General features: G+C 34.8%; 1 protein-coding gene across 1 annotated transcript; it reads left to right on the top strand.

The window, feature by feature from the left end:
• Window positions 1-19591: 19591 nt before the first annotated feature.
• Window positions 19592-63083, top strand: Neil3 (nei like DNA glycosylase 3). The gene is made up of 10 exons (XM_027927171.2): window positions 19592-19747; window positions 31495-31622; window positions 40337-40471; window positions 40753-40966; window positions 43216-43290; window positions 44991-45157; window positions 53194-53363; window positions 54821-55241; window positions 60943-61117; window positions 62551-63083. Exons 1-10 carry the CDS (start codon window positions 19592-19594, stop codon window positions 62731-62733), a joined length of 1824 nt encoding a protein of 607 aa, XP_027782972.2. The 3' UTR covers window positions 62734-63083.
• Window positions 63084-72089: the final 9006 nt, after the last annotated feature.

The following is a 72089-nucleotide window of genomic DNA, read 5'->3' as shown; positions in this document are numbered from 1 at the left end:
TAAAGTATGAAATATTCCTAGTAAAATCTTCTGAAAAAGAGTGTCTTGATAGGTCAGCTCTAACCACTTTTACAGATTTGACAGTAGCAGTTAAGAATAACTGAAGTCAGGAGATCTGGTTTGAATCTTAGTGTTATTGTTTATCAACTTTGTGACTTTGTAAAATATTCCTCAATCTGTCTGACTCCTTCTTTTTCTAATTGGAGTAATATTGTTTGTGTTGTTTGTGAGCATCAAATATGTTAATGCTTGCACTCATTCCTAGATTTAGTTAATATTTTTTGAGTCAAGTCCTAAACTAATTGCTGGGAACACAACAGGAAAAAGATGCCATAGTCTTGCCTTATGAAAGTAGAAATGTTTGAGAAACTATAAAGCAATCCACATATGCTGGCCACTATGGTAAGACTACATGTGTGTTTGAGATAAACAGAAAAGACCAATTCCATTTCAGACAATAAATAACAAAAAGGGTTATTCAACATTGAGTTAATTAAAAGAAAAATGCATATAGACATAAGCTTAAGAGGCTTTTTTAAAAAATATATGAGATTCACATATAAAGTAAAATTCTAGGTGATAGAGAAATTTACTTCATTCCACCTGCTAGACTTTGATCCATCCTTTTCAGTTTGGGTTGCTATCTGCTTCAGTGCAAAGACACAGTTAAGACAAAGGCCTTACTAGCAGTAAAATTTGGATAGGACTTCAAAAGCCTGATGCTGCAACTCCATCATGCATCAAATTAGATCGCTGATGAAGTATGCCAAAACATATTCAAGGAAACAGTATAGCAAAACTTAATTATATATCAAATATTTTTAAATTATTCAAAAAAGTAAAGGAACAGTTTATCTATTAAAGAAATGTGGAATTGAGATATTTTTAAGCCTTAATTTAAATCATCAATTACTTTTCAAAATCATAAACAATACAGATTGTTACATTTGGATTTATATATTTATATCAAACCCAGTATGAACACCTTATTTTTTGTCCTCTTTTGACTTAACAAATTTATTCACTAACATGATTTAAACGTGTTCCATATTCCTGTGTTGGAAATTTAATCCCTGAATTCATGTTAATATAATTTGGAGGTTGAACCTTTGGAAGGTGACTGAGTCATGGGAGGTCTGCCCTCTGAATGGATCCATCCGTCATAGGTTAATGTATTAATAGGTTATTATGGGAGCAGCTTTGATATACACGTGAGCTCTCTCTGTGGATGTCTTGCTCTGTTTCACCATAAGATGTCCTCTGCTATACTATGGTGTAGCAAGCAAACTTCTTCAAATGAAAATGTCAGGGCCATGCTCTCAGACTCCCCAGACTCCAGGATTGTGAACTATATAAGTCTCTATTCTTTATAATTCACCCCTTCTGTGACATTCAGTTATAGCAATAGAAAATAGACTAAGATACCCAGGATGGGCCCACAGGGGATTGACCCTAGGGCTTTATGCATGGTAAGCAAGTGCTCTATCACTCAGCCAGATCTCCAGCCCCTTTCTTCAAATTTTATTTTGAGACAGGGTCTCACCAAGCTGCGCAGGCTGGCCTTGACCTTGCAATCCTCCTGTTTCAGCCTTCCAAGTAGCTAGGATTACAGGCATGCTCCACCATGTCCAGCTAGTACTGCCTTCTTCTGTGCCCAAATTAGACTTGTATATCCTGATCCTTTTCTTTCCTATTATTAATATTACATGGGTAGGATGAAGTCTTAGGTTACCTTGTTCAGTATCTGCCATCTTTTTTAATGTATATTTTTAGATGTTGATGGGCTTCATTTTATTCATTTATTTATATGTGGTGCTGAGATAGAACCAAATGCCTCACACATGCTGGGCAAGTGCCTTAACACTGAGCCACAACCCCAGTCCCATCTGCTACATGTTTTATTGCTGATAATTATATTGATTTTCTTTCAAATTGAGAAAAAAAACTATATCATGATTCTGTGATTTTAAAATATGCAAACATGGACTAGGGGCATAGATCAATAGTAGAGTGTGAGCCTATCAAATTAGAGGCCCTGTGTTCAGTACCTACCACCATGATACACATAAACACAAATATGCAAAGAACTTGATGTTAATTCCCATGTATTTTTAAATAGCTATTGCTATTTGACTATTTCTTTATATTAAGTTTTGTTTTCCTTTTTGATGTAATCCTATTTTTCTTCATTTAATCTATTTGTTTCATAAGTACTTTTGGATGTGTTTTTTCTAGTTTTGGTCTCTATCAGATTACTTACATAACTGACCATTTTTTCTACTAACCATATAATCATAGGAAAGTACATGTGCCAAAATATTACATTACTAAATATTTTTTCTTGCCAAAGTCAATGCCTAAATGTCAAGACAGTATGAGGTTAATGAAAAAAGCTTTGAAAGCTTCAAACATGAGGTATATCTCATGTCACCAGGAGGGAAATGTGGATTAAAGGCCAGGGAGTGTGGGATAAGAAGCAGGAGAGATTAATGAAACATATTTGGGCTTTAGTTTTTAATATAAATACTTTCCATTACTGAGAACAGATAAAAGAGCAGTTCATTTACACTAAATTCTTTTTTAAAAAAAGAACACACACAAAAGGTATTCTAATTTCTTTTAGTTTTAACAAAGTTTAACATCATTATAGGTAAAATTACTAGAATAAAATTCATACATATGAAATAGAAGGCACAATTATGTTATATAGCTATTATATTCTGAAATGTTCAAGTTCTTAGTGAATCATTTAAGTGTGAACATCAAGGCTTAACAAGTATAGACATTGACAAAATAAGCATGCTATAAAAAAGCCATCTGCAATTGTAAAATACAGAGAGAAGACAGAGGACTCTAAAACATACTCAGAAAAAAAAGTGTGCATTTAGTAGTACTCAGAAATAATGCAAAAGAAAAATGAGGCTGATGTGAATGAGTGTGAAAATTATGAAAGCTTTTGGACAAAAGAAAGCAAGCATGTATCAAATACAACATCACACTAGAAATTGCTACCAGAACAGAGAGTTAAGAGCAAGGATAAACTATTCAAAAAAACTATTAATATGATGGAGGACTCATAAAGTAAGCAAGCTGAATAAAGATGTAAATATGTTCAGGGGAAATAAGCTATAGTGAACAAGAATATAATGTGATTTTAGTTCCACTATATTAAGAAAACACAGTACATTATATACTTTGAAGAAAATACATACCTTATTCCTGAATTCTGTTAGAGTTTTTAAGTACCTACATTTACCTTGTGAAAGCACCTATTCTCCTTGCTTAAAACCGCTGCTGTCAATAAAAGGTGTGTCTTTTTAGATTATGTTAAGCTTAACTGAGTTCACTAATGAGGGTTGAGTTTTGCAGCCTCATGGTGAAATATTACAACATTTATTCAAGGTAGGACACTGTAGTTGAAAGATAAGTTAGAACCTAGGTTCTTCGGGCTGATACATACTTGCTTTTGCTTTTTCCGCCAGATACTGTAGGATTTATTTTTACTCCACAATTTCATCACTGGGCTACATAATAAACAAAACAGCACTTAGTAGTATGTATGGTGAGTAAATATGTTAATGACAAAAAAAACTTAGCCCAAAAGTGGTAATATCACTTTTCATCAGTTTCCTTCAGGGACTGTTCACAGAAAAAAATAAATAAATAAAGCTCTAACTTTAGTTAGCTGGCAGCAATGGACAGTATTGCTTGCAATCAGAGATAAGCTCAGTGTGAACAAAAACTTGTAATGATTTGGAAGCAGAAATAGGACAGTAAACATTATGCAGAGTACAGCGCCATGCCCCCTGTGGCCACTCAAAAATATAATCCATGGTGATTATGACAATGATGAACAAGACCAGGGCCTGCAATCAGTGTCTAGAGCCATTAACAAAATGCCATGCACTTTGGAGGAGGGAGGCTGCTCGCCTTTGTGGCACTGACTGAGTAGTTTCCACACACTGGGTTACAGGGCAGTGATTTGAGAAGTGTAGGGCTTTGAGAAGACAGGAAATAGCCTGTTTTGTGACCCAGATAAAATGCTGACAGTCTGTCATGAAACCATTTTCAATTTCTGCTCTGAAATCTTATTTACATTTTTTTTCTTAAAGGTTCTGTCTTAGAGATACTAAATTCTCCTAGGAAAAATATTTTCTGCAATTTATTTGTATCAGAAAGCTTGAATGTAAAAACACAGAAGTTGTTTTATGTACATGAGATATGCCCAATACAGGTTCTATTTTCAAATAAGGTATTGACTAGAAGAAAGATGAGGCTGCTGCTATAACAAAATACTTCAGAAAGGATAATTTATAAACAACAGAAACTCATTGCACATAGCTCTGAAGGCTGAGTAGTCCAAGATTAAGATATCTATAGATTTGATGTCTGGTGAAGGCCTGTTCCTCATAGATGGTACTTTCTAACATCTTCACATAGCAGAAGAAACAAACAAACAATCTTGAGTGGGAATTAAGTTTCTACATTTGCAAATAAAATGTGGGATGTATACACAATGAAGTTTTATTCAACCATAAAGAAAACTGAAATTATGTCATTTGTAGGAAAATGGATGGAACCATTTTGTTAAACAAAATAAGCCAAACTCAGAAAGCCAAGGGTTGTATGTTTTCTCTCATTTGTGAAAGCTAGAGAGGAAAAAGGAAAAGAAAAGTGATGTGGGGGTTCAAAAAACTTAACATGAAGAAAACAAATAATCAATTAATGGGCAAATTAACTGAACAGGCACTTCACAGAAGAAGAAATACTATCAGTTAACAAATGTATGAAAAAAATTTTCAACATAATTTGGCAATTAGAGAAATGCAAATGAAAACTATAGTCCAAATGGCAATTATCAAAAATACAAGTAAATAAATCTTAGCAAGGATGTAAGGAATAAGGTACACTTATCCATTGCTGGTAGGACTGCAAATTGGTAAAACCACTTTTGAAATCAGTATGGAGATTCCTCAGAAAACTTGGAATGGAACCACCATTTTACCTAGCTATCCCACTCTTCAGCATATACCCAAAGGACTTAAAATCAGCATACTATAGTGACACAGCCACATCAATGTTTATAGCAGCTCAATTCATAATAGATAACCTATGGAAACAACCTAGGACCCTTTAACAGATAAATGGATAAAGAAAATGTAGTATAAATACATAATGAAACATTACTTACTGATAAAGAGGAATGAAATTATGGCATTTGCCAGTAAATGGATGGAATTAGAGACTATCATACTAAGTGAAATAAGCCAAAAAAACCAAAGGCTGATTGTTCTGATATGCAGATGCTAACACATAATAAGGAGGGGGGACAGAAATTACTTGAATTATAGAAAGGGGAATGAAAGGAAGAAAGTGCAAATGAGCATAGGAAAGATAATAGAATGAATCAGACATAACTTTGCTATGTTTATATATGAATACATGACCAGTGTAACTCCACATCATGTACAGCCACAAGAATGAGAAGTTATACTCTATCTATGTACACTATGTCAAAATACATTCTACTGTCATGTGCAACTAAAAAGAACAAATAAAAATGGTTTTAAAAATTAAAAAGAAGGGGGCGGGTCATTGTGAAAACCAAAGGGAGATCAGTAGAGGAAAGGAACCAAGGGATTGAGGTAGAAGGGTGGCAGGGGTGAGTCCTGGTAATGATATTGGTCAAATTACATTATTATATTGTATGCACTTTTGAATGTGTAACAACAAATCGTATCATTATGTACAACTATGAACCAAGTAAAAAATGTGGAAAGAAAGAAAGAAGTTTCTACATATGAATTTGGTGATGCCACAAATATTCAGACCCTAGCAACCACAAAGTCTACATACTGAGGAAGATAGAGAGGTAGAAGAAATTTGATTTCTTGATGACTTTCAACCACAGCAGCTCTGAACTACCTATGGACACAACACTCCATTCATGAGAAAAATTATCACTTTCTGTGTTTATGCCACTGTTTGCCAGATTTTCTATAGCTCAAAGACATGATGTTATGTACAATATATATTACTGGCAGAATGTGTATAAGTTTAAACTATAAGAGGCTTAGAAACCTGACAGGGATTGGTTAAGCTCTGAAGGGAGCTTTTATTTTGTCAAGAATCTGGTGAAAGGAGACTACCCAGAAAGAACAAGATAAAGAGAAATTTAAGGACCCCAGGAATCCACCCTTACTTATCCCAGAAGTAACTCTGGGTTCAAATTTTACCTAAAGGAGAGTGTTGCCTGCTCAGGCAGATTGCCTTGAAAATGCTGTCTCTTAAATAAATAAATCAATAAATAAAGTCTTCCTGGACCTCACTGGAGAAAAACATTTTGAAACACCAATTAGAAAAAGAAGAGGCTTTGCTTCAAGAACAAAGCAGAATATTAAGACTCAGATTGTCCCTGGAGTTGGGTGCTGAGACCCATGTGTGATTCAAGTCCTACTATGATTAAACGTATGTCAACCCTGCCATATATACTCATCTTGCCTTGACATTCCTCCTGGAAAAGTCTGCACTGATGATTTTCTCCACTAGCCTTGATCCTTGCCTATGTATCTCCTACTCAACCACTTAACCATTTAAACCTCGCTGTGCCTCTAAGGCTTCAAGCTCCCAATTAGGTAATCTTATCTTCTCTGCCTTTTCAGCTAAATGAGGAAAAAAAATACAGTACAGCCAAGGCAACACAATTGTCTTAGTAGATAAATATTAAAAAGGACAAATTAAGAGCTTTTGAAAAATTAGGTAGATATTCTGCTAACTGCATTAAATAATCACAAGGCTTAATGCTGATGATTCCAAAATAGTTTTTCCAGAATGTATTTCCTGACACAATTTTCAGTGATCAAAGAGAACTGGAAAACAGAGTTTCACGTTTCTCCTGTGGAGGTCCACAAAGAACAACAGCTTAGTAAGACCCATATTACTACACACAGAATAAATAAATCAATTTTATCTTTATTTAACTCAGTGTTTCCTAAAAATTTGTTTATTGTAGAATGCTATTTTCAAAGAGCAATAGTGAAACATGATTTGGGAAATGCTAACCTAAAGAATATGTTCAAATCTTTAGGCTAATTGAAGGGAGGGTATATCTTAATTGCAAGTGGGAGTCAAAATATCTTAACACCACAGTGTAATGCCAAACAATGCCTAGATTGGACTAAATAAATTCAAAGTTTATAATAAATATCCTGAACTAGACCAGAGATACGTGTTTTCCTTATACTTTAAAAACTTGAGGCTTAAAACAAAGTATTATTTGATGCCATTTAATTCTAATGAGTTAAATATCATTTTTATTGTCGGATTAAGAAAATTCAATGCTTTCAAATCTCCTTTTAAGAAGACTAGTAGCTTTGTGCTTATAGTGAATATTTCTCTGTAACCTGACATTATTCTAATAGCAAAAGTAGTTATAAAGAAAATATCAGCTTTTTCAGAAGGAAGCTATACAAAATCTGTCAAAAAAGTTACATTATTACCCTAGTAATATTTGTCAGTCTATACACATGTACACATATATTTATATACACATACTACATATATACATTTATGTGTACATATTTCTAGATATTTGCTAGACACTTGCATATGCATAAACACTTAGGTTTATTGATTTGTTTTCACTATCAAGAGATTATTTTTAAAATAAGAAAAGAACACTGTAAGATTAGCAATGCAAACATGAAACATTAAATAAAAACATCAGGAAGTTAGAGATCCATAGATAACATGTGAATCATAAAATAGAGGGTAACTGGGTTTTTTTAAGATCAAAAGCTTGCCAAAGAAACTCACTGTCTTTAATTTCATGCTCTTACATAGAATAATTTAAGGCTATATTTCTCAAACTTCTTTAGTTCATGGTAATAGACATTTAAAGTCATAGAGTTCTATGGGGCCTGAGAAATAACCTTTTCCAAACCCTCTGATTTCATGGATAATGAACTAGAGACTCCAAAATACAGGTGACTTATCCTGTGCTGAGATCAATAACTGACTAGAATCAAAACCATTTTTTCATATTTCTCAGTCAGGGCTCTTGGTTACCATACAGACACAAATCAGTGGATTTTCCAGGCTCAGAATCCCTCTCCTGTAATGTGGTTCATTGCATGTGTTGGCACCCACATGGGCCCTTTGGGTCACCCCTATAGGATTTGAGATGGAGGGGAATAAAACATGTTGATTATCTTGTTGCTTGCTACCTATAAGTAATAAAATCCTTTATCTGTGATCCAGGAGTCTCAAGACTTCTGCCAGACTTTATGAAACAGTACAGGCTAGTATATTAGATTGTAAGTAGGGTAAATCAAATCCTAGGTTTGACATACAAGGCCTCATAGAAAAAGCTGGAAATTATTTCCTCTTCCATTTTATGTTAAATATTTGTAAGAGTTACACTGTTTCTTTCTTAAATATTTGGGTCTGGGGCTTGGGCTCACCAGTAATGCACTTGCCTGGCATGTGTGAGGCACTGGGTTCTATTCTCAGTATCACATATAAATAAATAAAGGTCTATCAGCAACTAAAAAATATTTTTAAAAAATGTTTAAACATTTGACAGAATTTACCACTAACGACATTTGAGACTCAAGTTCTTTTTGTGGAACAATTATGGTGATAAATACAACTTAGTTATTATGGGGTTATTCAGATTTTCTGTTTTGGTAACTTGTGTTTTTTAAAGAACTTTAATACCCACATTATTGAAAAAAGATCCTCATTTACTCCTGAAAGTAACGTTTTTATATTTTTAAACTATTTTGTCCTTGTCGATACAGCTATAATTTTATCAATTTTATTAATGTTTTTCAGAGAATCAGCTGTTCCCTTTGTTAATTTTTCCATTGTTTGTTTTATATTTCTTCTTTTACACTCTTAATCTTTATTTTTTTCCTTTTGTATATGAGTTTATATGTTTGCTTCTTTCTACCTTCTGCAGGTAAAATGGTAGATAATCTTAAGTCTTTTTTCTTTTCTAATTTTAGAATCATTCTTTGAGTACTGCATTAGCAACATGGGTTGTGTTTTCATTATAATTTTACTCAAATTAAGTCTGCTTTCTCTGTGATTTTTTTTATTCATTTGATATTTAGAAGGGAGTTCTGAAATTTCCAATGTTTGGGATTTTCTAAGTAAGTTAGTAATTTCTAATTTATTTCTGTATTACCAGTTAACACTTGTTAACATCCAGTCTTTTAAATTTATTGAACATTTCCCAACATATAGTTTATCTTGGAAATGAATCATATGCACTTGATTAAAGGTGTTAAAATCTCCATTGGATTTGTCTATTTCTTTTTCATTTCTTCTACCACTTTTTACTTTGGTATTTGGGGTATCAACATATCATATCCATTAGGCTTCCTAGCCTTTCTGCATGTAATAATTAGATTTTCATTATTGTTCTGGAGCACTTCAGAGAAAGCATCTCTTCAGCAACAAGCTCTCAGGATGTCATTATTCCTTGATATCATCAAATCTGTGCACTAAAGCTATTTTGCACAAAATCTAATTCTAACCAAGCAAAACATGGATAAGAAGGTATGAATTATGAAACTAAAAACAATTAATATGTTACAGGTGCCTGCCAAAATTCATAATGGATACTGGATAATATATTGAAGTAATAGTGGTGGAGTATGTTGTCCCTATTTAATATCCATTCTCATTGTATTTTTATTTTATTTTTAATGGCAATACAACCAAAACCAACACAAAACCCAACACATATTTCTCAGGTTGTACTACAGCAAAGGTTACCCATATGCCATGGTTTGGGTAATGAAATTAGCTGAAATTTGTTAGGAACTCCTATATAATCTTGCCTTCCTGACACAGGCAATAGCCTACCTCATATCATCCTTTATTCCTCCTGTGTGAAACAGAGAAAAGAGGCTAGTGTTAGGTAGAGGATTCTATCCTATAACCATGAAGAAAACTCTAGGATTAAAGAGTAAAAGACAAATTATATTCAGGATGTTTTTGTTCTTTTTTTTTTTTTTTTTTTTGGTACTAAGATATGAACTCAGGGACATTCAACCACTGAGCCACATCCCAACCCTATTTTGTATTTTATTTAGAGACAGGGTCTCACTGAGTTGCTTAGCACCTCACTAAATTGCTGAGGCTGGCTTTGAACTCGCAATCCTCCTGCCTCAGAGACTCCCAAACTTCTGGGATTATGTTCAGGATGTTGATACCATGAAGCCACTACACCAACCTTGACTACCCATGTCCCAACTTAATATATGAGAAAATGGATTTAACAGTTACTAATAGGGCATTATGTAAAAATGTGGATGTGTAACCGATGTGATTCTGCAATCTGTATTTGGGGTAAAATTGGGAGTTCATAACCAACTTGAATCTAATGTATGAAATATGATATGTCAAGAGCTTTATAATGTTTTTAAGAACCAATAAAAAAAAATTTTTAAAAAAGAAAGCCTTAAGAGCAACATAAAGAAAAAAAAATTTTTTTTTAAAGACACCATCGTCATTTTTTACAATATATTAAGTTGAACATAACCCCTAGTCCTAAAAGTCAGGAAATTCATAAGTCTCTGAGAAACTAGATTCAATCTTCTGCCCAAGAGTTACCATTTCACCCTTCTACAAGAGTTTCCATAAAGAATAAACTTTAAAAGTTTCTGTGTTATCATGCAAAGAACTCAGTGTGGAACTTTCCCCCATTATGCACTATTTTGGTAATCAGGAATGCTCCCAAGTAGTGGTTTTCTCTCTTTGAAATATCACTACTTTTTCTAAAATGAAACATTAAGTCCAGGCTTTATTGAGGGAGATTGTTGACTGCCCTTCTGTAAAACAATTCAACTTCCTACAGAGTTTGAAAGACATTACCAAGGTGAAATTTGTACAAAATTATTTTCATATCTGAAATCTCTGTAAATGTGTTTCTGTAAATGCCTTGGCCTTTTCTGAGTTGATGTTATGCTTAACCCTTCTCTTAGAGGGAGTTTCGAATTCCCAATGTGCAGTGCTAATCCCTTTCACATCAGCACTCAACCTCAGAAGCAAGTTCTAACATGCGTGTGCTGAGGAATTAATCAAAACCATTTATAATCAAGCTGTCACATAAATGTCTACTAACACAAACTTCCACATCAAAGATAGACAGTAATTCCAGCCGGCATTTAGGATATGCCTCAGGATGCCCTATTTGAGAGTTAATACATGAATAGGATGAAGTATTTCTCCGCTTTGCTAATCTAAATTAGAATATTTTGCAAAGGTAAGTGCTTATCCCTTAAGGACTCCAAAGCATGTGTGTACCTATAGGTAGGCACGCAAACACATACACGCTACCATTTTCAATTGCTTCACAAATGAAATCAGTGGAACAGAAAAAACCCAGGTGTTAAGATTTAGCAAATAGGCAAAAAAGTCCAGAATTTTGAAATACTACAAAAGTTTGAGTCTGATAAACTTGTCAAGCACCAGAGATTAATAATGGAAAATAAAACTTATTGTGGTTTAATCACTAGTTCAAATTAGGCCCAAGCTAATCATAATTAGATAAGAAATTCCAAGGAATCCTTGTTGAGGTTTAGCAAATGAACCCTGAACCCTTTCTGCATAGGATCAGAAATTTCAAAATATTGTTCTTCTTTTTTGGAATAACTGCCAAGACATCTATAAATTACATATGACTGAGTTTTTCTGCTGACTTTGGTCACTGATTAAAATTGTATGCTCAAAGTTTAAACAAGGAGTGATCTTTTCTTTGGCTGCTGAAACTGACCCTTCTATTAGGAATATAAATCCATTTTACTATATTCTAACAACTACATTCTCATTAAGACAACACAATAAATTTGACCTGATTGCCACCTTTTAAGATTTCTACTTGTGCTATTACATAGGTAGAGATGGATACACATATAGCTGACAAGTTATCTCCCAGGTATAGAAATGTGATTGAGAAGGAAACAAGCTCACTACATTTATATCTGACCTCTAGTTAATGATATAACCTGCTTCTATATGGTCTGTCAAGCTCAGGATGGAGTATTTTTGCTTAAACTTTTCACATCCCTTTGATCACTTCATGCTAGGAAGGTCCATCTGTTGCTGTCATTTCACAGCTATCAATTTCAGTGCTACCTTGCCTCAAATAATACCTCAGTACAATCAAGCTGAACTTAGAATGTCCACAGAGTTGATAATGTGGCATAATGATATGATTCAAGAATTTCTGGTTTAAAAACCCCAGGCCCATTCCTAGACACAAGACCTTTTCTGCATGTTTTCTTCTTTGTAGTATCCAGAAGGAATTAACTTAGTTTCTATCCCTCCTGCTCTCTATCACCTCCTACTGTGTCCCTTGCTTCCACTTCTGCAAATGCATTGCTGTCTCTAACAACCAGCACACAGGTTGTTATGTCTTCAGAGCTTTCTAGCTATTTGTTATATCAAACTAGCAATCATTAAAAATGGCAATGGGTGTGCACGTGAAAAAGATTTCAGGACTGGGGGTGTGAGGTTAAGTGGTAGAGTGCTTGCTTAGCATGCACAAGGCCCTGTGTTCAATCTACAATACAAAAAAAAAAAAAAAAAAATTGCAAACCTCTTGCAGTTTTGGTCCTTGGTATAAAGTGATTATGACCCTGACTAAAATGCTAGCTGAAATCTAGTAAGATTTCTGTTTTCAGCTTCATTTCTTAAGGGGAGCTATTCATGAAAATTAAGCACTTCCCCCCACATTCAGACTTAATTAAGGAAGATAACACTTGCCCCTTTGCCTCAAGTGGGAATTCTCATTTTTAAAGAATGATTATTTTCATGTATCTTCTAAGTGTAACAATTGTGGCCCCCACCAGAAATCTAATCTTCATAGTAATTGCCTTCTGGGTCCTGACCCCTTTTAGTCTTTCAATTCCACCCCCACTTGGCCCCAAAATATAGCTTGTATTGACATTGTTATTTAAATTCTTTGCATTAATAATTTGACAGGAATTGTGGAGGAAACTGTCATCTAAAATGGCTGGCAACCAAAACATTGTTGTCAAAGGGGGCAAGTACACAAAAACACTAATGTTCTTAATCTCTTCCAAAATTGCCAAATACTATGAATTTTAAAGTTCTGTTGTGAAACTTTAAAGCTCATTTATCTTATGATGAATTACAGAAAATATTTAACTGACTAAATCAGCTTCCACAAGAAAATGCCACAACATATTTGGTATGCCTCATTTTTGTCCTTGTTAATTAAATACCTTATACTTAAGTTAAAATAGGGTCCTTTAAAGGTTGATAAGTCAAACATTTAGAAGCAGACAATCTTTATCTTGTAAAAGCTCTTTTTATGAGCCTGGTACCTTGATATTAAAATTGGATAAGAACAATTTAAAAAAGAAAGAAAAAACAGTCTTAGTTCACTTTTGAACACAGATAAAAAAGTACTAAATAAAATATTAGCCAAATAAATTAAAAATATATTAATAATACAACATGAATAGGTAGGAATTATCGCAGAAATGTTACAATGGTTTTCTGATCAAAATTTCACTCGTTATAATACAGGTTAAATTATCTCAACAGATGTAGAAAGTTTTAATAAAATTGTATATTTATTTAATTACAAAAACTGGAAGTATATGTGAATTTCTTTTCTTGTGATCTGAATTCATACACAGAACACTTCTGACACCAAATGGGGGGTGGGGGCGTGGGGGTTGTTGTTTTTCTCACACCAATGAATAATGTGAATCTCTGAACACCAACTGGGTGTTCAAATTTCAATTCAATTCTGACACTAATCTGGAGTTAGTTGTGTACCCCACAGCTTAAGACTTGGTTCTATAAGACTGCCCCTGACTCCAGATGCCAGTTGCAAGTTCCAGGCCTCATGTACTTTCAACAGCAGTAAAAAGGGAGTTCTTTTTCTTTTTTTCTTTCTTTTTCTTTCTTTCTTTTCTTTTTTTTTTTGTGTGTGTGTGGTCCTGGGGTTTGAACCCAGAACAACGTTGTGCATGCAAAACAAGTACTGTACCAACTGAGCTGTATCACCAGCCCCAGGAAGGGAGTTCTTATGACCTACCTCCTAATGTTCAATATTTGCTTGAAGGGCTCACAGAACTGAGCAAGACAGTCTACTTGTATTAACTGATTTAGTACAAAAGATACAACTCTGGAATAGCTAAAGGGTTGCATAAGCAATTAACATAGACAAATGAAACAGAAGAAACAAAACAGATTTATGTGAAAGTGTGAACTTTGCACATGATAGCAATTGTCAAATCTTTGTTAGTTATGCTACATGACAGACCATCCCAAGTTTCAGTGGCTTCTAACAATAAAGATATTATTTCTCACTTGCAAACTTGTCACCAGACAAAAGAATTCACATTCATTGACCAAAGGTAGTCAAAGAGCCTGTCCTGACAATAGTATGGTCAAGTCTATCCTTTAAAGGAAGACATGGCAAGGATGGAGTTAATAACACTGCTATAACGAAGCAAGTAGATAAGAGAAAACAAAACTCAGTCTAGCACAAGAAAACTATATAAGTTCACAGAAAAACGTCAGAAGATATTTTATGATATTGGGAAGACCATGGATTTGGGAAGAAAGTATAAAATACTAATACGTTTAAATAAATCAAATTAAAAATTTTTATTCAGGACAGAAAAAGGTTGTTAATATATGATGATGGATTGGGAAAGAAAATTAGCATTACAAAAATAACTATTTTCTAGAATATAACAAAAACTCATATACAAATTGCTAGATTATAAATTTTGAGAGTGATATTTTTTTTTTTTTTTCTGTCTTGGTCATATTGTGTTTCCAGTGTTCAGATAAGTGCCTGGCAACACTGTTAACTTCTCTCTGGTCAACCTCTTTCATGTTTATCCCTGTCAATATTTGCTTCCTGTCTATTCATCCTCCAAACCAGATAAATTAGTTTCCTATTGCTGCTGTAAAAAATTACCACAAATCCAGTACCCTAAAGAAAATACATTTATTCTGTAACTGTGCTGGGGGTCAAAGGTCCAAAATCAGGGTCACTAAACAGAAGTTAAGGTGGCAGCTGGGCTGATTCCTTCTGTCAGCTATATTGAAGACTCTGTCACCTTGCCCTTTCTAGCTTCTAGAGGTCTCTGACATTTCTTGGATCAGGGCTTCTTCCACCATTTTCAAAGGTATCAGTATAGCATCTCACATCTCTACTTACTCTGATCTGTCCTTACATTACCTTTTCTACCATTGACCATCCTGCCTCCTTCTTTAAAAGACAAGGGCCCAACTATATAATGCAAGATAACCCCCTCATTTAAAAATTCTTAATTTAATTATACCTGCACAGTCCCTTTTATAATGTAAGGAAATATGTTCAAGGATTCCAGGGATTAGAACACAAACACATTTTGGGAGGCCACTGCTTAGCATACAACATTAGGGTTTCTCAATGTAGGTCAATTGATGTTTTGGGCCTGATAATTCTTGGCTATGGTGGTTTGTCCAGTGCACTGTATGATATTTAACAGCATCCCTGCCCTTGGCCCTTTAGATTAAGTAGCAGATTTCCTTCCCCTAGTTGGAATCAAATGTCACATGAGAGGCAAAATTGCCCCAAGCTGAGAATATTCATTCTATTCTGATAATCTTTTCAAAATCAATCTCTCTCAGATTCCTGCTTAGATTCTTTATTCTTCCCCATTATTTTCAAAATTATGACCACACCTCTTGGTATATCAGATTTCTCATCATCTGGCTGTACTTATGTCTCTTGGTTATTTCCCTGTCTTGCTTATTCTCCTATCCGACATCTGTCCCTGTTCTACTGTCCTCCAGATATTCTTGTAGTTCCCCCAAAGAAGAGGCTCTCACACCCTCCTTGTTTTATAAACATTTTTCTGCCTTCTACCTAAATCCTCAAAATCTAGCTTTAATGTCTGGGAATGTACACTTAGAGCACTTGGAAAGTTACCTCTACTAGATTTAGTTGGCGGTTTTTTTTCCTCTTTTCCTTGCATTAGTCTGTGAGTTGTGTAGAACTTTGACCATTTTCTTCATCTAGGGTGTCTAGTGTTCTTCCTAGAATATACTATTATCCACAAATGTCCTTTGAATGACCGAGTTAATGATGGAATTCAGTCCTCAACCTGAATACATTCTCCAGTGTCTGAGGCTGATGAAGACTGTTGCTCTAAGATCATGACAGAAAATAACTCCATTGCTTTCTATTTCAAACAGAAAAGAAATTAATTCTTCCATTCTTTCTCCTGAACAGAATCTTGCAAAGAGATTATATCAGTTGTTTTGTATTTAATAATTATTCAGTTATTTGATTCAAAATTAAGGTTGATACTCAGAAACTATTTACTTATTTAATATGTTTAAACTTAAATTAGAAAAACAATTCCTTTCATGAGAATTTGGCAAAACAAAGCTAAAATTAAAACAATCATTGATTTTACAACACTACGGAAAGGCTAAGTATGTCAAAGCAGTTTCCTTATCAGAAGAGCATGGTTGATTTTGCAATTTCAATTTTGACTTTGCAGGTAGAAAACTGTCACCTGGGCATTCCCAGCCTTCACACTGTAACAAAACCAACTGATTTGCAAAGTTCCAACATTAGGTATATGTTTCAAACAATAAAAGTGTTAAAATGGTTTCTGTTGCTGTGCATTTTATTATTCTTCTGGTAGTCTAATGTTAAAAGTTTCTCTTAATGTTTAGAAACTGGAGACGCTTTAGTAAGTACTACTGAAAACACCTGCATATAATGCTCACTGAAGACACTTTCCTTGATTCAAAGCTCAAATTAAGAGGGCTTTGTGAGAGACTAGATCTCTGTACTTGTTAAAAATATTCAGGTAATTTATGCAAAACACAGAAATTAAATATATTCCTCCTATAGTATACTTTTATCATTCCAATTAAATATCTGCCCACAGACCTTATAAGGAAAGGGTACCAACAAAGTTTTATAATCCAAAGTATGTCATAATATACTGGGTTGAAGGAAGACTTTTAATCCCCATACAAGGCTAAAAGGTTTTCTTTTCCTCTAATCCATAATTTCTTAAGATGTTTAAAATACTTGGATTAGAGTTAGTGTAACATGATTGATCTTGGTGAAAATATTTGACAAAGGCTGTGGCTTCCTTAGTTGACTCCCATATCTATAACCTTGAGCAAGTTACCCATCCTCCCTGTGCCTCAGTTCCTTCACTGAAAAAATGAGAATAACAATAGTTTCAACCTCAGAGGATTGCTATGAGGATGAAGAGTCAGTATTTGTAAAGCACCTTGAGCAATGCCTGGCACAGAGAAGCACTAGTATCTACATTTTGTAAGAAGGACTTTTTGAAGCAATATCAACTTGGCATCCTGCAGGAAACTCTACCCGCCTACCATCAGTAACTACCCTTAATGAATAATAAACAAATAGGGATACAAACTACCCTTGAGTTCTTCTCCACAGCCGGAATGGACCTCTGAATTTCAGTTTAGCAACTTTAATAAAAGTCATTTACCAAATTTGGTTTTGATATTCGGTAAGTAAGTTTTGTGAATTCATGACTCAGATCCCTATACTTGTTCAAAAACTTCATTCAGCTGCCTACTGTCCCAAGAAAATGAATTCTACTTTTCCTTATCCTATATTTTTTGCAATATAGTTCCTAGGAATGTTTTCAATATTGTCTACCATTGTTTCCCAGCTTGACACTGTATCATTAATCATTGTCTATCAAATCACATATCTTCTCATATTTGCCTTACAAAAATTTCCCTTAATTTTCCTTTCTATTGGTCTAGCACCCCTAAATCTTAAGGTAGCCACTCAATTCCCATTTCTTTCTGAGCATATTCTAACTACTATTTTTTCACTGAATTTCCCTACGATCTGTCTTTTTTTTGTACCAAGCATGAGATTTGTATGTTATATTTTAAAATACCAGTATCTCTAACTACACTGTAATTTCTATGTGTACAAAGATTCCTTTGTGTCACTGTGTACCCCAGAGCCTGAATTTGTGCCTCAGAGAGAATAAACATTATGTTTATTACTAATGAAAAGCTTTGGAAGTAAAATTCACACTTATTTTTAGTTCCTATTCACATCCTTTTGGCAATTTCTTCCACTCACCAGTAATTTTCCTTAGTATTATGTACCTATATACTGTATATTGGCTACTTGAGGTCATGAAGAAAGCTGTTTTATCTAATGTTTTGGATATTTCTGTTTCATCAACACTTAACTGTGTTATTAGTGAAAAGAATACTGATGAGTTAGAAAACTTGGGTTCTTTTGATATTTGTGTTAGTCCCTACATGTAATCATAGAAAACTCGGTTTCTTCATCTGTAAAATATTAATAAAAATGTCTTCTAACTACAATACAAGATGATAAATATATATAAAAATTTACACAAATGATACCCATACTCATACATATAGTTGGTCCAATTTCCTCAGGAAAACACAGGTTACTAAAAAAGAAATTTAACAAATTACCCAATTTTGATAACATTTATTTTAGAAGGGCCTTCTAAAAGCATTTAATTTTAATTCAAAAGAATTATATATGTACATATATATGTATGTATTACATACTCATATACGTAACTAACAGAAAAGGTATTTAAGGACTAAAATGTCCAACCTTTTCAATTTCAGTTAATATTTGTTGAATATATTATGTGCAAAAAGAGCACCCTTGGAGCTGTGGAAAGAAAGTAGTGTCATATATTTATGTGTGTATTCGTCTTTGCTGTGGGTAAATCTGAAAAGGTATGCATTGCCTTCAAATTTACATAGTCTTACCCTTTACAAAACAATTTTAAACAGCATTCACCTCAGGACATCCAGGAACAAAATGGATGCTTGGATTTGGGTAAGGCTCACTTCACTATATGAAGGTTTTAAAAACAGATACAAATATATATTTGACATATAAAGCTCTCTTTTTTTTTTTTCTAAAACATAATAAACCTATAGGAGAAAAAAAAATCAAAGCTGTCTGCTCTATGAACTCCCCTCAGTTCTTCTTATCCCACTTAGGTTAGGACAGGTATACAACAACACAGGCCTGCCAGACAGTGACAGCTTTGGATTTTAGGGCAGATTATAGGGTCAGGTCAGAAAATGTGTGTCAACGGGACAGTTCAAACACAGGGGCAAAACCTTAAAGAAAAAAAGATAGTGGAGGTTCTCAAGTCCTGATTTCCTCTGTTCTTTCGTTTCATTCAGCCTAGTTCCACAGTACACACTCACCTCAATGGCATTTCCTCAAAAATGCACAGGGCCAGCCTGAGGCGTGAGCCATGGCGCATGCGCTACAAGGGAGCGTCTCGCGCCCAACCGCGAGGGGGTGCCCTCCGCTGGGCCTGGCGGGGCCGGGGCCCTGGCGGGGGCGGGGGCGGGGCCGGGGCGGGGGCGGGGCGGGGGCCGGGCCCGGGGCTGGGCCGGGTCTAGACGCGCGCGGGAGATTTGAACTTCCTTTCCAAGCAGTTAGGTCCCGCGCGGAAATAAAGTTGCGCAGTTGTTTTCTCTTCAGGCCCTACAACTAGGGGCCAAAGTGCAGACTACAGAGATGGTGGAAGGACCAGGATGTACTCTGAACGGAGAGAAAATTCGGGCGCGAGTGCTCCCAGGCCAGGCGGTGATAGATGTGCGGGGAAGTGCTGTGCCGAACCTGGAGAGCCCCGCATTGTTACAGGCAGCCTCAAGGGTCCAGATCTCTTCACAGGTGAGCTACTCCAATTACTGACCATGGAGCATGCAGAGAGAAATGGAATAAAATCCCTCCCAGGTTTCCAGCATCAGTAGTGCCGTATCTTTTTCTCTTGGTCCAAGTTCCCTGGAGACCCGCGTTTTCCAACGTTTATCTTTATGGGAAGAAGTTGGTCCTAGCTAGAGCGCCCAGACTGTATGCCTGAACGGATAGAATCGATTTGAAGGTGTGTTATTCAAAGTCACCTTGCGTAACTTTTTAACAACCCAGGGAAAAAAATGGTTTATTTAGGTCTACAGCTGCCTTTTCCACTATTAATACTATTCAGCAACCTCTCATGCTTTTTCTTCACATTTTTAAGTTAATAAGCTTTTAACGTAAAATCCGAGCTTCTTACCTGACTAATATTCTGCAGTTGGTTCATAATGTGACAAATAACAAATAATTATAAAATTACACATAGGAAATTTAACACTAACTTGTTACTCAATATTGCCATCTAATGAAGGAGCAGTCAAACCCAGTTCTGAATCCCTTAAATGAATTTTTTTTTTCTTTTTAAAGTAAATTGTAGCACAACTTCTTGCCACTCAGGTATTCATTGCAGATGGTGGAATATTCATTTGGTAAGAACTTAGAACTGTACTGAAAACATTCTGATTAAGCCATCATACTTTTAAAGCCCTTCAGATGTGTGGATGATTGTATTTCATGGATACATGCATATTGTGCTGTACTTCAATTTCTCCTGCAAAGCTTCCCCATAGCCTTTGGTCCTGGAAAGAAAAAAAGTTGCCAGCTATGAAATTAGCATATGCTTCTGACTTGAAAAAAAATGAGGTTCTAAATCTGAGGAAATACTTTTTCAAACTTTGAAAAAGTTTTGCATCTTCTTCCAGTTCCCCTTCTATTTACTCTGACTTGCTGTATAAGTAAGTACTCTGTACTTTTTTTTTTTTAATTATCACGTTTCTCAAAATCATTTCAGGGTGCTGTAGAGATGAAATTTAAAGGTTCTTAAGAATATTAATGTTTATAAAAATCATTCAACAAAATTTTGAATACTGAAGGCACGTTGGAGAGTGAAAACAAACACTTCCCCTGCGTATCATGTGTTGTAGTTGGGAAGATACATAAACGTTCATTGAAGAACAGCATAAAGAAATATATGTTGATAAGTTCTCTGTAGGAGAGAGACATGCTTCTAAAAGGACTTAGTTCATGGAAGGCTTTCCTGGGAATGAAACAAAGTTGAGGCATGAAGGGGTGAGTGGGAGATAGCACCTGTGCTGAAGGGAGGCCTCAGAACAAAGAAAAAGAGCTTCTAGCATATGAAGCAATAAAAGAAAACCAGTGTGGATGGAAAAGGGAGAATGAAGCAGGGATGGTGGTTTGATATAATATTGATTGGTGGGTAGAAGGCAGACCACAGAGAACACTATAGATGAGACTAGGGACTCTGTGTTTGTCATAAGAGCCATGGGAGTCCTTGAAGTGTGACAAGATTCATTTACCCTTTGAAAAGAAAGAAAAAACTGGAGAAAAGCCAGAGCAGACAATGCAGTAGTCTACTGCAGTGATTCAGGTGAGGAACTGGGACTGGGTGCTGATGGTAAAGATTAAATGAGAGAGGAAAAAAAAATCACTCTTTCAAAAGTACAGGCCATAATGCTTAGCAATGAATATGATATGAATATTCTTATCAATGTCGTAATTTACATGATTCAACATTTTGTATTTTGTGTTAGGCCTTATGCTAGCTCCTGGGGATTTAAGTATGAATAAGATAAGGTTCCTGCTGTAAGAGTCTAATGTAATGTTTTAAATAATCACCTCATTATAATTTAGGCAAAACAGTAAGAACATTTCCTTTTAAATTTATTATGAATTTCTCTGGTTGCAAGGCATGAGGTGTTTTTAAATATCATTAGTCATGAGAAAGAATACCTAAAAGGATTAACCTGATTCTACTGAGAATTGTGAGGCTCCGAGTAAGTTTAAACCCATTGCCCATGATCACATGAGTAGTAAAGGAATGAGCTAGGGTTTGATCTTTCTTCTTTCTCACTCCAAAACCTCTCTTAACTATGCTGCAGACTTGCATTTATAGCTATTATATTTGATACTTTAATAGAGGAATCTACATATTGGAAGAGATCTTTGTGATTAGGATTAGAAGTCTGGTTCTATTAACGTGGAATTAATAATATCCTTATGGGTCTTGATAAACTTCTAAGTATTCTGCCATCGCTTCACATTCTAGGACTTTGATCTAAAAAATAATAACCAGGCACAGTGACAGGCCTGTAGTCCCAGCTACTCAAGAGGATGAGGCAGAAGGACTACAAGTTCCAGATCAGCCTGGGAAACTTAGACCTTGTCCCAAAATGAAAAAAAGGGGAAGAGGGTAGAAGTGTAGCTCAGTGGAGAGCACTCCAGGTTCAATCTCTCTAATACCCCAAATAATAATGATAGTAATAACCCTTGTAAATCTGAAGAGTCTTTTGCATTTGAGAGGGATGTTGGATCCATAGTAAATTTCATTAAAACTTGGTAGGTTGTCACAAACTTCTTGCAAGATCATTATTGTAACAGATGAGCCTGTTTTCTATGCATATATGCCAAAAAATTAAAGCTATTAAATATTTTCTGCTACTGGCTTGGAATGATTCATTTTCTCAAACATCGTTTTAAAATAAGAACTATATGCTATATTTTTATAGTGAACATGAAAAACTTACAAATTGAGTACTTAAAATCAAATATTTAAATTTCAGATAGTCATCACTCCAAAACCCCACCAAACAATAAAATGCAAACCCTGTACCGCAGTAGATACTGTCATCATGACCAGTTACTATTTGTCTTATAGCATTTCTCTTTGTTCCAATTTAAAGTTCATAGAAAACACACTTTAATGTATCTCTGCCTATGACAACTAATCTTCATTTTGAAGAAGAAAGCCTAGCTATACAAGATCCCAGCATCTGCCAGTCATGTATGTACTCTATTATTCTCTGAGTTTTGATCTACTGTCTTGTCAGCATAAAAATTATGCAACTGTGTAAGCACATTGCATAAAACTCTGCTGGAGCTTGTAGAACCTTATGGTAAGAAACAATCTTGGAATGTAAATGAATGTGTTTGGCTAATGAGCTTTGAAGAGTCAATCCTCCTATTTTAATTGTTGGGTGGATACAATATTTTAGTGAAATCAGTGTGTAATCTGCATGTGTTTTCAATCTCCTTTCACAAAATAGGATATGAAACAGTTTATTTATAAGCATTCATTTCATTTGAAACATGATCTCCTGGTTATTCCTATGACTTCTTAACATTTGATGCATGCATTTAACATTCTAGCTATTTTCATCTTTGTACATCAGAGTATCATGAACAGATTAAGATTTAATAAAAGTGAATATATGGAGAAGAACCAAGTTTTTAATAGTGCAAAATGATTACAGATTTAAAAATAAATTTCATACTCCTTATGAGTATGTTTTTATTTTGGAAATGCCTACTACATGAAAATAATGAAACCTCATAATAAGTTTTTCTCCTACCTTCCCCTTCTCCAAAGTGGAAAAAATCATAGCTCATTCTACTGCCATTATTTAAAGGAATGAATTAATTCACAGAAATTCATTTTCCAGTTAAATGAAGCTAATTTTTTTAAGTAGCCAAAGGAATTTCCAAATATTGTATATAGCATGTGTTATATACTTTTTGCCTTTTTAGATGGATTATTGGTAATTATTTCTCCTTAGTGACATAGAATCATCATTATCAGTATCCAGAATTATAATGGCATGAAATGGGGGATAACAGAGAGCACATATCATCGCATTATTTCACAGATAAGCAATCTAAAGGAGGTCATTTTCTGAGGTCATTGTAGCTTTTTATCCAATATTGTTCAGTGTGCTGTCCAGAAACAAACATCTGATCAACTTGGTTTTTAATTTATACTCTTTTTTACTTCCAATTTGAAGATTCTTATAGCCCCATCTTAGTTTTTGTGGTCGGGATTAAATTAGAGGACATATTAAACTCTTAGTGCCTTGCAAAAAAGTAAATATCCTGGAACTTGTTCCTTTCTCTGCTGCATCAAGGCTTCCCCCAGACCCATTTACCTCAGGAACAGTCTCTACCCTTATAAAGGGTCTGTACTCGGTTGATGTCTCTGGATAAGTGCTCAAAGGACGTGGTCTTTAAAAACTATAGAGTATACAGACCTAATGACCTTCAGTTTGGAGCTTAGAGACCATTTTAAAATTAGGGTTTTTGATGGTTTAGATTGGCAGATAAGTGATCTCTGATTAAGAGAATTGTTATATTATGGGAGAAAAGATCATGTGAGGAAGGATGAGGAGAGGATATGAAAATATAAGACATTTTCTTCTCTGTGGGGAAAATATGTAACTGTAGTAAAGTTGAAACATTTATCTATGAAAAAGTCTTATTCTGCTCTGAAAAGTTCATCTTCCTTGTTCACCCATGGATAGGCAGGATAAATGGTAATCAGCGCAATAAATCATGTGCTGTCTCTGAAAATATATGTTGTTTTGAAGATTTCATATTATTAAGCCACTTGAAAATGGGAAGGTGAACCCTACTCAATCATACTTAAAATTGAGGCAAAGGAGATTTTCATCTCTTTCAGAAAATAAAAAGGTTGAAATGTTCAAATAATACAGTAACAGGATTATAAGGGTCAACATGAGAAAGTCAAGTATATATTGGGCAATTGTGTATAGTTACAGAAAAGATAATAGGCTTGTGGAAATTAATTTTTGAATTTGTCTAGGCATCAGGAGCTTGTAGAATGAGGTGATAACCCTAGATCCCATAGTAGGACAAGGGAATAGCCTGTAAATCTTAGGGTTATTGTAAAAGCCTCACCCTGTTTATACACAGTAGCTCACAAAATAAGTGAAACAAGCCATCACTGATATATCAGAATTTTCCACTAAAATGGAATTTTTTTTAAAAAAGTGAAGAGTATATTGATTGGCAAAATTTTTATTTTGTCCCAAGTGGTATGTAGAACTCATTTTAGAAATAATAATATCTAAGTGAAGCTCCTGAATAATGGACAACTAAATTAAATAATCTTTACCTGTAATTTTTCAATTTTTCTCCAAACAAAAATGTAGTATTAAAAACAGTGTTTTTAAAGCAGCTGTTTAGTGCTAAATAAACATCTCTCTCTCTCTCTTACACACACACACACACAAAGCAGGTGCTTTGGGACTCGTTGCTGCACATGCCTCAATCTCTTTTCGTTAAGCATTTTAATTTATGGGAAATTCTGGTAAATGTGGTATTTTACTTCCATGTAGCATTCAATAGTTATGAGAATTTTGTCCTCTTATATTTAAATCTTACTCCATTGCAGATCACGTGAAAATAAGGGACTGAGAGATGTTAATAGATTTTTTTAAGAGGATGAATCGTTAATAGATTTTTTTAAAAAGACGAAACGCATGGTTCCAGTAGAATTTTTTTGCTGTGAAGTCTTAGAACAGGTCAAGCAAGATGGTTATGGTAGGGGGAGACAGTGAGCCTGTTTTTTAAAGCTACACTGAGTTTTAGAAGAGAAGAGAGAAGGGATCTGTTTAATCCTACATACATTTGCTGAACCCCAGGCATTGTGTAAAGCCCTTGAAGATACTAGCTAAACATAAGTTACAGCCCCCAATGTGCTTTTACAGATAGGGAAGAAATACAAGTCACACACAAATAATAATTCAGAGTAGTAAATACCATGACCATGGTTTAGAAAATGGTATGCTAAGTGTGACGAGTAGAATGTCTCAATATTATTCAGCTGCCCAGGAGGGAAAACCCTAGAACCAGAGAGAATTACAAACTATATATGTAAGCAAGGATGAGGTTATACCAGCATTTCATTTCAATTCCCAAACACCTCATCAGGTATTTAAAAAACTAATTCTTGAACATATTTAAGCCAAGGTCACACAGCATCTGTAGCTGGAAGAGCTTCTGCTGCACAGAATTGATTTGATAGATTCAGGTAAAGTGAAACACAAGTATTTCTCCACCTATAACCATTCTTCCATTTGTCCTTCTGCCAATAGCTGTGTTATAATATTCATATTCATTGGGCCATAAACATCTTTTTCAGCATTTGTATGCCCTTAATTTCATGACTTTCAATTTTTCTTTTTTGAGGTCATATTTATGTTGTTTTCAATTATGGAACATAGGTGAAACACCAGTAGAACAGGTAAGGCAATTTTATACCTTTAAAGATTAGGTTTGAGGTCCTCTTTGGGGCTCTGTCAGGCAGGACAGCATATTTCACTTTTCACTGGCAGCTGTGTAAAGATATATAATGGTCTCATGCATTTTAAGTATAATGGCCTTTATATCTTTGGACTATTCCTTCCAAGCACAACAGGATTTATTTACAAGGACAGTTATTCTCCTTTGTCTTGTTAATAAGTGGCTTGTAACCATAAAGGTTTTAAGGACCATCCACTGAGATTTTCTTTTACTAAATGGCCAAATTTTCCATGTTTAGATCTTTATAAAATTTCTGATAGTTAACAGTGTAGATAAATGCTTCAAGACAATCTTTGATGGCTTGAGGGCTTAATCCTGCCTGGAGGTTTGAAAAGTACTCCTCAGCATCAGCTATGGGTGAAGTTTCAACTCTGCTCTTGATAAATTAAACCTTGGCATTTTGATAATGGGACCCTCCAACCAGGCTTTTTCCCACCAGGGCTTCTCTAAAACTGTAGTCACTAATTACTACTACATTGCTAAATCCAGTAGTCCAGTCTCAGCCTTCGTCTCACTTGATTTGTTGGAAGCCCTTGACATACCCTCTTACATGGAACATGATTTTCACTTGCTTCTAAGATACTGACTTGCTTAGTTTTGCTTCTACCTTGCAGTCTGCCTTCTCAGTCACCTTTGCTGCTTCCTCCTCCTTCCTTCTGACTTCATAGTGTTCTTTTGCTGATTCTCCCCCTGGAGAGCCCCAGACCTAGTTCCCGTGACCCTTTTTATCTACATATACTCCCTGTCTCATCCAGTGTTGCAGCTTTTTTTTGATGGATCTTTATTTTTATTTATTCGTATGTGGTGCTGAGAATTGAGCCCAGTGCTTCATGCATGCTAGGCAAGCACACTACCACTTAGCCACAACCCCAGCCCTGGACAGTTCTTTTAATAAACATCTCAACTTTAACATGTCTAAAACTGCTATTTTTCCCTTCCTAATGTGTTCTACTCAAATCTTCCCCATCTTCTTGGATGGCATTTCTCTTTTTAAGCTGTTCAGGCTAAAAGTAGATTATTCTGAACCCATGTCTCTCTCCTCCCACATTAAATTCACTAGCAAGTACTTTTTTTCTTATCTTCAAAATATGTTTAAAAATATGACCAATTTTCACTGTCTCCATTGATCCAGCTCTCCATCTCTTGGCTGGATTTTTCAGTAGTATTTGAAGTACTTTCTTGGCTTTTAGCCCCTCAACCAAAATTCTAGTCAGCAGCCAGGGAGTATATATAAAATAATAATGTAGATCATTTTTTTTCTTCTGTTTGACTACTATCAGAGAAAAAGTGACTGCTTAGATTGTATCCTTTTGGCTAGTCACTCTTAGCCTATTGTGAAAGCTAATCTAGCTCTCAATTTATGAGATTAAAAAAAAAATAATAACATGCCAAAAAATCAGAAGTTAAAATGTAGACCAGACTTTAGGGCTATGGAATTAAGAACATACCTGGAGTCAGAAGGTTGGTACATCAGTTCAACCTTCAAAGACTATGTATGTGGTCAGCAGAGATAATAAGAAGTGAAAGCCAAGAACGAGTTCATTAAAATCGACCCAGTGAGAGAGGATAATAGTTTGTTCTGTTCTGAAAATAATATTGGAGACTCTCTCAGATGGTAAGGAGCAAATTTAGGTGTTAAGGGGCAAATGCATGCATAAGATGGTCACTAAAGTAACCTGTAGTTACCTTTATTAGCATAGTAAAAATCACACCCCCAAGTAGAAATCATACTCCCAGGTAGAGACTTAAGATGGTACTGAGACACATGGACAAACATGTAGAAGAGCACAGATGAAACTAAAACTCAACTTCTACCTGTGACATCAGCAAGAAACCAGGTTTCTGCCTACCCATTGATGCCATAAAAGCTGTGTACCATTTTCCTTCATTTGAACCAGTCTGAGATTGATCTCCCTGCATAAGAACAAAAAAAACATTGTTCCTGTGCTAATGTGGCTTTATCTGGTTGTTCTGGTAGACAGCCCAAGAACCCATGGGAGTCCATAACCCATAAATCAAATCTCTAATATTGCTCTTATTATCTGTGCTATGGCCACACTGGCCCACAGGATTCCAGGTCCTTCACACTGCCAATTCTGCCATTTCAGAATTATGGCTCTCTCTCTCAGCTCATGTAAAACTTGCTCAAATGCCAATTTCCCAATGAAATTGTGACTGCCCTTCCAAACTGCTCACTGTTTCCCCTCCCCAATCTTGATCTCTTTCTCATCTGGATTTCTTTTCAGATGTTCTGACATATTGTGTTCTTAAGTTTGTTGCCTTCTCTTCACCTGTTAGAAGATAACCTTCCTAAGGGTAGGATGAATTTAATTGTTTATTGACATCCTCAGCTTCTAGAACAAAACCTCACACACAGTAGAAAATCAATAAATTTTTCTAAAATGAATTAATCTAATTAAACAGCCATGAATTATTTGTGTGATTTACTAGGGCTTGACCCAGGGGCACTGTACCACTGAAAACTATATTTCTAACCCTTTTTATTTTTAATTTTGAGACAGGGTCATGCTAAGTTCCTGAGGCTGGCCTTGAATTTTCGATCCTCCTGGCTCAGCCTCCCAGGTCGCTGGGATTACAGGCATATGCTACCATACTTGGTTTTGATCCATTTTTAATGGGAAAGATTGTGGTCAGAGAATGTCTGTATTGTAGACACAGTCAAGTAAATAACATGAACTGTTATAGCTATTGGCTTCTAGAGATTTTATTAAAATGATATACAGTCTTATCTGTTGTTAATTTAGTAATGAGACAGTTGGGACTCAATTTACTGTTTTAGTAGGTGTTGTGACAGCACTGTTTATTTCAGGGGTACCTTATCTGTCTCTTTGCCAGGGATCATCCTAAAACATGGTAAAGTCAGAACTAAGTAGAGGAAAGCAGGTCTGGGCAGGAAGCCAGCAAGCAGTGAGAGCAAACTAGTCATGTGGTTTTCCATCTTGGGAGGAAGGGAAGAGGGGCAGTCAGGTGTAGGGCTGGATGATCATGTAACAGCTGAAAGAAAACTTTTTAATCAGCCAATCAGATATGGGATAGATGTTGAGTTTGTGATGTGAACTGGAAAACTAAAAGACTAAAGGAAAATAAAACACAATGATAAAAGTAGTAGCTAATTCCCTTCTAACCAAGGACTAAGGAAAGCTATGTGTGAGTGTGAATGTGTGTATGTGTGTGGAGGGGGCGGGGTGGGGGGAAGGTGGCTACACATACTAAAAGTGGTAAAATTCATCTCACAGTCTTTTCTGGGAGCCCTGACAGAAGCTGAAGGGCATGATTAAAACCACTTGCTAATAAATAATATTGGGGGAGGCTAAGAAGTTGCTGACATTGTAGCGGTAGAGAAACAAGATTCTGAGCTATTAATTCATAAATCAATGTAGAAGACCTTCAATCTAAGGTCCCCAAAATATAAAACTTCATCTTATACCAAGGCAAAGTTTACTTATGGTAGATCAGTACCAACTCTGTATAATCATTTTATAAGTGTCCTGTTTAGTTTTATAAGGACTTTGTGCATGCTAATTGGTTGTCATGGAAACCTACCTTGAAACCTGCTATTGTAATCTATACCTGGCTTGAAGTGTATGTTAAGTGGCTTAAAGTCCCTTGTGAGGCAGAAAAGCATCATGACTCTTGTTGCTTCTCAAGTCAGGGCTCTAACAGGTTCATTTATAGAAGCAAGGCAGATGTGGAATTATGTTTTCCCTCACCAAATACTCAGCCTGCCTTGCCAGTGCTTGGTGTTCATTGATGGGCTCTCAAGTTCATGAGAGAAAGAGAAATCAGAGGCAGAAGTTCTGAGGATATGCTAGACTCCCCCACAGATTCTTATGATTTGAGCAGAAATGGAAGGCTGCCACTTTTAATTATTCTTGTATAGTTACTGGCCATTGTAAACCTGTGATTAATTCTACAGTACTTATGCAAAGGAGGGATACAAAGCCCTTTAAAGTTCCCTGAACTTTAGGCAGCTGGAAAATTCTGGCATTGGTGTCACTATTATAGTCCGGAGTAGGTTTGTGGAAGAATAATGTTTACTCTCAATCTTTAAATATATATAATCAGCCTGTTATCTCTCTGAATTAAACACTATCTATCATCATATCTTTTTTTTAACAAGGGCTGACCTTATAAAATAAGGAACAGAGTAGATATATCACCTCAAGCACATACAATAGCAGTTGCTTTTAAACCAAAAGATTGAGAATTCCTGAGCAATATCATTCCACCTTAAGCTAAGGAATAGTCATGACTTTCTTCTAGGCTCTCTATCCAAAGCTCTTTTATAATAACCTCCTTGACATTGCCCTCACCCCTTCCTACCTTCCACGATTTCATTTAGAATCTTCAGGATTCTTAGGCCCATTGAGAAAAAGGGTAAAGAAGTTAAGAGATGAGGATTTCCTTGGATAAAGAGTTAATGTATGGATATATTTACATGAACAAGTTTTTGTATAGTAGCTATAAATTTATAAGTTTTAAATTTTGAATGAATATTAAATGTTTTTAAAACATAGCTAAATCATAAAAAGTTATATACAGAACACTGGTATACATATGCCCTATTAAGAACATGAACAATATCTAAGCTAAATCCCATTCCTGTCCTTCCTCCATAGAAGAACTTATATTTTATATTTATGTTTATAATTTCCTTGATTTTATTATAGTATTCAGTACATATATTGTAACCCTCACAATATATTGTTTGGTTTTGCAAGACTGACAGAGAAAAGTGAAAGTGAGTTTATTTCCCCTTCATTTTTAACATTGTGGTTAAAGTGAGGTAGGTGTCCAATTAGATTACCCTTCTCAGGAGACCTGTGGCATAAAGCTGTGGACACTGAAGCTGTCACATTCCTTAGGTCTAATGATTGCCCTTATGGCAAAGCTGGCTTCAGGCCTCTGCTTACCTTGTTTGCAAGGTTCTCTCCTACTTTTATTTCGCTTTCAGCTCCTTATGATTCCTTGCTTGCTTCAGAATTCATCAGTGCTATTAAAAATACTTTGTTTTCGTATTTTACATCACTTTGGCGGTGTTTATTCAAATATTCTGTCTGAGAACTTGGCTGTTCTTCTGGAAATGGAAGACTCTATATTTCACTTGCTGGTTTTACAACATTCACATTGTTTTCCTGTGCTTTATTTTCATATACACACATCTATATGATCCTGGAAGAAACTCCTTTTGATTGTCTGCCAATTACCGTTTTTCACTTAATGTTTTTGGCTGCTCTCTTTAAATGACTGCATAGTAATTTGACAAAATGTATGTAAACAGCTGATTACATTACTTGACTTGTTGGAACTTATTCTTCTCATTGGAATGCACCTGGGTATGAAGTAATATAAATACATTTAAGAATTAAATGATAATTTTGTTTAGAGTTCATACACGTGTGTGCATTTATGTGTATATTTTCTTCTAGGCTGTTGCACTGAATAGTAATAAAGATTCCAGACAGAATTTTTTGCGACTGTTTAATGGATGTGTTTACAGTGGTGTGGAAACTTTGGGGAAGGAGCTGTTTATGTACTTTGGCCCAAAAGCTTTACGGTAAGATAAACCTGTACAATACATCTTATCACTCTTATTTAAAGGATGTGTAGAAGGCTTTTCTTACAGTTTGCCAGGTGTCACATTTAATCATGTAGAAAGTACTCTATGTTTAAGAGAGCTCTAATATAAGAGGTTGAGATTCTATCTTGGAAAGCAATAAGCAGAAGAAGAATAAATTGTGATGTCATCATTACTTGGAGGCTAGTCAATTTATTTCTTTTAAAAAAATGGATAGGCTAGCAGGGCTTCCCAAGATGCATTAGTGCAGCACATCTCTGTTTTGCTATTCTCCAAATTCCCTGCACTGCTATCTCCCCTCTTGTCATCAAATGTTCATTGCATTCAGTAGCATCAGTTATTTATATTTGTGACAGGCCCTACTTTGGCTTAAATGTATCACTAGATTTTTTTGTATTTTTCTGTCTTTCTTCTTTTTCTGAAACCTTCAACAGAACTTGGGAACTTATTGAATTCAAAAACTTTCTCAGAAATAACAGGTTCTCCATTGTTTCAGAGTTCTTATGGAATTTCATGGCTACTGTGTTGGCAAAGGATAAGCAGTCTACTGCTTGATTAACTTAAAGATGAAAAGTGTCAAAATGTATGTAATTGCAATGCATGGTCACCTACTTAATTTTTGCAGGAAAATGAAAAAGGTCTATGAGTTAATATGTCTATTGAATCTAAGTCTGTCTTTTCTGGATTTAGCCTAAGCTATTGCAAACTATAAAGATGGGTCCTGCTTCCTTAAATCCTCTTTAGTGTTTTTTTTTTTTTTTTTTAAGGTATTGAACTGTTATCACCTTCTTTAAAGAAAAGAGTTGTTATTAGACCCTGTACTTTTAACTGAAGGTGAATAAAGCTTACAAAGAGATGGTGTGACTCTATGATTGTTATTTATTGCATCTCATCTACCACATATTTAGAGTACTTCAGGTTGATGTAATTGCTTTTCCTTTGAGGTGTTCTCTCTTCATTGTCAGCAGCTGCTGTCCTTGGACAACATTGTCACTTCATAGTTTTTCTTAGTCTGGGATTGATAACATCAGCATATGCCTACTGGTTCATGCAGTAATGATATATTGCAGGTTACATTACTGCTGTTGTAGATTGATGTGATTGAAAACCCTTAGCTCTGGACAGAGTAGGACACAATGGAATCCATGCACCATAGTTGAAAACATTGATATGTTATTGATTCTCTGATGGTAGGTGCAGATTTATTTCTGTAAGATGAAAAGGAGGCTTTATCAAGTGTTCTCCACCAGACTGATAAGGAAGGAATCATTTCTCAGGGCAGAGCTGTCAGTAAGTGTCCCATGAAGTTCCAAACAAGGGCAATCACTTCCTCAAACTACATGAACGGAGTACCATCCCTGGAGAGTACCTATCTCCAGATGAGGATAGGAAGAGAATGCAATGGTTTGCCTCTGGTTTCCTGCAACCTTAACAGCTATTTTATGTAACAATTCAAGGTCAGTGGCAGATCAGCTGTTGGAATCTAAACTCAACAACTTAAAATCAACTGAATCCCCTTTCATAACATAACATAAGCTTAAAACCTGTGCTCCCAACCTATGCTTCTTAGGGGAATGGATGACTGTCAAGTAAATGTGATCCTTTTGTGAGGCTGCAGGTCTGTGAGCCTGACAGAGAAATTTAGTGTTCATTTATTACTTATTTTCTACCCAGAACACAGGTCTGCATTTTAGAGAGCATGTAGCAGGAAACATGCTTACAGATTTCTTACAGTTTTCCCTTAATACCAAGCTTTTCATGATGAAAATTGCCCATGGATTTTAATCATAAGATATGTGTATTTCAATGTGCAGGCTGTGAATCCTCTGGGATTCATTTGTTTATAAAGTAGAATACAGGTGCAGTCCACTCTAAGGAAATCTGCCATGTAAAAATCCATACTTCAGAAAAATACAAATTAGAATGTGATTGCTTCTGTTAGCAGATGAGGTATCTAAGTATTCATAATAGTGCCATAAAATACTAAAAATTATTTTATACACATTTATTTTATGGGCACAGTTGTGGTGTTAGTAGTTTCTATACTTTTTTGGGATGAGGGTAGGTACCAGGGACTGAACTCAGGGGCGCTTAACCACTGACTAACTTAGTGCCTCGCCATTGCTGAGGCCGGATTTGAACTCTCTGTCCACCTCCCACAGCTTCCCAAGCTGCTGAGATTATAGGCATACACCACCGCACTCGGCTTTCCTGTTTTTGAACAGTAACTCTTCAGCTAAAGCAAGGCAAAAATCATTTTCAATTTTTTGTTATAAACATAACAAATACTAGAATAAACTGAAAAAGTATACAATAATGCATTCAGGATTCCACTGCCAAATATAATCTTTATTGACTTTGGACACATATATTGCCGGTACAATGAACATATATCTATATGTCTACTCATCTAGACCTACCAACTCTGCAAGCTGTTATTTTTCAATCAAAATGGATACAGCTGTTACATTTTGGCCTATTATTTTATAAGATATTTTTAATGAATATCTCTCCAAAATACTTTTGTAATTTTGTGATTTATAATGGATTATAATTTAGTATTCATACTCAAACCAGAAGCTATACCTGAAATATTTTGTAGGCTTTGCCATTCTAGATAAACTTTATACTTAATCACTTTTGTAGTTCATTGAAGTTTAAATGGTATGAACCTTTAATATGATATGCGAGAGATGATATACAACAATTCTTAGTTTGCTAAGATGTCTTTATGAGACCTATCATAAACTAATTATAAAAGGGTTTTACAGCTTAGATATATTTTTTGTAATCTGTTAAATAACTTTTTAGGAAGGACTGAAGTGTGATAAAGATTCTAAATTAAATACTTTAGGGTAATAAATACCTTCTCTGTGCCACTTGTACACTTTGCCTATTCTCAGTGATTTTTTTTATGGTTGTCCTTTATTAGATTGGAAAAGTTTCCTTTTATTTCTGCTTTGTTGAAAATTTAAATCATGAATGAATATTACATTTTTTCAAGTATTTTTTCTGCATCTATTATGATCAGTACATGGCTGTTCTTGTTTGTTTCTATGGTATTTTAGTCAGCTTTTTCACCATTGTGACTAAAAGATATGACCAGAATAATTGTAGAGGAGGAAAAGTTTATTTGAGGGCTCATGGTTTCAAAGGTCTCAATCCACAGACAGCAGACTTCATTCCTTAGAGTTCAAGATGAGGATGAACAAACATCATGGCAGAAAATTATGGTAGAGGGAAGCAACTCATATGGCGATCAGGAAGCAGAGAGAGAGTCTCCACTCTTCAGATACAAAATATATCCCCCATAGCCACACTCCCAATGAACCACTTCCTCTAGTCAAACCCCACCTGCCTCCAGTTACCACTCAGTTAATCTCATTAAGGATTAATTCACTGATTAGGTTAAGGCTATAACCCAATCATTTCTCCTCTGAACCTTCTTGAATTGTTTCACACAAGAGCTTTTGGGGAACACCTCACATCCACACTGTACTATATGCTGAATTATACTGTTTGATTTTTGAATTTTGAATTTTGAATGACTTGCATTCTCAGGACACATTCTACCTTTTTATGATATATTACCCTTTCTATATTTTGCTGGATTTATTTTATTGAGGACTTTTGCAGTTGTCTTCATGAGCAATATTGGCCTGTGGATTTATTTTCTTCTCAGTATCTTTGTCTAATTTTGGCTGGTCTCCAAATGAATTGGGAATTTTCCCCTCCCGATTTTCTCAAAGAGCATGTGGAGATCTAATATTGGTACAGTATTAAATGTTCTAATGTATTTGGAGGCCCAGGAAGAAAACAGAAGAAGTAATGACCAAGAATTGTACAGAATTAATGAAGATGTGGAACAAGGTCAAATGGTCTAACATACTTTTAACTAGAATTGCAAAAGAAAGAAATAATTGGGCAGAAGACATCTTTTGAAGAGTTCAGTGACCTGAAATTTTCCTTATCCAATCCTGGACTCAAAAACTCAAAAGAACTTCAAATAAAAACAAATATCTCTCACATATACCCAACCAACATGCTAAAAACCAAAGATCAAAAGAAATCCAGGAAGCAACCAGATAAAAATAAACATCATATACAAAAGAACAAAGTTAAAAAACACATTAGACTTCTCATCAGAAACTCCGCAAGACAGAACAACCTCTTTAAATTGCCGAATAGACAATAAGCCTTTCAACTGAGAATTCTAAGCCCACTGAAAATATCTGTTAAGAATGAAGGTACAATAAAAACTTTCAAACAAACAGACACACACACACACACACACACACAAATAAAGAAAGATAAGAGAATCCAACACCAGCAGACCTGTAACACAGAAAAGTAAAAGGAAGTCTATCTCACATAAAGAATACAGTCATGAGTTGAATTTGAGTCCACAGACAGAAAGCAAAAGGGAAATTGGAGACTTTGGAGTAAACACTAAGGATATTTTTCATGTCTAAAGAATACCTGTCTTTTTGTTTGGATAATTTCTGTTCATCTATTTTCAAGTTTGTGTGTTTTCCTCTGCTGTGTGAAGTCTACTGATCTGCTCCTTGAAGGAATTCTGTTTTTTATTTCTCTGACAGGAATTTCTCATCTCTTCATGTGCCTTTATACTAGATCATCTCATATATTAATCACTAATATATTAATGACTGATATATAAAAAAGGATTGTCTATAATGCATATCTTAATTTTAATTTAATGTTACTCTTTCACTACATGTCTCATAGTTTCAACATTTGGGACATTTTTTTAATCTATTTCCAGTGACTGTGTTATCTCTTGATATTGGATTTTTCAGTGTGTGCATGTGGTATAGACATTTGTATTCTTTGAATCCCAGACAGAATGTACAGAAAAACAAGAGCAGAATCCCAGCAATTACTTCTAGAAGAAACTGAATCCCAGAATGCCTCTTCTGTCAGCTCATTAGTTTGGGAAACTGAGTGGATCTCCTAAGGAGTTGGTGGAACTTGGTTTGGGTTTTGGTGGGCTGTCATTGCCTCCTGAAGTTCACCAAGGACTTCAAAGCTCCAGCTGCTTCTGCTGCTCAGTGTGTTGTTTCTCTGCATTTCTGCCCTGCTCCCAGCTCTCAACAGATCCTGCATATTCCTGTCACGTAGGGAGTCTCTCTACTCTTGCCACTTCCTTAGTGGAGACTACTGTTGATTGTTACTCAGTGAGAGGCTCATGGTTGTGACCATGGAAGTTCTTATTTCTTCTGGATGAGCATGAGTCTTGGTCAGGTCCTGTACATGTGTGTGTAAGGGTTGCAGTTTTCTAGTAGTTACTGTCCCTTTTCTCATAAACTCTACCTTACCTCTGTTTGTGTGCTTGGGTCCTAAAGTTTCCTACCTCTTTCTCAGTGGAAGCAAATTTTTCTTCAATAATTGCAAGATTCTGTGTCAACGTTGATTTCCTGTCTCACCCCTAAGGACAGGTGGCTTTTGCTTCCCCCTCACTCTCACCAGAGAATCATCTTTGCCTGGGCCAGGTTGCAGGAGTTTCCTACTCTGCCCCTTTGCAGACTGCTGAAACTTGTAAAATCAGTAAAAAACTTGTAAATTGATTATATGAGCAGTGGAGATGTCCTGGCAGCTTTTTCTTTCTACCTCTCCTTTTGCTACAGCAGCTTAAGACTTTCTAAGACTTCGTATTAGAGAAGTGTTCAAGAAGCAGACAGAACTTCATAAAGGCAGGTGTCATGCCACAAAAGGCAGCTCTTTCAGGTCTCCTGCCCAGACTCTTCCTCCTCTTGCCCATCTCAGCAATGGATGCCATGAGTGCAGACTCTCTTGTGGGACTCGGGGATTCTGAACTGTCATGCTTGCTCACACTCAGTATGTTTCCTTACCCCTTTTCAGGGTGGTCTTTTCTTCCTATGTCCTGCCATAGATATAATAATTTGTGTTTTCTGACTTTCTTCACAATGGGACTTGTCATTTTGGAATTTTGCCTACCTGATTGACTTGCAACCTCATGTCTGTTATAGATTTCAGTAAATGTTTGGCTTTGTAAATAATGTAAGTTTTCCTCTCCGTGTTTGGGTGGAGCTATGTTTACTTCTGTATCCTAAATAAAAGTAAAACTCACTTTTTTCATCATCACATGGTTAAAACCCTATCTTTTAACAATCTTTTTAGAATGTTTACCACAGGTTTTATATGTTTATACTTAACATTCTTTATTATCTTTAGGACACTTCTGACCACTTGCTAATTTTACTAAGCAACTGCCTTATTTGCAAGGTGTGGTTGTTAGTGACATGAACTGTGACAGTGCTATTGTCTATGCTGTTTTGTGTACTTCATAATGTTCAGACTATTCCGGTAATGATAGCCTAGAAGAGAGTGATGTTTGAAATAGGATCAGGGCTTTTTTATCAATTTGTTTTAGGAGGCTATTTCTAGCAGAGATTTTCTTACTATCATTTCAGTTTTAGTTTGGGCATAATTTTATGTTACAGCTTTGACTACAAATGACAAAAATACAGTGCAAACAAGTTTGATAATTACTTATTGTAAGAATATGGAGTATCTATGAAAGCTGAAGATAATACAGATGGGTTGAGGGAGAACTAGAAGCAAAGACTGAAAGCTATTAGGACTCTCTTCATTTCTTGAGTCTGTTCCTCACTAAATCTGTTGTAGACTTCTTCTCTGAAGACAGGTCTTCCTTGGCTTCTCTGGTACCCATTCCCACATGGAAACATTCCCACAGACAGCTCCCATCGTAGCTTTTCCAAAACTAAGAAGAAACTGATCTCTATGTGTCTAAAATCCATGAATCCAGCTTAAGACAGGAGCTCATTACTTAATTGTATCAAAGTCACAGGATCAGAGGAAGGGCTAGAGAGACCAGTTCAGGTTTGGCTTAAAACCCACCCTTGGGCCAGACAACTTCAGTTGGTAGACAGAATTACATTATGCAGAGTCTCCTGTGACCTTTGGATGGGATGTAGGAACAGCGAAGTTATGAGGATCTGGGAATATTTTTCTTAACTAGGTTAATTAAATATAGGAAATACTGAAAACCAAATGAAACTTAAAAATCTCATTCTTGTCTATGGACCTATGTACTGGTTTATAAAAACTAATATATCAGTTGTTAAAACAATGTAGATACTTACTATGTCTTGAAAATTTTCATGATACTGATATATTCTTAGTCTAAGATAAAAGGTAATTAACACAACACTAAACATAAAATTTGTTATCAGGGCTTCATTATTATAACATTTGGCTATTTAATAAAATAAAAATATAAGATAAAAATGTTATTTTTATGCACATTTTTCCCTCAAATTGAACAGGTTTACAAGAAAAAGGCACATTTACTTTATTTACAGTTCTTATTGAGGCTTTTCGTGCATTTGAATTGGGTCTTAACCTTTGAAATTTTTGATGTGGATGTGGTTTCATTATGGAAAGTGATTTAGAATCCACTTTATGAGGCATGCAGCTGAAAAGATTTTAGATATGATGGCTTCTGGGCATGACAGTTGCACACCTTTCACTGGGGCTGAACCTCCATAAGCTAAATTATGGAGTACTTACAGGCACACATTTTTCCTGTCAAGAACTATGGGGCATGTAAAATGCATTTATGATTGATAGTAGGGCACACAGAGTTTAAAACCCACATTTTTAAAGTTAGACTGGTTAACCTTGTACAATACTATAACATGGTGCTTTGGAATTAGAAGCACAGAGCAGTAACATTTGCTGCCAAAAGAACCATATTTATTAACTCAACAAAGCTACAAGAAGATGGATTTGAAAGGCAGAACACAGTATTTCATCTTGAGAATCATTTTTGATCTTCATCATCAGAGGCCTCACAAAACCACTTCTTTTTTTTTTCTTATGTTACTGGACATGCTAATCAATCCTATAAAATCTGAAAGGTTATGAATTTTTCATCACTGCATTGTAACTTTAAAGTTAACCGTAAATATTTATAAATCCCTTCTTCCCAATACATGTAAAGGTAAAAGAAAATGAAAAGAATTGAAGACAATAGCATTTTCACTTGTGTTCTCTCTCTCTCTCTCTCTCTCTCTCTCTCTCTCTCTCTCTCCCTCCCTCCCTCCCTCCCTCCCTCCCTCCCTCCTTTCTGTTGCTCTTTCTCTTTTCTTTATATACAAGATTTTGCAAGAAATTGTTTCATTGCTCAGCGCAAAGCAATGGGAAAGAAAAATATCTTAAACTGTAAATCTTATTTTGCAGTAGGTAAACATTTCCAATCTACTGTGGCTAGAAAAAGGGAATTTGAATGTTAGTGACTTTGTAGAATTTATAAACACAAACTATTGGCATTTTAAATTTAGCTTTATCTCAAGCCTTTGAATCAGAAAACACCAAGAGATGCTAGACTGTTCTATGAATAAAAGATATTTCATCTGATAAGAAGGACAGGAGTATGTTTTCTTGGGCTTATTGTTGGGACCTTGTTATTCTCTAGGAACTTATGTGTAGGTTGAAACACTGTCACATCTTCTAGCTTTATAAGGATACAAAGCTATAAGGAAAAAATATATAATATTAGTGACAATATTTTGCCCTTTAAAAGTGCCCATGATGACTAACATTTATTTTATTTTATTCCAAAAAACATGAAGGGGAAAGTTTGATGCATGATAGATTTCTATTTAAAAATGGGTTTGACTTTGTTTCAGGATTCATTTTGGAATGAAAGGTTCCATCATGATTAATCCACTTGAGTGTAAAAGAAAAAATGGTGTTTCTCCTGTTTTTGAAGTGCAACTCACCAAAGATTTGATTTGTTTCTTTGACTCATCTGTAGAACTCAGGTAAAAAATAAAATAAAAATACTTACCTGCAAAACTATGGAGCTTAGATTTACGGTTTACTTTGGGTCATCACCTGTGTTTTTAAGTAGTTTATATTTGATGAAACCTCATGATAAAGAAGGCTTCAAATAGAATAATTTGTTAGGGTCTTCATTGTTCACCCAAATAACCCTTGTGCCATGATTATCATAAAGTGTTTATATCAAAGCTTATTTTTAAATGACACTGTAAAATTATAAGCCAGTCTTAACAATTAATGTGTTTTTTATTCCTTTTTATAGGAACTCAATGGAAAGCCAACAGAAAATAAGAATGATGGCAGAATTAGACATATGTTCACCTAAATTTAGTTTCTCAAGAGCAGAAAGTGAAGTTAAAAAACAGACAGGTCGGATGCTATGTGATGTGTTACTGGATCAAAGAGTGTTGCCTGGGGTAGGCAACATCATCAAAAATGAAGCACTCTTTGACAGTGGTCTCCATCCAGCTGTTAAAGTAAATTTTAAGTATTTTTAAAATTGCATATTTTTTTTAAATACTATTAAGGGACCCATGTGGAACACTTACACTTGGGTTGCAGTAGCACATTCTCCTCATACTTCAGGTGTCCTTCAAGTCTTGGGTCATGTCCAGTTCTCTTTGTAACCAAATCTGACCACCTCCTTAAAACTGCAGTGTGCATCTCCTTCTCCTGCTTAACTCTCTCAATCTTCCTTAACTTGCTTTGCTTTTTATTTTTTCTTCACCATGTATTTCTCTCAAACACAATATATTTACTTATTACATTTATTATTCAACAAATCTGCCTTGTACTAACCAGAATGTAACCTCTGATTAGGACAAGTCTGCTTTGTTCAGGAATGTATCCATGTATCTAGGACACAGTTGCTGACATTTGATGGGCTTAGAGTGAATTTTGTAGAATATGTAAATCATTTAAGCTCACAACTTTCTTTTTCTATCTGGCATATTCAACACATACTCTACACATACTCATGTATTCGTACTTATATGTGTTGGTGAAGATAGAAAATGTAGTTTCAGTAGAATGATAAGAATGGAATTCAGATGACAGGGACTAAGCAATGAGTGATCAGTGAGCAAGTGGAAACAAAATACAGAGTTCTTGTTCCTTCTAGTAGCTTAGATTAACATGAAGAGAAAAATATTACACTGCTAGAAGAGAATACCAGGATAGGGATGGATCTAGTTTTTGTTTTTCTATATCTGGAGAGATTTGAACCTATTTCTAAATTGGGATAAAAAAGAACTGGCAGAGAGAAATGCTAAAACTATAGAAAGAGGATGCTGGTCAATAATAGAGCAAGGTTGTGAAAGTTCAGAGAGATTGGAACTCAAACTTCTCACTTAGAAGTCAGAGAGATTGGAATGCATGTGTTTCAGTTTCCAGAGAAGAATTCTGCATTAGAACTTTATCCAGTTCTGTTACTACTTAAATTATTTGTAACTCTATTAATTAAATCATTTCTATCAACTGTTATTTTTACATAATAATTAATTCTGTTAACTAAACTATTTTATATAAGTCCAAAGTCACCTTTTTGTTTTATACAGATACATTCTAGATGGTTTGGTAAAATCCAAATCAGTAGGAATAGTTTTAAAAGAAACCAGGTAGTGATAATTTTAGATTAAGTTCTGTTTTTTGACACTAGGCACAAATTAGTTCAATGTGGCAATAATGAAAAAAATTTTAAGCAGAAGGAGCTGTTTTAAATCACACAGATCTCAATGGAAAATGTTAAGAACAAAGGGTATTGTGATGAACTGAGAATTTGCTTTTTATCTTACATCCAGCCAGGCATTCTCTTAGTAAAAGTCCATTACCCATAATTCCTGTGGGTTTAAAACTTACTGGCATTTCTGAAGTTTAGTTATTCAGAGTATAGACATAATTATTGAAATAGTACAGGTATGCATACAAAGGTTTGTCTTAATATGTTTTTAGATATGGTAAGGAGTAAATATTTTTAAAATGTATAAATTTTAAATTTAAAAAATGAGGAACATTTATAATACTTTTGGAAGATTATGTTGATTAGACAATTTTCATTTTTATAATCACTGATAATTTTGTGTGTGTGTGTGTGTGTATGTGTGCATATTGTGTATTCAGGCACATACAACAAGAGTAAGGTATCAGAATTTCTTTTGGATTTACTATTGAAAGCACATGTACCAAATGAAAATTAATTCTGCATTGGTAACACTGAGATTAATGCCACTTTATCACACAAAAAACCATTCTCCAGTAAGGTCTATCTGAGTTATTCCATGTGTCAACAGTACTTTGATATTAATGCATGTATATAAATTCATATCTTTTTAAAACCTATTATGACTTTGATGGTCACCTACTCCTATGCCTAGTTTTCCTTCCTCCTTTCTTTCTTTCTTCCTTTTAAATTTTCAGTTTTTCAAATCCAGCAAGGCTTTGCAAGTAGCTGAGAGAAAATGTTGGGACTTTGAAGATGTCTGATAAGAACATTCAATAAATACTTGAATTTAGAATTAAAACACATTGGGATAATAAATCAATACCACTATCAAGTAAAAATAAAGCTACAGTTTAGTGAATGACACTAAAAAGATATAATAAACAGAGTTCTAGAAGATATGCATATATTTTAAATCTATTTAGTTTTATCAAAGAACTATAAGTGTTTTTTTCCCAATAGTGAATAAATTATGAAATTACACTCAATGATTTTTTTCATTTTAAGGTTTGTCAGTTAACAGATCAACAGACCCATCACCTTGTGAAGATGACTCGCGACTTCAGCATTTTCTTTTACAGGGTAAGAGTTGAAACTTTCAGCTATGTAAAATGTCAATGGTTTCCCCTTTTGATTGCATCAGAAATGCTAAGGTTATATATAGCCACCTAGTGGTAAGAGTATAGAGATACAAAAAGGGAGAGGGACATTTTATGAGCCTAATTAATATTTTAAAATACTAGGTCAGAGGTCATTCCAAGTTTGTCTAACCATGATTATATTGAATTCTTCTAAGTTGGGAGCAGCTATGTTAGCTGTTAGTCTATGCATTCTGCATAGACTCTTTTGGATATGTGAAACAGAACATATAAAAAGATAGACTACTTTGTGGATGCTGATTCATAATGGCAGGGAGGGCATGAGAAAACTGGAGGAACTGTGATTGGGCAAAGGGGGGTAGGCATGGGGGCCAGAAAGATGGCAGAATGAAATGGACATGATTATCCTAGGTACATGTGTGATTGTACATATAGTGTGATGCTACATTGTGTACAATCAGAGAAATGAAAAGTTGTGCTGCAATTGTGTACCATTAATCAAAATGCATTCTGCTGATATATATATATATATATATATATATGATAAATTAATTAATTTAAAAAATAGACTACTTTGGGTAAATAAACCTTAAGTGTAGTTTCTTTATCTGTAAAATAATATTTCTCTGTCTCCCACAAAAACTATTCCAGGAATGAAATAAGTACTTGCTAACATGTAAATTTTAAAAGTTAAATATATGTATACATAAAATTCAATAAAGGCATTTTTTCTTTTTAAACAACGTGTTTCAAATAAATCTGTTTTTCTGCCAGTCTTTTCTATACTCAAATTCTTATATTTACTATATTTAGAAAAGAAAGTATTGTAGCATTCTTCATTAATTAACTTAAAGTGTCAATGAACATTTTGCTTTACATATTTGCCTTGAGTAACTAGGGCTATTTTAAACCAGCCCATTTTCTGCCCATATTAAATTGAGTATTTTTAGTACCTTTTTTAAATTAATATATATTGTTTGTGCAATTTTCAGCTTATATGGTGAACCTTATTTCTGGGCTTTTAAATTTTCACACAACTGATGAAAATTATTTTAACTGTATGTGAAGAGCATAAAACCTTCACAGAAAATAGCAAAATATCTTTTGAAATTGTATTTATTCTGAAATGGAACATATTATCTGCTAGGATGGTATTTGATTTTTCTTTTCCAGTGAGTCTCTAAGGTAAAAAGGAAAAAAAATACTCTTGTTAATTTTTTTCCCCTAGAAATAAGGTTTTTGGCTATTGTAACTGAGTGAGCAGCTTCAGTGTTCCAAAAGTAATCATATTTAAAACTAATCTAGTCTTTTTCTTCTAACCACATAATTATGTTCAATTAAAAAAATCTTAAAAATCATAAAAACATTTTAATATATAAAACTTTTATGTCCCATTTAGATAAGAGGATAAAGATATGCAAAGAATAATTTTGAATACTAATAAGATAAAATGATTGAATTATGTCACACAAATCTTATTTAACAAACATTACTGAAGCTTGTCAATACATTTTCCGTAGCAAAAAGAAAAGACTATATGGAACTATGTTCAAATATATGTAAATTTTTAACAGACTGTTTTCAGAGATGACTTAAAGAATTTATCTTTGACTCCTTAGCAACACTGTTTAAACATATATTTATTTTTCTTTTAACTTTTATTTATTTATTTATTTTTGTTAGTGCTGTAAAACAGGATCTGGTGTCTTTAAACACTGCAAGGTTTACAGGCGTCCTAATTGTGGTCATTGCCACTTCAAAATAACTGTATGTCGCTTCGGGGAGAATAACAGAATGACATATTTCTGTCCTCAATGTCAAAAAGAAAATCCTCAACATGTTGACATATGGTAAGAAACCTCATTTAAAGGGATACTGTTTGCCTCAGTTATTTAACTAAAAGGTTAATAATCAGAAAACATAACTAAGTATATATCAGGCTACTCTTAAGAGTACATAATTCAAAAGTATTTGAATCTTTGGAAGAAAATAGTAAATAATGTCATCAGAGAACCAGAAGGAACCAAAGCTGATTATGGATCACTTCTCAATTCAGGAAGAAATCCTCTAAATCAGGTGATAATATCCCACCCTTGGGTGCAATCTAATTTGTAAAGTGAATATCCTAGTCAATAATTGGGAAAAAAAATGCAACTATCTTCAGAAGTCTTTGCTTTATTTAGAAATGTGTCATAAAATTTAAGCAGGATCTTATTTCAGAATTTGTCTTCTTAATTAAACAACAATTATACTCAGCAAAGAACAAAATTATTACACTTATTAAACATATGTGTAATGATTTTGTTCTTTGCTGAGTATAATTATGCATTCAAGAACTGGGGTAGTAAGCACAGGATGGGTTTGAAGACCCTTTATAAGATGAAAAGGACTGTGGCTCAGAGGTAGAGCGTTCACCTAGCATGTGTGAGGGCCTCAGCACCACATAAAAATAAATAAAATAAAGATATTGTGTCCAACTACAACTAAAAAATAAATATTAAAAAAAAAGATGAAAATGACTAAAGCTTCTGACCTAACTGGTGGCTGGCCCACAGTAATATTTTAGGTCTCCTGGAATCTCCTTGTATCAGTTCAGATTCATTATCTAGTAATCCCAACAAAATCTGATTATTTCCTTTTTGCCAACACACTCCTTAGTAGAAGATAGTAGATGAGTGTGCCTTGGCAATGCCAAAAGAAAGATTAACAGCTACTCTGTATGGGATTATGAACCAAAATTACCAGTACATGAAATGCTATGAGTTCAGGGATATTAGAGGTTTATACATACAGAGAGGTTGGAAGATCTCATAAAGTCAATTTGAATTTTACTTTAAAAAATGGAATTTTGGTTAAGTAAATGAGAAAGTACACATTATTTAATTTAAAAAAAGCAGCATGGGGGCTGGGGATGTAGCTCAGTTGGTAGAGCACTTGCCTAGCATGCACAGGGCCCTGGGTTAATCCCAACGACCACTCCCAAAAAAGGGCAGCATGGCCACCAAACTTGAATCATTAATAAGCAGACATGCTGGAGAATGAAAAAATATCAGCCAAGGCTTTGAAGGCTCCATTGAAGGCTAGTGTTACAGGTTGGATGAAATCAAATAATAGGGATCATTAGTAGTTCTGGAAATGGTTAATGGGATTAAGTAATTTTGACTGTAGCATGTAGTTAACATGGAAAACGAAAAAATAGGAAATGCATATGAAGAAGCCAGTGCAGAGTAAAGGATGAGAAATGGTTACCAGGCGTCTGATGTTTAGGAAGATCAAAACACTGGAAAAGCACCTTACATAAACTTTAAAAAGTCAACAAATTAGTGACATATTTGATATGAAGAATAATGCAGATAATATCAGAACCAAATAATAGACGTTTGTACTTTATGGGTCTGAGAAAGTTGGGATATAATGATAAAGATACAGCAAGTGTTGGGTATGTGAAGTAACAGAGTATCTAGGAAGATTGTCTTATGGGCTCATAGAAGTGTTAGAGTTTATGGCTGGAGGGTTATTACCACACTCTTGTTAGAGGAAACATTAAAACTTTTTCAGTTCACTGAGAACAAATGAAGATGTTCTCTATTGAGTAGGAGGAAAACTAAGCAAAGGGAACAAAATGATATGACTGCAGATTGAAAGAGAAGCATGGCATCCCTTGGCTGTGCAGAAGCTGGGGAAAAGAGAGAGGGCATTAGGTATGTAGAGAGCTCTGCGTCACAGCATGAAGATCCTGACTTCTTTCTTCATAAATATACCTGAAGCTACTTTTTTTTTTCTCTCTCTCTCTCTCTGCTCCTTGTTTTATTTTCTGCATTACCCCTTCTCTTGTTATCAACTGCTTCTAAGTCACTTTATATCCCCTTCCTCTCAGCTTCTTCACCTGATTTTACCATCAGAGACATCTGAAATAGTTAAATAATTAATTATATTTGTTGTACAGGTTTATGTTTTTTTTTATTTTTTATGAGCAAGAAACTATTTTTCATAATATGGGTATACATTTGGCCACATACACTCAACACAGTGTCTGGCAAACAGAGACTTCCTTTATATATTTGACTAGGTGATTAATGTTCTATATTTATTTTTCATGAATTGATAGCTTTTCAGATTTAAAAAAATTCTTATTCTTCCAAATCATCAAATATTATTTATCATCTAAATAAGGTAATTAATTGTCATTAACTGGCAGCCTCTTTTTGATGAATATTAAATACTTTCAATTTTTAACTAAATTTTTTTCTTTTATTTTAAAGTCACTTGAAGTTAACTTGAAGTCTGGAAGGCCCAATAGCAGTGACCTAAATATTCCTTCAATTGCTAAAAGTTTACTGAACTCCATCATAAATCCTACCCAAATTTTCCAGTTTTTATTAATCATACCACATTTTAAATGCCTGTATCATTTATTATTGAGTCTTAATTACATGCTAGTTGTCATAATGTATGTATGTAAGTATTGTTTCTTTCAGAGAAGATAAGAATTTTTTTTATAATCTTTTTAAAATTTTTTTATAATTTTTAAAATTTATTATTTAATTTATTATGGTTCACTATATGCCAGCTACAGGAATACAATGTAAAATTGAATAGTCTCCACCTTGCTCGAGATCTGAAGTGAGAAGTAAATGATTAAATAGATAAATAAAACCTGTGGATTGGTATGGATACACTAATGGCAGTGGAGGAATAGAGCAGAAAACACAAAAATCTACGTGGGAAGGACAAGAAAATCTTTCTGAGAGGTAAAATTAGAGCTTCCTGTTGAAGGAAGTAGGAATTCATCAAAGATGAGGAAGGAAAAGGATTTCCTGGGAGAGAAACAGCACATGGGCAAGTGCAGAGGGAAAACACTGCATTTGGAGAGCTATGCATAGGTGGAGAGGATATTTTATTCCTTTAAAAAGACATTTAGGTCTTAAAAACCATCTAGTTTGGAAATGTGCTGATTGTTAGTTGCCAGTTAATGAGAATTTAGTGTTGTTTGCAAGCCAAATCTTTTTTTCTAAAGTTTTTAATTTTCTTTTTAGATAGAATGTATTTTGACATATTATACATACATGAAATACAACTTCCCATTCTTGTGATTGTACATATTGTAGGGTTACACTGGTGGTATATTCACATATGAACATAGGATTCAAGCCAAATCTTAACACAGGCCTGCCTGCAGAGATATTTGAAGGGATGGAGCAACGAGAGGGCACAAAAGAAATGAAACAACCTGTGATGGTTTAGTCTTGATACAGTAAGCTTGCTTTGGGAAGAAAGTTTAACTGCGTAGTTGTCATCTTTAGAACATAGTTGAAAAGGGTCATGCGACCAAATGAATAGTGGGGTAATTCAGAGAATACATCAAAAGCTGTAAGAACCAGAGCCTCAGGGACAGGAAACCATGAAGGTGACTTTACCTAGGTTCTACATATATATAAGAAGTAAAAACAGGACATGCTGCTTCCGGCTTAAGCTTCTTAACTTCAACCTTAGGATAATAAGGTGTTTGTGTTTGTGTTTTTTTTTTTTTTTTTTCCTTCCCCCTGATTTTAGCAGAAGAAATGTATTCTGGAGAGCTCCCAGGAAGTGTTGGTGTTATAAGAGTAAAAATGTAGAGTAGAAGGAATGAAGTAGCATATGATTCAGTTGAAATAGAAGTTGAGTAGCAAGTTCTTTTTATACAAACATTTAAATATACAAACCTTTTGTATATTTATACAAACCTTTTGTACAAACCTTTATACCAACCTTTTGCATAACTTTCTTTTAGTTTTATTAGCATTTATATTGGCATTTTTAAAAAATCTATTTTGTTTGGACAAAGAAAAATCAGTTGCTACCCATGCTAGTATCTTCTCTCCCTTGAGAAATGCAAAGATCCTCCACTTGTACTTTATGCCCCTCCCATTCCCCACTTGGGGGTAATCTGAGGTAACAGTGAACTTGATAATATTTGCAAAGCACAAAGAAGAGGCAAAAAGGTCCAATAGAGATCCTTGTGAATAACTCTTTGTGATTACCTTAATTATTTTGGTGATCAAAAGAAAAAAAAGGATCTCATGAAAGAGGTAGAAGAATAAATGCTATAGCAACAAAGTGGTGAAGTGCTTGAGAGAGTTATTCAACTGAGTTAGAGAGGATGGTACCCTCTATAAGCCATTTGATTTGATAGCTGGAAAATTAAGATGATCTTGAAGAAAGCTCTTTCTGTGGAATATATAGATTACTATATTACAAGGGGAGATCATTCTAAGAAAATCCTGTCCACATGTGTGTATAATATGAGGCAATGATAAGTAGTGATCACTGATCTCAAGAAATACCAAACACAATAGAGGACAGATAATAAAAAGGAAAGTTCATTCTAGATGGGATAAGCAGATTAAGTCCCTGAGGAAGAGATTGTTGAAAAGATCTAATGACTTGTAAAGATAGGGGAATAGGAGAAAAGTTTTTAAAGAAGGTAGCCTAGAAATCAAGAACCTCTGACTTAAGGAAGAGAAAGAAGGCAAGGATGATTCACCAAAGCAGAAGGAAGGAGACACAGACCAGATATCATGCATAGCCTGCTTGGGCATGGAAATAAGTTTCCATTTCATTTTGAGTATAACATGAAGTCTTTGGAATGTTTTGAACAGGCATGAACTCATTTAGATTTTAGAATATCACTAACTTGAAAAGTATTGACTGAGTGAGCTCAGAAACTCACTGAAAGACTTCAAGCAGAGGGGCCATATGAACTGACTTGTGTTCTATGGGAATCATTCAAGCTGCTCTGAAAAAGTGACTGCAAGGTTATTGGAATGAAGCAGCAGCATCAGGAGCTTTCAATAACAGTGCAGGTGGTGAATGATGACTGGTAAAAAGTGGTTGTATTTAAGATATTTTTGGAATTTGAGGAAGGCTTGAAACTTACACTGTTTAGGGGGACTACTCTATGAAAAAGAATAAAAAAATATGAATAGAGTTAGGTCCAGGACTAAGGATGTAGCTCAGTAGTAGAGCATTTGCATAGCATACCTGAGGCCCAGATTTATTCTTCCCCAGCACAGACATCACAGGGAAATAAAAAAAAAGGTTAGGTTCTCATGTGAATATTTAGAATAAGAAGTCATAACAGATTACAATTTTTAAGTACCAGAAACTTCAGAAAAATAAGAGTATTATTCCTTCACTGCCTGACTCAGCATGTAATTGCCCTCTTCCATGTTTGGGCTACAGACTCCTTGATTTCTCTGTCACATGACCACCAATCATACTGAATTTTTATTATCAGTGAATTAGAAAACTTTCTTTTATCCCACAGTTAGCTAATGAAAGTAATGTGTCTCTAATGTTTCTTATAATATTTTCCTCAAGTGCTCTTTCTTTTCTGCAAGGATACTTCGAATCTGTGGTTCCCAAACTTTAGGGAGCATCAGAATCTCTGAGTCCTTGTCAAAATACAGATTGCTGGGCCATCCCCACAGTTTCTGATTCAGTAGGTCTGGACTGGAGAGCAGCCCAAAAATCTGCATGTCCCACTTGCCATGCGGTGCTATCGCTGCTGGCCTGAGGACCTTACTTTAAGAACCTCAGCCCTTTTTTCCTCCCTCTTGACCCTGCTGTTTGGGGGCTAAGGGAAGGGCACTGGAGTGGTATGTGGGTTGAGGGACCTTGCAGACTGGGTAATGATGGCTCATGAGCAAGGAGTGAAGCAGCATTTTTTTTGTTCAGATCCTGGTACTCAAGGATAAAGACAGAATCTACCTGCTCCTTGATGTGACCAGGGCACATTGTCCCTGGATGATGAACAAATGTGAGGTGACACTGGCAGCACATAAGTCTCACCTGGAATCCCCAGGATTACCACCACTGGTAGCATCTTGGCCTCCAGCATGCAGTTAGAGTTACTGGTTCCATTCTCCCTGTTCCCTACTTTGATCAGTAGAGAACAACCCACTAAGCCATGAAAGGATAAGCTTCATTACCTTTATGGTAAATTTGACTCTGCAGCCGACTGTAGGATTTGCTGATGGATTGAATGTGGAATATAAAATAAATAAATATTAAGGATGACTTCTAGGTTTGGGGCCTGATTGATTAGGGCATGCTCATGCCATTTACTGAGAGTTACAGATTGGAAGATCCATGAATTTTATTTGTACTAATTTTTTTGTGACTGTTATGCCAGATTACCACAAATTTAGTGAATTAAAGCAACAGAAATTGATTTGCTCAAGCTCAACATGCCAGAAGCTTAACAGCAGCATCATTGGGACAATGATAAAGTGTGTACAGGGATGTGCTCCCTCTAAAGACTCAAGAGGAGAATCGACCTGTTGGTGGCTGCCCAAGGTCCTTGACTATAGTTGCACCACGACGTTTTTCTGCCTACTTTTACAATACCATTTCTCCTATGTAAATCAAATCATATCCCTCTGCCTCTCATAAGGATATTTGTGAATAGGTTAAGGAATCGTCCAGATAATTTCCCTAAGTCAAGATCCTTCATTGCATCTGCAAAGGATCTTTTTCTTTAAAAAATAACAGTTTATAGTTTCCTGGGATATAACCTCATACAATTAAGAGGCCATTATTCATCCTACTACCACATGTGAGTTTGAGATTCCTGATACATTCCAAAGTGGAGATTGGGATGAATTTAATAGTGGGTGATTAAGAAACGGGGCAGTATAGGAAAGAATACTTCCAAATACTTCCGTAAGAAAAGGTGAAAATAATGAAAAGTTGAAAGCATACTGAAAGTCTGAAGGGCATTAAAATTGTGTTTACTTAATTATGAACAAATGCAACATACTGTCTTTCAGTGTAAATTAGTAGAGGGCAGGTATAAGGTGAGGTAAGCAAACTCTATAGAAGGTCTGGTGTTCCATAGGAATAAGAAATACTAAGTGCATTAAAAGTCAAAGTAAGTAAAGATAAAAGAATCATAATGAGATGTATCTTTCAGATTTTCTCATGCTATTTATTATTTTACCAGACAAGCTTGAATTTAAAAACTGGTATAATTGTATGTAAGGAGGAAAATGCTACAGAAGTCAAGGTCACCTTGGAAAGTCAAAGAACTCATGTTCTGAAATGTAAGATACATAGCCTTTACCTGGAAGAGAGTTTTCAATATTAATGCTTGGAATAATGAGACAAATCCCTGATTCTGCTGTGGTTGCTTCACCACATGATGTGTTCTATAGCCCTACACCTGTGCATTTGAGAGTGGGACTGTATCAGAGCTGTAGAAAGGCATTTTATATAACAACATATATTGTTATATAAATGGTCAATGAAGAATTCCATTTAGAAAATCATGATTTACATTTGTGGTTAAAAAAAACGGTTGGTATTATTGCTTGTGTACTATTCTAATAATAATTAAGTTGAAAATATAAAGTGGTTTTATATGAAGAAAAATAACACAAAGATAAATATCTCTTTTCATTATTATAGATCAACTAACCCATATCTTGCTTAGCAGATACCAAAAAGAAATTCTAGAGTTTCTAGAATTTTCTTTTTAGGGTACATGAGGTAATGTAAAATTTCTCACTAAATGTTTAGTGCTCTAATTTCTGCATGATATTTCTTTTTCTGATTTACTTGAATAACATTTTAGTTTTGCCTTGAAAAGTATTACTTAAAATATTTGTGAAATACTTCCTACTGGTTCAAAAAATAGCTCTTTGGCTCTAAATAAAAACTTTTATTTCTGACTTAAATGGCAAATCAGCATGGTTCAAGATGTAGTTATGACATCTAGCTCTCAGTTATGACTTCTAAGCAATGAAAGAATAGGTATTCATACTTTTGTAATTGATTCTAAAATACCCAGAATGTATAAGAATAAGGCAATGATAATGTTAGTAATTAATTTTTAAAATTTTTATAGCAAACTGCCAACAAGAAATACTGTAGTCAGTTGGACATCTAGCAGAAGGGATCATCTTATTGACTTGGTGGCTCAGAAGTCCGAAGAGCAATGGACATGTTCAGTCTGTACGCTAATAAATAAGCCCTCTGCTAAGGCATGTGATGCTTGCTTGACCTCAAGACCTATTGGTAAGACCGAATTTTGATTTCTAGTTCATTGCATTTCCAAAAGGGTCATTTATAGAAAGTTAGGTACGTATCTCGCTTCATCTTGATATTCCATCACTAAGTCAAATGCTTTCTTTCTCAAAGGTTTAAAGGAATTGCCATCCTCTGCATGTAAACCATGCCAATATTCTGTTGAATATTTTTTATAGGGAGGGAAAACATGCTTGTGCTAAAACAGTATGTGCCTTTGTATCTCAAAAAACTGAGATGATCACATCTGTTCTCTACTGTTTCTAATGAATTATTCAATAAAGCTTTGTTTTATGCAGATTTCAGCAACTTTCGAGTTTGTTATTCAGTCCAAGTGTTTCATAAATTGAAAGGGAGGATTTCTGTAAGAATATCTTTGCAGGTGGAATAGAAAAATGCTGAATTTTTTCTCTTCTTTATCCTTCCTACCCTTGTTATTAAAATCTTTACCCAGACAATTGTACTGATTTCATTGAAATCCTTCAAAATAACTCTTTATAGCTCACAATTTCATGCGTTCGGAGAATGTAAAACCTCAGAGGAAACCTGTGATTAAGAACCATCTCATTGATGCAGCTTCTATTGTGTTCTCAAAGTGTTATTTCTTTCTTTCAATTAGAGATGAGAAAGTTCATTCTTGACTTAAAGACCTCTACATTGTGTTAGCTGTCATATTGTGTTTTGTTCCCTGGGCCTGCAAGGCAGGCATCACCCCTTGCACAGCTTTGCTAATAGCTGAAGGGACTGCGCCTCCTATTTCCATCCCTCCTTCTTCAGTATTATTCAGCAGAGCACCCTCAGAAATCCAGTCTTAGATCTCCACATTATTTCAACATTCTCAAATGCCTTTACATATCTCACTGTTTTTGTGTTAATTTTTTCTGAGTATGAAAGACATATATCCTTAACTACAATTTAGAATATAGTACAAATTCCAGAATCCCAGGATATTTTGTTGAAATGTTTTATTTGATAAATATTAAGTCTGTGTGATTCATGTTTACTTATTCTAAATAAACCTTTTACTTGGCCTTGTCATTAACAGAAACATTACTGGTAGTCCATACTACAGAGTCTTCTGAACCTAAAGCTTTATGAGACATCTTCTCTTAATTACTACTGCTTTAATGCTTTGTCTAATGTTAACAAAACTGATGGCTGTATTACCTTTAAATGCTTAAATATAAAACACTGCAAACAAAAATCTTTGTTAACTCCATATCTGGGTCCCTATAGGTTGTTAATATTTTGCATTTTAGATAAAACTTCACTTCCTAACCAGAAAATGATTATAACTTGCTCAACCTAACTTTGCCTTATTAGTTCTACATATAAGTTCACTGCAATAAAGTGAACGAAATTTTCTAATCAAATGAAAAAAGATGTTTCAAATAGTCAATATATTATATTTTTAGGAATACTGCAGAATTACTTATCTCTTCTTTCAGATTCAGTGCTCAAGAATGAAGAAAATACCATTGTTTTTAGCAACTTGATTAAGTATCCTTGTAATAGCTTTGGAAACACACATACAGAAGTAAAGATCAACAGGAAAACTGTATTTGGAACTACAACTCTCATCTTAACTGATTTTAGCAATAAATCCAGTACTTTGGAAAGAAAAAGAAGCCAAAACCAGATACTAGACGGGGAATTTCAAAACTCTCTTCCTACAAACGTTTGTCTTAGTTATACACAGCACCCCTCCAAGGAGAGAACAAACTATATAACTCAACTATCTAACAAAGTAAACATATCACCTTTGGTCTGCTCTCAGTCTGAATTATTTAGTCCAGCACATAAAAAATTGAAAACAACCCACTACTCAGAACCAGATCTCAAAAGTTGCAACCCTGGATTTTCTAACAGGTATGATGCTTCTAACCCTTGTCTTTAAGATATTTGAATTCAGCTTTGTTTAAGGTATTTTTGAGATCTTTGAGGTATTTGTACTGCATTAAGTTTTTAGAAGGCAGAAAAATCATCCATTGCTAAAGAAAGTTGAATTGATTTTGGTAATATAAGTCAAACACTGAAAAACCACTGTAGTAATTTGCCTGCTTTCACTTCTCTCATTTATAATGCTAGAGAAGGAAAGGAAATAAACAGATTTCCAACACCTATAAAAAGTTGTTTTTTTTTTCACCATGACCATGTGCATGCTTAATACAGAATATATCAAAAGCATAAAGAAAAATGCTTAAATTGCCCATAATAATACCATTTACCAATAACCCCTTTTAACATCTTGTTATATAGAATACCCCTTTTAACATCTTTTTATATAGAATACTTCTCAACTGACAGTGAGCTACATCCTGCTATCCCCAGCATAAGTTGAAAATGTCTTAAGTCAAAAATGCAGTTAATATACCTGCTAAACATCAATCATAGCCTAGCAGCATAAGGACACTGAGTATTGGTTGTTTCCCCTTGCAGTTGTATAGCTGACTGGGAGCCGCTCACTGCTGATGTCCAGCATCAAAAGAAATTGTCTTGCTACATATCACCAGCCCAGAAAAAGATCAAAATTCCAAATTTGAAGTATAGCTCCTCCTGAGAGCCCACTGCTTTCACACCATGGAAAAGTTGAAAAATTCTAAGTGCAACCATCATAAGTTGAAAACCATCTAAATTTCCCTACAGTGAAAAAGTAGTACTGAAAAAGACACTTTTGTAAAAGTTTAATAAGTGGCCTCTATTTTAGAGACAGAAATCTGAGATACCTTTAGTGATGTTTCTGTTAAAGAACATAGTTGTATCTCACTCATCTATGTGGGATGGTATTCTCTGTTTCATCCAAAAAGTCCCAAAAAGTATTCATGCTGTTTTTATATCTGAAATGAAAATTGTAATTCCCATTTATAAATACTACCTGATTGAATGTGTTTTATGAGACTACCAGCTCCATTTCCAGAAAACTTCAATTGCTGTTAACCAAGATGCAGAAACTTGAATAGTGTCATCTCTTTTCTCAGTAGTGGCAGCTCCTTAATATTGGGACAATCTTCTGTTGGCCCTCCTTCCCCCATCTCATTTCCTCCCTTTATCTGGGATTCCTAACCACCATGATATGAATTTATACCTCCATCAGAAAGAGATATTTGCCCACAATTTTGTTTTCCAAACTGCTTCTTTTTCATCAAAAAGCAGGTGCCATATATCCAGTATTTTAAAATAAAGAGTATAACTTGTGAATGCAGGATATTCTTCGCATGCAATGGGAGACAGAATTATTTTGGGGTGAATCTAAAGTAAATCTGGGTGGAATTCTGATTGCTAGCTTTTCCTAAGATTGCTGTGCTTTGCTAATAGGAAGATTACCTCCACTGGGCAGTGGATAAGTGGTTCTCCTAGACCAAAGTCTGGGAATTCTTAAAGCTTATTTCAGAGACAGCTTTTGCTCAATACATGCATTTAGATCAAGTTTCCTATCACAACTTTAAATTTATAGCACTTAATCCCAATGATTTATTCTTGACTTGTTTTTCAAAATACTTTCATTCATAATCTCTTATGATAACTGATTTAACTTCTGTCCATGATACTTACATTTCAATTAAGCTATAGTGGGCAAATTTTTAACTTGCTGGGTAAATATAATATCTTTTCACTTTAACCTTTATTAGTGCCTCAATGATGGAAATTATGGAGGAATTAGTTAAGAATATCTGAATTGAGAAGCTATTCTGTAGGAGAAAATCATTTTGAACAGCTTTTCTGTTCTGTGGCTTAAGTAAAAAGAAGTAGAAGTGATCATTTTAAAATATTGTGTCATTCGTTGTACCCAGATGAAATATCTTGGCATATTTTTATTTCCTTAGTGCTTTAAAAAAAATCTTAAACAATTTAGCTAATGAATCATGGATTTAAAAAAAAAATTAATGTAACCTTAAATTTAAATGATATCTTCATAAGCCATTAGTAATAGAATTACATGATTAATCACAGTACACAGTATTACTTAGAAATGCTGCAGCCATGTGAATGTATTGAATATAGGAACACCAGGACTGAGACTCCACAATCAATCAAGATCAACTAGCAGAATAAATGTCAAGTGATGAAATAAATTCACCCAGCAGCCCTTCTGCACCTAGCTACTTTACAAGGAATAAATTGCAAATTACTGTCATTTATTTCATTTTTCTCCTTGTCTGGCAACTACAGTGTTCATCTTGTGGACAAGACACCTAGCAGAAGCTCACAACATAATACTATTAAAGCAGGTGGTCCACTCAGAATTTATACCAAGTTAAATTTTTTGTTAATAATTACAGGGTAATTAATTTGGCTTTTGTTCTCTTAATTACTAGTCTCATCACCCTACTATGCATGCCATGTTGATGAGGCATATTTTTGGATTGGTCTTTAAATGTACTTGAATGTTATCCAGCTCCTGGATTATAAATTAGATAATTGACCAATTTTTAAGCAGTTAAGAATAACTACTATAAACAATTTTAAATCTTTGATGCAATTATTGTAAATAGAGAGCAAAACACAGTGATATATTCCCAAAGTCATCATGTGTTCTAGGTTGAAATTTTTCCTGAACTGATGCAAAGGATGCTTTAGAAGAGTGAAATGACATTGTTAAAATTATAGCATTTTCTCACTGCCATCAGTGGTGTGGAAGGTATATCTCTAATCACTGGTGCTAGCACTAACACCTCTTTCTAGATTCCAGGTCATCCTTTGAAGTTTTCTCTCCCTAAGGATTGCAGAATCACAGACAACTCAGGATAAGTCATTTACTTATCTTCTGTTTGTTTTAATCCTTGAGATAATCTCAGATGACAATATCTACATTCAATTGCACTGATTAATTGTAAATTTTTCAAATAGCATCTTTATTTATATATAATTTTATATATAAAGATGCTATTTGAAAAAGATCTCCAGGTTGAAGCAAGTAGATTAGAAAATGTTGAATTAATTGTTGTTAAAGATGTCTGCCTTTAAAATTATATATAAAACTAAGGATTTTTTAAAAATTAACATAAATTTAAATGAATTTTACATTCAGCAAATGAATTTTAAAAGAATTGAGTAGTTGCAACAGAGAACACAAGACCCACCAGCCTAAAATGTGTTACCAGAAAAGGTTTGCCACTCCTGATATATTATGCCATTTAGACATCCATATTCAAAATGATAGACCTAATCATCAAAATCAACTATTCTCTATGCTAAACTTATCTATGAAAATGCTTAGCTACATTTTAGAAAGTTTTAAAATAATGCTTGAAGCAAAGAGGAACCAAGATGTCCTCAATTAAGCAGAATATTTAATTATCCTAGATAATGTTTTCTATCATAAAATTAAGATTAGCTGTGCATATTTAGAGCCCATGTGATTGTGATCGCAGGTGGCATCCAGGATGTTGGTTACATTAACTCCATGCTTGAAACTTAATGTGCATATGAATCACCTGGGAAACTTGTTAACATGTAGATTCTGATTCCTTAGGGTTCTGGAATAGGGACAGTTAATTCTGGTAAATCTAAGGAGCTCCAGGTGAGGCTGATGTTTCTGGGCAGTGAAACACACTCCGAGTACCAAGGTTAGGATAGCATATGACTAGTTTTTCCTTCAACTTGATACCAAGGAGGAAACAAAATGGAAGACAGAAATGAACCAGAGGTAAGACTTTGAGGCCCCTCTTTCCTCCTCAATCCTACCCTCCACTTTTGCCCCTCTCCTCAGAGAAGCTTTAAGAGTAAACAATGGCAGCCTTTCCTTGGGTATGTGGAACCCTGGAGATATCCAGGTTGAAGCAAGTAGATTAGAAAATATTGAATTAATTGTTGTTAAAGATGTCTGCCTTTAAAATTATATATAAAACTATGTTTTACATATGTATATTTTAATAAGCATCATTTCACTCATTGCTAGTAATCTTAATTGTTTTTCTTTTTAAATTTAAAGAAAAACACTATGAAATCACTTTGATTTTTAAATCTCTCGACTTTTCTTACACTGTCTAGATATTCACCCTCTCTTCGTGTTAAAATTTTAATGTCACCTCTTTTGGAGGCATTTTGTCAAATGGAAGGTTATGGAAAAGAAAAGCTTATTACTTCTCAGCTTTGTTTTTGTTGTTGTTTTTTGTTTGTTTCTTTCCATCCTGGGGATTGAACTCAGCTGTGCTATTTCTAATTTGATATTATGCATCTCAAATATAAGCCACCACCCCTACTCTGAAAAATATGCCAGCAAAGTAGTGACTGGTTAAATATCTGTAATGGTTTCCTTAGTATTACCCATAGTTACTTTAAGTTTACAAATGACTGCCATAGGAACACGTTTGAAAACTGCTCTCAGAACGTTTAAGTCCATCCCAGCAAACATTTTTAAAGCAATATATTTAAGCATCAGTTTTAAAAGTAGGTTTAAACAAATTTTATCCCAAATAAAATATCATATTCTCTGAACATTTCAATTAGGATGCCTTGAGGCACTATTATAAAATCAGGTATCTGAAAAATGCGTTAGGAAGCAGGTAAAAAAGAAAACTGATTTTTTATTTTTTTTAAATAATTTAAGAATGATATTTGTTTTTCTTTAGAAATTTCTCCCCAAATAAGAAAGGATGTACTGTTTAACCTTAAAAAGTTAAAAACTTTTAGTTTTGTTTTGTTGGATTATTTGTTTTGTTTTGGGTGCTGGAATGAACCTAGAGCTTTGCACATGCTAAGCATCTACACTACTTCTGAGCTATACCCCGAACTCCTGGTTTTTATCAATGTGAACACTTTTTCTTTAACTGGCTTATTAAAAGTCTATTATAAAGGCATGACTTAAAATATGCAAAATATAGAAAATTAAAAATAGCGAAGTTCTTTTTCAGAGAGAAAATTCTGCTTATACAGCTAGAGTACAAGGTCAACTCCTCAGCTTTGTTCAGCGAATACAGGAATGACCTCCAAATACTCTTGATTCTAATTGTGGGAGAGATAAAGCTTCCCTACTAGCTTCACAAAATACACATTTCTGCTCTTCTAGGCAGCCTGTTTCTTGCTAGAATATGATTGCAACTATTATAGTAGCCTTGATCAAAGAAAAGCATAGAAAATTGTCTTTAAAGTGGACAGTAGAAAGAGTGTCTCTTTGGCCTTGTCAGAGCCATTGATGAGAGTTTCTACCAATGAGAAAATAATTAGAGAAGATTGTGACTCTGCTTGCTTTATGGGGCAAGGGCCAGCTAGACCTGAGAATATTTTAGAGGAAATAAAACTGTCCACACTGAATACTGGGTAAAAGAAGAACTGAATATCAGAAAGAGAACTTAAAATTTAATGTAATGGATACACAACAATTCAGCTGTCTTTATTCTTCAGAAATTTAATTTCTGTGCTTTAGATACATAGGTAGCTTGAGAAGTGAATTAGAATTACCTTGGAAAACAATTTAAAAGGCAGTTTGTACAATTACCTAAAGTTCATGGTGACCTACTTTTTGATATAATTTTTTCCTATAAGCAGAGTTATAACAGGTACAAGTAGAATGGTGTGAATGATCCCCCTACCACTTTTGCTGTAATTATTTCATGACCTGTCATTACAGTGAACTCCAAACAAATATGACAGCTGGTCCTTGTACCTTAAATAATGGCGGCCCTCGATGCAGTAAACACAACCTCCGCTGTGTTCTGCGAGTTGTGAGGAAAGATGGTGCAAACAAGGGAAGACAGTTTTATGCTTGTCCTCTGCCTGGAGAAACACAATGTGGATTTTTTGAAGTAGGTGTAAGATTTATCAAGCTTACTATGGTGTCATTGAATTTGGGTTATTAAAATGTAACAAACAGCAATGCTCTTTCAGTTTTACCTTTATATTTTAGCCAGATTAGTATTCAGTATAAAACCTGAATGTTGAATAATTTAAAATTCAAAGAGGTTCAGAGAAATAATAATAATAGTAGAGAAATAATAGCTATTAGACTATCAGAGTATATCATATTTGTAATCACTAGCATAAAAATTTTGCCCTTGGTTCACAAAGATGGAAAGGTATTGACTAACAAGTACTGGTATACTCATGTGGTTAATAATCCAAAATAAGAATTTGCTCTTTCTGACGTCAGTGTTCTATCAAATTTTTGGATTCATTGGACAGAGGTACATGAGGAAAACAATGTACATGCCTTGAATTTACAATAACCTTAGTGAACACCACTACACAAGTTTGACCAAGGGGGAGAAAAAGATGATAGCACTAAAATAATTTTGTTGTATTCCTTATGACTTTCCAGTCTATGATTGTGTCCTTGAAAATGAATCTGAATAGGAGACACTAATCTGGATTTCCTTCAGTCAGTCTCACTTTCTGCATTTCTCTCATTATGAGACTCACAGGCATAGTGTGAATCTAAACCTTAAAGGCACACACTTTTCCAAGTTACTCTTCATCTGATATATAACTGAAAAATGAAAATACTGACCTATTTCAGTGCTGGAGCAAAAATTTTCTAGTTGGGCTTATTAAAAGATAAAATATCTGTCTTCAATGTCTTTCCTTCTTAAGAATTTCCTAGGGAAAATTTGATAGTGATTTTACACCTCTGAACAGGATGTAACTCTATCCTCCTAAATCCATAAATTTTCTCCTCAAGAAGCTTTTAATAGATACAATGGAAAAAATAATAATAATAATATTAGCAGTAATATAAGACTCCTTCATGCCCCTCTTGAGGCCCAAATAAGAATAATACAATGGAACCTGCCTAATTTGGATATGTTCCTATTGCAGTCTTTCTTTTCCTAAGAGACTCAGGAAGTTTAGCATTAATGTTATGACAAATATTGGATCTTGTGATTTTTAACTTCAACTATAAGAGGGAACTCTAGTGATTACTTTATTACAAGATTCTGATAGTTTTCAATTATTCTTAATAAAGGGAAGGAGTTTCTATATCTTTAGATATTTGGCAACTGTAAGCTCATAATTAAGACGATTTTCTGTGTGATTCAAACACATGTGTAAAAGAGATGCTTCTTATAGGATAGAAACTTTATTTAAGGGCAACAAGTAATGGTTTATGTCTATTTTACAATCAAATTAATAGCACTAGGAGTGAAGCCAATATGACACCAATCAAACGAGCCTTGGCCTGGTCTGTACATCACAGTAACTTGCTCATAAAGTTTACACTTCTGTGTTTTTGTTTCTCTAGTGGGCAGATTTGTCCTTCCCATTCTGCAACCATGGCAGGCGCTCCATCATGAGAACAGTGCTGAAGATTGGACCAAATAATGGAAAGAATTTTTTTGTGTGTCCTTTTGAGAAAGAAAAACAGTGCAATTTTTTCCAGTGGGCAGAAAATGGTCCAGGAATAAAAATTATTCCAGGATGCTAATATTTTCTCTTTCTGTAGAATATCTGACACTTAATCCTTTCAAACTTTTTTTTTTCTTTATTCTGATTTCTTTTACATCAATGTTTATAGCAGCACAATTCATAATAGTAAACTGTGGAGCCATCCTTTCAAACTTTTTAATAAGAAATGTTGTAAAATACCTGTGGCATATGTAAATTAGGTATTTGGGTATTTGAGAAGAGTTTTTTTTTTTTAATGTGTATCATCCATCTATTCTGTGACTTTTTTCTTTTATCTTAATGTACTCTGTTCCATCAGATGGGCAGCATATTCCATTTATAATGTATATTTAATGCATGTAATAATCACAATAAAGTTATCTTTAGTAAGCTCTTGGTCTCTTGAAACTTCTTTGAGGAAGCCTTTATTTTTTAGTATAAGACTGGAGCACAATGTAATAATAAGATACTACATAATGAATATTTTTCCCAGGTATTACCATTACCAGTATTTTTAAAATGATTAAAAGAATTTTTTGTTTTTTTTTAAACAAAAATGAGATTTGACATCCTCTCTATGTAAAAGAACATTTTATTCTGTTCAACAAACATTAAGTTCCTCTGATATGCAAGGAAAATGCCAAACCCCTTTCTACCTTCAGGTGTGTTTTCATGGAAAGTTATTAGATGATAAAAGCAACATTTAAGAGCAGAAGTTGCTTATACATGTTTAAAAGAGGAGTAGATTTATATTTTTCTAATCTTTTAACATATATTATTAATAGAATTAAGTCAATTTCAAATTGTTAATGTATTGCTACAGTTTGTGGATCTAAAGTGCCCCCCACAGACTCATGTGTTAAGGACTTGGTCACCTGCCAGTGGTGCTATTGAGAGGTGGTGGAACATTTGGGATGTGGGGCTTAGTGGTCATAGGCATACCCTTGAAAGGGATGCTGGGATCCTGGCCCCTTCCTTCTCTTTCCTTCCTTCTGCCATAAGGAGAGCTGCTTCGCTCCACCATGAGCTCCCCTCCATGATGTACTTACTGCCTTGCCATTGACCCCAAAACAATGGAACCAACAGACACCATAGACCGGAACTTATGAAACCACGAGCAAAAATGTTGATGGGAATTGCTGAAATAGTCTCTCACAGTGTGAAAGAGACTTTGGGCTTACTCTGTGCACAGTATGAGCAAGTGAGAATTTATAGCCACAGAGCAGTGCAGGAAATAGTGAATATACTCAGAAGAAACATAAAGGGTAAGGATTCTTGCTAAAACTGTTTAACAGGATTCTTAATGAAGTCTAGGTAGGGTGATCAAACATCATGGGGTGGGTAGGGAAATGTGGAGGAGAAAGATGGTAGGTGGAGTATGGCCAAGCTGATCAGATAACAAAGAATAAAAGTTTTAGCTAAACTGACTTTGCAGAGGTTTTTGCTAAAACAAAAACAAAAGTGAAGAAATGTATAGTTGGGCCTATGAGAAGATTAAAGTTAGGCCAAGCAAAGAATCTCTATCATAGGTGACCAATATTAGTAAAATTGACATAGGAAATAAAAGAGCAAACGTTCTATTTAGTTTTCCTCACGATGCCATAAAAAAAAGAAACCTCTTTTCTCTTTGGATATCATTACAGCACTTCATATCTTTTTTTTTGGCTTATACCCACAGTCTGCCTATGATTGCTATAATCTACTATATAGGATATATATATATATATATATATATATATATATATATATATATGTATATAATCTCCTATATATTTTTTAATATTTATTTTTTAGTTGTAATTGGACACAATAAACATTTATTTTATGTGGTGCTGAGGATCAAACTCAGGGCCTTGCATGTGCTAGGCAAGCACTCCACTGCTGAGCCACAACCTCAGCCCCACTATCTGTATTGTTTAATGTTCTCTTTCTAAAGCATTATATATAATTTATTCTCCACATAATCCTACCAAGTATTATGCCTTACACAGCAGAAAGTTGGTATACATTTGTTGACTTCTGTAGTAGTTAAGGGTTTAATATGTCAGTCTATTGAATATTTTTAACCTCTTTACTACTGTTTGAGTGTGAATGCACTTAACTGTCTTTGAAAAGAGCATGGCTGATTTATTATGAAAGAGAAAGAAATTGCTCCATATCTAAAAAGCTGTTCATTTTTTCTAATAATTTAAATAAAAGTCTTCTTTTGTCATTTTATAGAAATTTGCTTACAAATGGACAGGTCAAAATCAAAGGAAAGGGTATGATATGCCTTCACTGAAAAGCAAGATATGAAAATCATGCTGCATTACATCTACACTAATAGCATGTTTAGATAGTTATTCCTCACAGTGCCATAAATTTGAACCTCTTCACTTTGTATGAAAACAATGCAATTGGTTTAAATAAGTTTTTAATCAATTGATCTCTATTGAGAACCTACTATGTGAAAAATTCAGTGAAAGCATTTTTGTAAAAAGATCTTACAAATAAATAAAGTTGAAGTGATAATGGATAATAGCACTATAAACAAAGCGCTAAAGGATACAAGAATGAAAGCATGTCTAACCCATAAACTAGAAGAGCTTCAGGAAAGACAGCCATGGGAATTTCACCTTGGTGAAGATTTGCATAGGCAGAGGGCATTTCAGGCAGTAGGCACAGCATAAGCAAAGATATCTGAGAGCAGCAGCATGGGTGATGTGTGGGGAATAGCAAACAGTCCTATTTAGTGATATCATAGGGTATGTGAAGGAAAATACCGGAAGATAAATGTGTAAAGAAAGAATCAATTCCCATTTCATGGCTATAAATGGAGTTCCTAAGATGGGCTAGTTCTGTTTTCTGAGGCTATAAAAATAAATAAATCACTCTCTCCCCTTAAGGAGCCCATTGGCAGATAAGCAAGCCAATGCACACTGGGATACACTCTAAACTAATGATGCAAACACAGGGCCATTTGAACAAATGAAAAGGGAAACTATTCTGCTAGAATTGTGGGACATGGTATGCAGAATGGTTAATTGCTCAGACCCTGAGATATGAACTCTGAAGTCAGACTGTTGTTTTAAAGACCTACACAGCTAGCCATTAACTTGACCTTGACCATATGACCTTGAACTCAATATTTTACAAAGTTTTGGCTATTGTGTTGTTATGGTTTAGATGCAGTGTTCCCCAAAAGCTCATGTGTGAGACAATGCAAGAAAGTTTAGAGGAGAAATGATAAGGTTATAGCCTCAACCTAATACTGAATTAAACCCTGATAGGATTAACTGAGTGACAACTAGAGGCAGGTGGGATGTGGCTGGAGGAAGTGGTTCTTTGGGGTCGTGGCTATGGGGTGTATATTTTGCATCTGGAGAATGGAGTCTCTTTCTGCTTTCTGATCATAATGTGAGCCTCTTCCCTCTACCACATTCTCCAGCCATGATGTTCAGCCTCACCTCAAGCCTCAAGGAATGGAGCTGGCTTTCTATGGACTAAGACCTCTGAAACTGTGAGCCATTAATAAACCTTTTCTCCTCTGCAATTAGTCTACTTGGGTCTTTTAGTCACAGCAGCAAAAAATGTGTGGTAAACCTTAGTCATCTCATCTGTTAGATAGTAACAAACATAGTGCAAATATCACAGAACCATTATGATGACCAAATGTAATATCCATGTAAAGGGTTTATTACAATCTCTGGCAGTTAAAGTGTTTGAATTAATTTGATTATCTTTATTAGTGATGGTACTACTACTATGGTCTATCACAACTCTTTCCATGAAATGTGTTAGTTTTGTAGGGTGTTTTTTGTTTTTGTGGCACAATGAATCAAACCCAGATGCACTCAACCACTGAGCTATGTCCTCAACCCTCTTTATTTTTTATTTTGAGATTAAGTGTCCCTAAGTTGCTGAGGGCCTCACTAAGTTGCTGAGGCTGGCCTCAAGCTTGCAATCTTCCTGCCTCAGCCTCCTGAGTTGCTGAGATCACAGGTGAGCACTACTGTGCCCAGCCTTTGTGGAATGTTTTGGAGAAGAAACAGCCATGGTTAAAAAAAAAAAAAAAAAAAAAAAAACAACTTAGAATAAGTACTTAAATTTCACCAGAGCAGGAACAATTGAGGGAAGCAATATAAAAGCATGGGAGCATGAGGAAGCACATATATTTGGGGAACAGAGAGTCCGGAACTTTGAAACAAAGTCATTAGGAAGAAGATGCTGGAGTTTTATGGTTTCAGTGAGACATCAAATTGAAAACATGAAGAAGAATAGAAAATATAAAAACTAAAAAGCCCTTCGTGAAAAATTGAAAGAGCCAAAGCTTTAGCTTTGCATTTTAGATACAAGTCATATGTTGGAAAAAGGAGTAAAAATCATCATCAATTAAAATTATTCTAATTCCATTCTCTCAATACTTCTCTTATTGCCACTTATGGCTCTAAGTGCATGGAAACAGTATATAATGTTACCAGAGCAGCAAATTGTAGGATCACATTGCACCGTATCACCCAGTGATGGACTCAAGCAGACCCACTGGACCTGTTCATTGAAATCTATTCAAAAAGAAGTGAGAACAATGCTAAAAGAGGCACAGCAGAGCCTGCCTGGGGACCAGCAGGGAATGAAAGATCTCTGCTGTTGCTAGAAGTTGCAGAAAGAAATCTAGGATATTTATTTATTAAATACCTATTAGTTATTTGAATAGTATTGACTTCTCTAATAAAAGTAATAAGGGAAGGAAGGCATGAAAAAGTGATGACAGAGCAAAAAAAGTAGATCTTTGTGAACGACAGGGAAGGATGAAAAGGAAATATCTGTCCAGGTGCTCTGCATCCATTTTCAGTAATAGAAACACAAATACACAGAGAGTCAACAAAAGAACAGCCTTCTAAATTTTTTAAACTACAAAGGAGTTTTTTTGTACTAAATGCTATCACAGAATGCAAAACAAGTTAATGGTCTCATTACACAATTCCATACCTACCTTTCATACTAGCATATCTGTGTCACTCCCAATTGCTAGTATGAGAATCTTGGTTTACATATTAATAAATACTTGTCTGTTTTTAATATGCATTTATTTTTCTCATTATTATGGTATCACATTCAGCTTGTTTGGCACTATTTAAAAGAATTTATTTTGCTATCAATGGCAGAAAACAATTTAGGAAACTGAACAGAACAGGCAAAATGTTAAAATCTATGTATTTGAGTAGGTTATTGACTCATTAGTTTAATAACTCGTTTTCTCAAACTTGAATAATTTAAATGCATTAGAAATGATACAGCATTAAAAAGTGCATTCTTAAAATGGTAAACACTGGATCTAGGATCTGAGTTTGTAGTTATTACTTATTTAAAATAAACAAGCAAATTCTGTTGAGATATGGTCTCATTTTCAGGAATGGTCTATTAGCAGGCAGCAGTGAGCACAACAATTAACCATATCAGCACATTAAAGCCTAATGTGTAAACTCAACATAGCAGCAAACACACATCCTACCATGGCCTATTAAGTAATCAGAAATGATTGCAGATAATTAGCTCATGAACAGCTGCATAAACTCAACTATTCCATTTTTTATCAGACATGGAGACTTCAAGTGGAAGGGAGGTTTATTCACTGTCTTGAACCAGGGGGAGTGTCACCATGAAACAAAATTAGGAACAGACTCTGTTGGAGTACATCTTGTTATTTGAAACTTCCTTCTGATAATACTTCAAATGTTCACATAAATACAGTTCTGTAATGGAAAAATATAGAAACAATAATATTATCAATGACCAAAAAAAAAAAAAAAACCCTGTAAAATTGGAAATAAAATAGGATTAGTAGAAATCAATCAGTAAATTTCTTTTAATGAGGGTGCATCATTCAAACTCGTTTGTATTTTTAGTTCAGATTTGATTTGCATATTCCTACACAGTCTTTCTGAATAACATTCTAAACAGCACCAATGGTAAATATATCATTGCATTTGAGTTAATAAATGTACTTGATAGGTATTTTTTGATTAAATATGTGGTTCTCCTTTTTTCTATCTTCTCACTAAGGAAGATACGATAGATAGAACATGACAAATATATTTAGAAATCTAAAGGACTGCTATGAAAAAGAAAGGATTATATTTGCTCCATGTATGTCCAGAAAGACAACTAAAGAAAATAGATTTGGTTTTTAAAAGAAACAAAATTCCAAAAACTAACATCCTTACAACTAAAATAGGTACACTGTAAGGTACTGAGCTCTTGCCAGGGATGTCATCAAGCAAATTCAGAGACCAACCTTCTGTGGATGTGGTTAGAAGGGAAGGAACCTCAGTGTCTTTCAAAGATTCCTTCCCACTTAAAGTTTCTAAGAACTGGAACTCTAAAGGAAATGACTCAGGAACGAAGGAATATTCTATCTTTGATGATGCTAAACTTTTGGAGGGTGATTTCTAAATATTTGAGTTATCACTGGGGTGTCCAGGTCCTTGGTGTTCCAAACAAAGAATTGGGCCAGACACAGTGAAATAGCAGGCAAAGTACAGATTTATTGAAAGCAAAGGCAATAGCAGCATGCTATAAGGTAGAGCAGAGTGGGCTTACAGAGAAAGAAAGGGTTAAAACCCCAATGTCTGGAAATTAATGTCTTTTCTGCTGAGCTATAAGGAGTTCTCTTTCCTATATGGACCAGATTGAAGGCCTTACCCCCATTTGATCCCATTGGTTACCTTATAATACCTGATTAGAATATTGTCCAATTTTGCCCCATTGGTTACTTTATAAATCCTAATTAGAATACCTGTCCACTTTACCCCTATTGGTCATTTTAAAATATTAAACTTGTGGCTGGAGTTATCATGGCAATGAGATTTATCATAAACAAGGACATGATGATTCGTGTCCCTGTCTTGTCCTCCAGTGGCATCTTTCTTTATACCCTGTCTCTGCCATCTTGGCATTCCTGAACTCCTACCTAACACTTGCGTGAAAGATTTTTTTTTTTTATCGTGACCTAACACAACACATGTTTACATTCTTCTCAAAGTTTGTTTGCATTTTATTTATAGATCCACCAAGAATAGAATGAAAATAGAGAGATAGATGGTAGAATTAAGAGCAATGCATTTCACTCACAGGGAATTAGTCAACTATAGTCAATTATATTTGTTTTCTCTCTAGTTATCTTCATGTTTATAAACATTCAACCAAATATTTATAAGGCTGGGTATATGCTAGGCACTAGGAAGGTATAAGTAAAGGTTAGTGCCTGCAGGAGTTTGAAGTCTTAAGTTTAAAGAAGCATGCAAAGCAGCAATTATAGATCAACACGGCAAGGGCCAGAGTGGAGAGATACGAAGTAAAAAGAACATAAGAAAAAAGACTAGGAAAAGCAACCTGGAAAACACTAGAATTCTTCATGAAAAAGAGAATATTGGGGAGGTTGGTAGTTTTCCAGCTGCAAACAAGTAGAGTGTGGGAGGAGCCTTTAAACAGAGAGAATTTGTGAAAGACTGGCAAGGAAATACAACAGCATCTAAAACCAACCAACTCCAATAATGGTTCATTTAGTTCATGCTGTTCCTTCATTGCAAATTATTAACTATTAACCTCTCTCATCCATTTTACCAAGAGTAGGATTAGTATAACTAGGGCCTGTTTCCTAGAGTAGTGCTAGTAAAAGTGCTAGTAAAAGTTTAGACCATCAGTAACATCTCAAGCCAAGAAATGTTTGCTCCTGCAAGACCTACAGGTGATCCTTCTGCAATCTCATGCTTGACCACTGTTGTAGAGCAGAGTCTTTGTGTTTCAAACAAGGTTTTATTATATTAGAATCGACCTTAATACTTCTTTTTTGAAACATGTTATAATAATTAGGTAAATTCGTTTTTAATGGAATAGGAATATAAGGTTGAGTGAATGGAGGAGGAGTCAGGTGACATGATTTCTACTTTCAACTCTACCACCAAATATGAGTAAGACTTTGGCTATTCCTTTGGGTATGTCATTCATACAGAAAATAATTGCTATGAAATAATGAATTACTCTGTCAACAGACTAAACTTCTCTTAGACATCGGAGTCTTAAATCATAAAACAAGGAGGTTGTTTTAGAAGACTTCTGAGACCCCTTTTCAATCTAAAACATTGTGGTTCTCAAAAGATTTTAACATTAATAATTTGCATTTTATTAAATAGTACAATAATCCATAGCCTCTTTTTTGGACTATCTTCAGTTTTTCAGCTTCTAGTTTCTTTTTCAAAGCTGTATTATCTCTACTCTGCTGTAGTTTCTACCATGTCTAAACCAGATTTTCTTCCTTCCCTCTTTGGGTTCAGTGGTTAGTTCATTACACAATTGTTTGAAATGACATGTTTTACTTTTATACATGTTGACTCCCGTGAAGACTCCTTGATTAAATCTTCCCAAAGAAGAAAACAAAATGAGTAGCACTCATCACAATGTGTGAAGCATCCTATCTTGAATGTCAATTAAACAATTCAGAGGGGCTGGGAACTAAGAAAAAACAAACAAACAGTGTTTCACTAAAATGAATATAGGGAGAGAAGATTAGAGAAGCTAAGACCCAGGGGGAAAAAAATTAAACCCTTCAATGTGTACACAAGGTGCTAGAATTTTCCTTTCTCTTCTTTACCCTCGTTCTTCTTTCTCCCTGTTGGTGCTTATTTTCTATCTGTTGAATTGCTTTCTCACCAAATATTATAGATGTAAACTATAAACTTCTAAAAGATAGGATTTATAAACCTCTATAAACTTAGCACAACACTCCAAACAAACAGTTTCCCAATAAAAGCTTAAGAAATACATGCTTAAAGAATAAATGCATAATGTTTTATAATCCCAGGCACTGTCAATGAATTGGTTTTCTTTACAATCATTGGAAGCTTCTTACCAATATATTTTCTCTGTATATTTTGCAAGGAGGAACTCTTTTACCTATTTGCTGTTTCATCTGGTCCTGCTCCTTTTCTGTTATAATCTGTGATTAGGGAGCTAACATATGCTGGCACTTTCCTTATATCTTATACAGTGTAGTGTTTTAGCACTTCATATTTTATGTCCTGGCATGCCAAGTCCTAACACATTCCTGGGTAATGTAGCTTCTGCCTGAGTGCCCTTGAGACCTACTTAGATAGAGCATGTGCTTGGTTGCTCTAAAACTTTTTCAATAACCCCTCTCTGCCTCGCATAGGAAATTACAAGAGAATGCTCTATTTCAGCATCACTTTAGCATCATTCTACTTTTATGCCTTATGATCTTACATCCTCCAATTGGTCTTCTCCACTGTAGCTGATTGTCCAGAGCTTTACAATGGTGGCGGGAATCATAACACATTTCCAGCACCCTCATTTTGCTTCATGAGTGAACACAGATCATTTTGATCCATGGTCAACTTCCAG

This window comes from Marmota flaviventris, chromosome 3, assembly GCF_047511675.1.
Source record: "Marmota flaviventris isolate mMarFla1 chromosome 3, mMarFla1.hap1, whole genome shotgun sequence".
In the NCBI taxonomy this organism is placed as follows: domain Eukaryota; kingdom Metazoa; phylum Chordata; class Mammalia; order Rodentia; family Sciuridae; genus Marmota; species Marmota flaviventris.
Note: the sequence above shows the minus strand (reverse complement) of the source record. Positions and strands in the feature narration are given on the sequence as shown.

Coding starts and splice junctions, on each gene's coding strand:
- Neil3 (XM_027927171.2), top strand. CDS start 19,592: ATGGTGGAAGGACCAGGATGTACTCTGAACGGAGAGAAAATTCGGGCG. Junction 19,748..31,494: donor GGGTCCAGATCTCTTCACAG/GTGAGCTACTCC, acceptor ATTTTCTTCTAG/GCTGTTGCACTGAATAGTAA. Junction 40,472..40,752: donor GACTCATCTGTAGAACTCAG/GTAAAAAATAAA, acceptor TCCTTTTTATAG/GAACTCAATGGAAAGCCAAC.